Genomic DNA, 65553 nt, shown 5'->3' with positions numbered 1-65553 from the left:
GTCTGTCTGTGTCTCTCATGGTGTTGGGTATCGCATCTCTATCTCTCTCTCTCTTTGTGTCTGGGCCATTCTAACACAGGAATATGCTTTCATCTAATCCAGTGATCTCCAAACTGCGGCCTGAGGGTCGGATGTGGCCCTTTTCTTGCTTTTATCTGGCCCTTGGGGCATTATTCCTCCCACTGTCAGCATCAATGAGTTCCTGCTACTGACAATGAGAAACTATTCCTCCCACTGACACCAGTGATGGGGCACTATTCCTCCCACTGACACCAGTGATGGGGCACTATTCCTCCCACTGACACCAATGATGGGGCACTATTCCTCCCACTGACACCAATGATGGGGCGCTATTCCTCCCACTGATACCAATGATGGGGCACTATTCCTCCCACTGACACCAATGATGGGGCACTATTCCTCCCACTGACACCAATGATGGGGCACTATTCCTCCCACTGATACCAATGATGGGACATTATTCCTCCCACTGATACCAATGATGGAGCACTATTCCTCCCACTGATACCAATGATGGGACACTATTCCTCCCACTGACACCAATGATGGGGCACTATTCCTCCCACTGATACCAATGATGGGGCACTATTCCTCCCACTGATACCAATGATGGGGCACTATTCCTCCCACTGACACCAATGATGGGACACTATTCCTCCCACTGACACCAATGATGGAAAATTATTCCTCCCACTGACACCAATGATGGGGCACTATTCCTCCCACTGACACCAATGATGGAAAATTATTCCTCCCACTGACACCAATGATGGGGCACTATTCCTCCCACTGATACCAATGATGGGGCACTATTCCTCCCACTGATACCAATGATGGGGCACTATTCCTCCCACTGACACCAATGATGGGACACTATTCCTCCCACTGACACCAATGATGGAAAATTATTCCTCCCACTGACACCAATGATGGGGCACTATTCCTCCCACTGACACCAATGATGGAAAATTATTCCTCCCACTGACACCAATGATGGGGCACTATTGATACTAATAATAGAGCACTATGACTCCCATTGACACCACTGATGGGCATTGTTTACTCCCACTGACTCTAGGACATTTTCTTTCCCTACTGGCCACAGGCTGGCCCCCCTAAAGTTTGAAGGACAGTAAACTGGCCCTTTGTTTATAAAGTTTGGAGACCCCGTGATCTAAACCCTTCCATTTTAGCTCTGGCTGGATGTTTCGGGTCGTTGTCCTGCTGGATGGGGAAACTCCGCCCCGGTCTCAAGTCTTTGGCAGACTCTAACAGGTTTTCTTCTAAGATTGCCCTGTATTTGGTTCCATCCATCTTCCCTTCAACTCTGACCAGCTTCCCTGTCTCTGCTGAAGAAAAGCATCCCCACCACATGATGCTGCCACCACCATGTTTCACAGTGGGGATGGTGTGATCAGGGTGCAGTGTTAGTTTTCCGCCAAACACAGGGGCTGATTTACTAAAGGTAAATATACTGTGTACTGCAAGCGAGGTTACTTTATATCTTAGGGGGAGCTCAGAAATGAAGCGAAGCTCTGCTGATATCTTTCATCCAATCATATGCAAGCAAAAATGCTGTCTTTTTATTTTCCTTGCATGTTCCCCTCAGATCTAGAGCAACTGCACTTACAGCGCACAGCCTATTCGCCTTTAGTAAATCAACCCCATAGCGTTTTGCTTTTAGGCCAAAAAGTTCCATTTTGGTCTCCTCTGACCAGAGCCCCTTCCTCCACGTTTGCTGTGCCCCCCCCCACATGGCTTCTCACAAACTGCGAATGGGACTTCTTATGGCTTTCTTCCATAAAGGTCAGATTTGTGGAGTGCACGACCAGGGGCGGACTGACCATTTGGAAACTCTGGCACTGCCCGAGGGCCCGGGGTCAGTAGGGGGCCCCATGAGATGCCCCTGCTACCTTTTTCATGGGCTGTTTTGAGTTTGGGCAAGGACACAGGGGCCCCATGATCCCCTATTGCCCGGGGCCCCATGAGTTGTCAGTCCGCCCCTTTGCACGACTAATAGTTGTCCTGTGGATCGATTCCTCCCCCTGAGCTGTGGATCTCTGCAGCTCCTCCAGAGTCACCATGGGCCTCTTGGCTGCTTCTCTGATTAATGCTCCCTCCCTAATACTCACCTGAGCCCCATCACGATCAATCGATGTGCACGACAGCCTCGGCTGTCCCCGGTCTCTGCCACCTCATTGGCTGAGACAGCAAGCGGGGGCCAATGGCTCCCGCTGCTGTCAATCACAGCCAGTCAGCCAATGCGGAAGGAGAGGGGGCAGGGCCAAGCTTTGGTTCTGTGTGTGAATGCACACATGGAGCAGTGGGTGCCCCCACAGCAAACTGCTTGCTGTGGGGGCACCTGGAATAAGGGAGGGGCCAGGAGAGCCTGCGTGGGACCCGAGAAGAGAAGGATCCGGGCTTCTCTGTGCAAAAGCACTGCACACAGCCGGTAAGCATCGACATGTTTGTTATTTTACAAGAAAAAAAAAAAACGGAATCTTTAGCATTCTACGTTTTGCTACAACTTTCCCTGCGTGTTTATTAACTGCACCACAATGCACTTTCCCACAGGTAGGTGGCACTAGAGCGCCAAGGTTTTCCTTGAACCCACTGTTGGTGTGGGGTGATGGTCTTGCATCCTGACGAAGCACCGGGCTGGTGGCTGATACAGTACAAACCAAAGAGCTTCCAAGACCACTGTGGACTGTGGCAGATGAAGGCGAGGGTGTGAATGAGGTGTCACCCCATAATGTTCTAGTCCAAACACACATTTTAATAAAGAGGTAGAAACTGTATAAAAGGTCAACTTGTTTACTTAAAGTGTTACTAAACCCACCCCCAGGGGCAGACTGACAACTCATGGGGCCCCCGGGCAATAGGGGATCATAGGCCCCTGTGTCCTCGCCCACACTCTAACCACACCCAAAAAACCCTATGAAAGGTACCAGGGGCATCTCATGTGGCCCTTTACTGACCCCGGGCCCTCGGGCAGTGCCCGGGTTTCCAAATGGTCAGTCCGCCCCTGCCCACAACAGTACAATCAGTCTGTAGATGCAGTAAAGCATGCTTGTTATACTCACTGTGGAACCTAAGGGGTTAATCCTCCACATAGTGTAAAAAGGCTGTTTGATCCTGTCTTCTCTGATGCTCCCCTTCTTCTGCTGTCCTTAATCCATCTGCTGATAGTACAGAGTTCTAGGAGACACTCTGAACATGCTCAGTTTGGTGTGTATTACTAGGGAGCTTTTTTTTATTGACAGGGTGCAGGTGATCAGCACAGGGTCAATCAGCACTGTCCAGACAGTGGGTCAGGGGTCAGCCTCATAGGACAGTCAGAGCAGAATGAAAACTCCTCCTACAAGATTAACCAGTGCTCAACTGAACACTGATAGGCGTCACAAGACAGCCATGGGAGTAGCATCAGAGTTCTCAAGGGTCACAAATGTGACCCCGCTCATGCTCCATGGGGGCCCATGCTGCCTCCCTGTCACTATGATGGGCAAAGCGGAATCAGGAGCAAAGCGGAAGCTCTGAGCTTTTGGCTCCATTTTCAAGTCCTGAGCCGGAGAGTAGAGGAGGAAGGACAGGGTGAGGCCAGCCCTGCTGGACAGGAAAGTGTCAGTGCTGACAACCAGGTGGGAATGGAGACCGAGCTGTCGCCGAGTTGTCACCCGGGCTGAGCGAGGAGGAGGAGAGCACCGTCCAGGAGCGGGTACTGCGGTGGATCCCTGCAGAGAACCGACACAAACCACCCCACCTCTCCCCACATCTCCTGCTGACACAAAAATTCTCCCAAAATCCTATGACACCTCCTGAGGGGCCCCCGAGCCACTGCGGGCTCCAGATTTTACTGTGACAGTTTGAGATGGACGAGCAGAGGGGGAGCTGGATGGGGAATCTGTCATTGTCAGCATGGGGGGGGGGATAATGTGACATTACCAAGATAGTGGTGAAGGGGAATCAGTAATTCGCTGGGGAGCCATATGACCTTACTAGAAGGAGGGGGTGTTGGGGGGGGGGGTCATCTGTCATTACCTGGTGGGGGGAGGTTCATCTGTCATTACCTGGTGGGGGGGAGGGTCATTTGTCTTTACCTGGTGGGGGGAGGGTCATTTGTCATTACCTGGTGGGGGGGGGGTTCATCTGTCGTTACCAAGTGGGGGGAACGTGTCATTACCAGGAGGGGGAGTCACTCTTTACAGGAGGAGGTGGTCATCTAAAAAGTATTTAGCAGTTTCTATTTACTCAAATAATTGCATTTCCATGTTCCGTGTACTGTGGGAGACCAGATATAGTGAATGCAGGGTCCGGGGAGAGCGGATATAGTGAATGCAGGGTCCGGGGAGAGCGGATATAGTGAATGCAGGGTCCGGGGAGAGCGGATATAGTGAATGCAGGGTCCGGGGAGAGCGGATATAGTGAATGCAGGGTCCGGGGAGAGCGGATATAGTGAATGCGGGGTCCGGGGAGAGTGGATATAGTGAATGCGGGGTCCGGGGAGAGCGGATATAGTGAATGCGGGGTCCGGGGAGAGCGGATATAGTGAATGCGGGGTCCGGGGAGAGCGGATATAGTGAATGCGGGGTCCGGGGAGAGCGGATATAGTGAATGAAGGGTCCGGGGAGAGCGGATATAGTGAATGCGGGGTCCGGGGAGAGCGGATATAGTGAATGCGGGGTCCGGGGAGAGCGGATATAGTGAATGCGGGGTCCGGGGAGAGCGGATATAGTGAATGCGGGGTCCGGGGAGAGCGGATATAGTGAATGCGGGGTCCGGGGAGAGCGGATATAGTGAATGCGGGGTCCGGGGAGAGCGGATATAGTGAATGCGGGGTCCGGGGAGAGCGGATATAGTGAATGCGGGGTCCGGGGAGAGCGGATATAGTGAATGCAGGGTCCGGGGAGAGCGGATATAGTGAATGCGGGGTCCGGAGAGAGCGGATATAGTGAATGCGGGGTCCGGGGAGAGCGGATATAGTGAATGCGGGGTCCGGGGAGAGCGGATATAGTGAATGCGGGGTCCGGGGAGAGCGGATATAGTGAATGCGGGGTCCGGGAAGAGCGGATATAGTGAATGAAGGGTCCGGGGAGAGCGGATATAGTGAATGAAGGGTCCGGGGAGAGCGGATATAGTGAATGAAGGGTCCGGGGAGAGCGGATATAGTGAATGCAGGGTCCGGGGAGAGCGGATATAGTGAATGCGGGCTCCGGGGAGAGCGGATATAGTGAATGCGGGGTCCGGGAAGAGCGGATATAGTGAATGAAGGGTCCGGGGAGAGCGGATATAGTGAATGCAGGGTCCGGGGAGAGCGGATATAGTGAATGAAGGGTCCGGGGAGAGCGGATATAGTGAATGAAGGGTCCGGGGAGAGCGGATATAGTGAATGCGGTGTCCGGGGAGAGCGGATATAGTGAATGAAGGGTCCGGGGAGAGCGGATATAGTGAATGCGGGGTCCGGGGAGAGCGGATATAGTGAATGAAGGGTCCGGGGAGAGCGGATATAGTGAATGAAGGGTCCGGGGAGAGCGGATATAGTGAATGCGGTGTCCGGGGAGAGCGGATATAGTGAATGCAGGGTCCGGGGAGAGAGGATATAGTGAATGCAGGGTCCGGGGAGAGCGGATATAGTGAATGCGTGGTCCGGGGAGAGCGGATATAGTGAATGCGGGGTCCGGGAAGAGCGGATATAGTGAATGCGGGGTCCGGGGAGAGCGGATATAGTGAATGAAGGGTCCGGGGAGAGCGGATATAGTGAATGAAGGGTCCGGGGAGAGCGGATATAGTGAATGCAGGGTCCGGGGAGAGCGGATATAGTGAATGCGGGGTGCGGGGAGAGCGGATATAGTGAATGCGGGGTCCGGGGAGAGCGGATATAGTGAATGCAGGGTCCGGGGAGAGCGGATATAGTGAATGCGGGGTCCGGGGAGAGCGGATATAGTGAATGCAGGGTCCGGGGAGAGCGGATGAGTTTGTAGCTGCATCTATGGTTAAACTCTATGGGGTTGATTTTACTAAAACTGGAGGGTACAAAGTCTGGTGCAGAGCTGCAGAGAAACCAATCCGCTTCCAGGTTTTATTGTCACAGCGTAATTGAAAAAACCTAAGTTGGTGCAGTCAACCCTTTCTTCGATCAACTATTTCTTCCTTTGATTGATTGATCGATCCTTCAGTTGATCGATCTTTCCTTTGATAGATCCTTTAATTGATCAAAGAAAGGATTGATCGATGGAAGCATCAATCATTCGAAAGAAGGATTGATCAAAGGAAGGATCGACTGAGTGATCGAAAGGATAGATTGAGTGATCGAAGAAAGTATCGATTGATTGATTGAGTGATCGAAGGAAAGATCGATGAAAGGATCGATTGAGTGATCAAAGGAAGGATCGATCGATCGACCGAAGGAAGGATCGATCGAAGGATCAAAATATCTTCATTGTGAACCTAGGTTATAAATAACATGGATCCATAAAAGGCGCATACGGGTAGGAATGTTCCTTATCTATGCTGATGTGACTTCTGTGAGATAGAAGTCGATGGGGCTGAAATCGCCCTGAAGTTGGAATATAATGTGATTTTCTTTGTCATGCAATCTGTGATCCCAGGCAAATCGAATTTAAAAAAAAAATTACATTAGAATAGTGGAAATTGATATGAGGAAAACGCATCAAATTGTATCAAACACATAGCTTTAGATTTAACACAATGCTGGAAATCTGCGTTTTTGATGATTGGCTCAGAAAGCAGCCTAATTGGAGACAGCTGGGAACGATTTCATTTTAGATGATTACCAGCTGAGAAACTTCCTCCCGGGTTCACACTGATGCAATCCGGAACTCGCAGTGTTTTCTATGCCATTTCCGCACCATATCAGAATCGCACCCCGTTGTTAACATACACACTCCAGGTGTGTATGTTAACAACCCCCCGAAATCGGTCCACAAAATGCGGTGCGATGTGTACAATCGGATTGCATAGGTGTGAATATCCATGCGATCTGATTCTAGTGTGGACCAAAAAAAGGGTCCTGCGCCTTCTTGGTGTGGGTGCGGTGTGATTAGAGCCATACATAATGTACGACTCCGATCGCACCGCACACAAATCGCATGTGATTGGCGCAGTAATGCGGTGCGGTTCCTGTGCGAATCACATGCGATGTACCGCACTGCGTATATGTGAACCCGGGCTCAGAGCTATGCACATTGTGTGTGAACACCTGCAGGCGGATTTGGAGATCTGACCTGGATAAATCCCTAATGCAGGCCATAGACGGGTCGAAAATCAGCCGATTTTTGCACCGTTAGTGAGTTAATTGGTCGGCCGGTTTTTTGGGGTTTTGGCACATTTTTTTTTATCGGTAAAGTTGGAAAATTTGCGGACGATTTTGACGATCGGCTGATTTTCCCAGCAATGATGGGCAAATCGGCCGATCGTTTTACCGATAAAAAATCTGCGCATGAGCCGTGACCTGCAAGAAGAAGAAAAAAGAAGAAGCAGAAAAAAGAAGAAAGAAAAAGGAGAAGAAAGAAGAATTCCAGTCCGCTATTATATTTTATATGAAAGTCTTGCGGTTGCAACAATGTATCTATTTGTATCTGAATAAAACCATCTGTATCCGAAATGGATACAAATGGATACATTGTTGCAACCGCAATACTTTCATATAAAATATAATAGCGGAGCTCTCTGCAGGGACAGAAGTAAAAATGCCGGCTGTAGACGGGACGAAAATCGGCCGATTGTTTTTACCTTTGGTGATAACGTCGGGCGATTGAACAACCGATTTTTCATTTTTTTTTTTTTCTTAAAAACGGCCAATTTTCGACCCGTCTATGGCCTGCATTAGGCTGCTTTCACACTGATCCGCTACAAAAGCACAGCAAAAAATGCATAGACGTTTTTTTACCGCGCTTTCTGGGCGTTTTTTCAAAGGACACACGACTTAAAAACTGCGTCAAAACTGCTTCTTAGAAGCAGTTTTTGAGGCGTTTTTCATTGATTATAATGGGTTGAGAAGTGTTTTTGGGGCTTTTTTTTAAACTTCCCAAAGATGCTGCTAGCAGGAGGAGTTTTTACACCGCACCACCTCAGTGTGAAAACATACGTAGATATACATTCACTTACACAGGGATGCAGGTTTCTTGAGCTTTTCAGGCACTTTTTAAAACAAAAACTCTTCAGTATGAAAGTAACCGAAGGAGAGAGGACAGAGGATTCGTTCTGGGGTGGGGAGTCGGGCTGATGTGACCTCCAATAATTTATCCCAGGTGAGCGCACACCCAACAGACACAATTGGTGGAGGAGACTCCTATGCAGGAGGAGGAGGATTGCACTAGAGATAAGATGATGATAAGAAGTGACTTCTAACCACGGTGTGCACTTTATATGGACTGTATGAATCATGTACTATCATCACACAAGGGGGTTTTGATAATATTTATGTGTGGTCACCATTATAGAATATTCGTCTATTGACAAATTTTTATCAATTTATGTGATTTAATAGTTTTATTTCAGGTACTTATATAGCGCCGTCAATTTACACATATATATTGTACATTCATAGTCCCTGCCCCCGAAGGAGTGTACAATCTAAGGTCCCTGACTCACATTCGTATACAAGGGCCAATTTTGACAGGAGCCAATTAACCTACCAGCATGTCTTTGGAGTGTGGGAGGAAACCGGAGTACCCGGAGGAAACCCACGCAGGCACAGGGAGAACATGCAAACTCCAGGCAGTTGGTGTTGTGGCTGAGATTCAAACCTACGACCCGAGTACTGCCAGGCGGAAGTGCTAACCATTTAGCCATTGTGCTGCCCACAGTTTTGTATGAATTTGTTTATTTAGCGGGAGGGATTGTGTATTTTGGATTACTTTTCCTGGTTTACCTCATGTCAGCACTCAATGGACTAACTCCTCCTCTGGACCCCCACAGGACCGCCTCTTCCTAGCTCAATAAAAGTCAGCACCTGCCCAACTGAACCATTCTATAGTGGTCATGCTCCAGGCGATAAGTACTTTGGTTGCTGCAAGTATATCTTCTTCCCCCCCCATATAAAAAAAAAAACACACACACACACGCACGCACGCCTCTCCTGGTGTTTTAAGACCCAGATACTTGCAAGTAAACCTTTTGGGTGTTGGGGTGTGAGCAGGGGCGGACTGACAACGCATGGGGCCCCTGGGCAATAGGGGATCATGGGGCCCCTGTGTCCTTACCCAAACTCAAAAAAGCCTATGAAAAAGGCATCTCATGGGGCCCCCTACTGACCCTGGGCCCTCGGGCAGTGCCCGAGTTTCCAAATGGTCAGTCCGCCCCTGGGTGTGAGCAATGTTGCTTAGGCTGGCCATACACTATAACATTTTCTGACCAGTTTCAGCCCAATTTCTTTAAGATTTACCTTCCACGATGTAGTACAAGGGCCTGCCTGATTAGTTGCAATTGAAAGTGTTTAGGTTTGACCCAGGGGCGGACTGACAACACATGGGGCCCCCGGGCAATAGTGGATCATGGGGCCCCTGTGTCCTCACCTATACCCAAAAAAGCCTCTGAAAGGTACCAGGGGCATCTCATGGGGCCCCCTACTGAACCTGGGCCCTCGGGCAGTACCCGAGTGCTCTAATGGTCAGTCCGCCTCTGGTTTGACCTCATATTATATGGTTTTTGGTAAATCTAAAGCAAAAATCTCAGGAAAATTGTATAATGTATGGGCAGCCTTAAACAGCAGCAGTATTGTACAGGTGTGGCATTAGGAAGCTCTGCAATGTCACCATTGGTCTCTCTCGGGTCTTTCCTGTCTTGTTCAGGCCGCGTGTGGAGGGTTGCCACCTCATCCCTTTTACATTGAACACGTATTGATTACACGGGTTCTGTGGCTGATTAAGGTGGTAATTAAACTCACTTGGTGCCTTATCTGCAATAAATGTGCCTCAGAACCAGGGGCGGACTAACCATTTGGAAACTCGGGCACGGCCTGGGGTCAGTAGGGGGCCCCATGAGATGCCCCTGGTACCTTTTTCATAGGCTTTTTTGAGTTTGGGCAAGGACACAGGGGCCCCATGATCCCCTATTGCCAGGGGGCCCCATGAGTTGTCAGTCCGCCCCTGTGTAATTAATGTGTTCGGTTGTAAACCTAAGCGTGTGCCGCACTGCTCTCCTGGCTTTACTTTCAGTCTAATGGTGGACGATGGGGACAAGGAGATGGGGTGATAGGGGACAGTGACCTCCAGCCACCAAGGAATGGTGTGAAAAGTCTTCGAAGTCAATGGAGGATTTGGCTTCTCTCTCTGGTGAGGTAGACTTGAGCTCCTGGAGATCTGATTAGTTTTGTCTCAGATTCTGTGTCTGCTTCTGGAAGGGCTGCCCAACCTCACCTACTGATACCTCTGAAGTTGATGAAGGCAGATGGGTCTTCAAGGGACCGTGTACCTGTTTTTTTTGTAAGAGGTTAATACGATTGTCTCCATATTTGTTTGTGCAGATATGAGCTTGGCACACCTGTCTGTTCCATGGTAGACTGGAGAAAGGTAGGAGGGGGCAACATGGGGCGCTCAAAGACTGCAAATTATGGTGTTTTTGTATTATTTTAGAAGCTTTAAATGCAAATACTCCAGAACCATAAGACCCACCGTTGGTCATATGTCCTGTCTAGCCAATATCCCTGATTTTAGAACCCGCGCTAGAGTTTGTATGGCATACAACTCCATGAAAGTATAAATCTCTGCCTTATCCTCCCTCTCAGGCTGCAGATGGGTAGAAGAGCCATTGACCAGATGCTTCATGGAGGTGACCATTCGTATGTGACCCCCAAGGAAATCCTTGTTCCCTTAGTGCAGTGTTTCTCAACTCCAGTCCTCATGGATCCCCAACAGGTCATGTTTTCAGGATTTCCCTCAGATGAAACAGCTGTGGTAATTACTAAGGACGTGAAACTGATCAAATCACCTGTGCAAAATAATGGAAATCCTGAAAACATGACCTGTTGGGGGTCCATGAGGACTGGAGTTGAGAAACACTGCCTTAGTGGGACTTAGGCTTGGTTCTGAAAGCGCTGGTTCAGTCACCCCTTGCTTTAATAGTTTCACTCCTATTGAGGGTTCCTCACAGTAAAACTAGTCCTTCTGACACAGGGGCGGACTGACCATTTGGAAACGCGGGCATCTCCCAAGGGCCCGGGGTCAGTAGGGGGCCCCCTACTGACCTCAGGCAGTGCCCAAGTTTCCAAATGGTCAGTCCGCCCCTGCTTATGACTAGTATCTTTATCTTATCTCTAGTGCAATCCTCCTCCTACTGCATAGGAGTCTCTTCCACCAATTGTGTCTGTTGGGTGTGCTCTCACCAGGGGCAGACTGACCATTTGGAAACTCGGGCACTGCCCGAGGGCCCGGGGTCAGTAGGGGGCCCCATGAGATGTCCCTGGTACCTTTTTTCATAGGCTTTTTTTGAGTTTGGGTAAGGACACAGGTGCCCCATGATCCCCTATTGCCCGGGGACCCCATGAGTTGTCAGTCCGCCTGTGTGTACCTAATAAGGTGGCTGGTGAGTGTCGTTTAGGATTGATTTTCGCTTACTGTTTGGTGATTGGTGGTTTCTTTATAGTTTTTGTACAAATCAATGGCCATGGCCAACGCTGTTCGCATGTTGCTGCTCGTTCAAGTAATTTGTGCGATTAGGGACTCCAACTGGCCCTGGTGTCAGAAGGAATAAAAAATCACTGATATCAGTAAGATAAACTAATTCCTTTGTGTAATTTTGAGTAAAAATAATCTCAGTTTTTGGTGTCAGTAAGTGGATAATAAGCCTTCTCATTGGTATCAGCAGGAGGAAAATAAGTCCCATACAGGGGCAGACTGACCATGGGATAAACTAATCCCCATTGTTTGATATCATTGGGAGGAAAAATAAGCCGTCATTGGTGTCCGTGGGAATAAAATAAGCCTCACCCTTGATGTCATTAGGGTTAAAGTAAGCCCCATCATTGGTGTCAGTAGCAGAGAATAAGCCCCATCATTGGTGTCAGTAGGAGGATATGTAAACCTTTTGTATTAGTGTTAGCGGAAGCAATATTAGTCCCATATCATTGATGTCAGTAAGAGGAAAAGAAGCCCCATATTGTTGGTATTCCTGGGAGTCAAAAAAGCCCCATATTATTGTCAGTGGGAGGAAATGGGCACCATATTGGTATCAATGGAGGGGAGTTAGCCCCATCATTGTTGTCAGGAGGAGAAAAGTAAGCCCCATCATTGGTGTCAGTAGCAATAAAATAGTCCCCATGTTGTTGGTGTCAGGGAATTAAAATGAGCTACATATCACTGAGTGGGAGTCAAGTAAGTCCCATTGTTGGTGTCAGTGTGAGTAGAATAAGTCTGATCGTTGGTGTCATTGTGTGGGTAAAATTAGCCCCATATCAGTGTCAGGAGGGAATAAGCCCCATATCGGTGTCAGTAGGAGGGAATATGAGCCATTGTTGGTGGGAATAAAATAAGCCCCATATTGGTGTCAGTAGGAGGGAATAAGCCCCATATCAGTGTCAGTAGGAGATAATAAGCGCCATTGTTGGTGGGAATAAAATAAGCCCCTTATCAGAGTCAGTAGCAGAGAATAAGCCCCATATATTGGTGTCAATAGGAGCGAATAAGCGCCATTGTTAGTTGGAATAAAATAAGCCCCATATCGGTGTCAGTAGGAGGGAATAAACCCCATTGTTGGTGGGATTAAAATAAGCCTCATATCGGTGTCACTAGGAGGGAATATGCGCAATTGGTGGTAATAAAATAAGCCCCTTATCGGTGTCAGTAGATGGGAATAAGCCCTATATTGGTGTCAGTAGAAGAGCATATGCACTATTGTTGGTGGGAATAAAATAAGCCCCATATCGGTGTCAGTAGGAGGGAATAAGCCCCATATCGGTGTCACTAGGAGGGAATAAGCCCCACTGATGGTGTTGGTGGGAACAAAACTAGCTCCATTTTGGTGTCATCGTAGTATAATATTCCCCAACATTGGTGATATGGGCAGTAAAAATAAGCTGTGTTATTGGTGTAATCCCCGGTCCACTCTGGCACAGCACATCGCATGTAATTGGCACAGGAACCGCACCGCATTCAGCGCAAATCACATGCGATTTCTGTGCAATGCATTTTTGAGCCATACATTTTTGTACGGCTCAAAACGCACCGCATCTGCACCAAACAAGTCCAGGACACATTTTCTTGTCTGCACCAGATTCGGATTGGGTGGGTGTTCACAAACCGCACCGTGTTTTACGACCTGATTTCCAGGTGTTGTTAACTGAAAATACACACCAGCAGCGGTTTGCATGAACGAGGTGCGTTTTATGATGCGGTGCAGAAATAGCACAGAAACCGGTACGATTTCTGCACTGCATCTGCGTGAACCCGGGCTAAGTGGTAAGTCGGTGTCAGTGACATATAGAAGCCCCATATCATTGGTGTCAGTGAGAGCAGAAATAAACATTGGTGTCAGTGGTTGTTTTTCTAATCGCACGTTCCCCTGGACTACAATGGCGGCTGCTTTGTGTTCCAGGACCCATCACCCCACTGACACCCTGCATATCATGGGACACTTGGTAACCATGTAGTAACCCGTAGCACCCAATCACATTTCAGGTTACTATAGTGACCTCCGCATGACTTATTGCACTTTGCATTATTTCCGTATTTTTCGCTCCATAGGACGCGCCTAGGTTTTAGAGGCTGAAAGCAAGAAAAATATATTCTGAACCAATGTACTGCGGACACAGTACAGGAGATGACCAGAGACTGCGGACACAGTACAGGAGATGACCAGAGACTGCGGACACGGTACAGGAGATGACCAGAGACTGCGGACATAGTACAGGGGATGACCAGAGACTGCGGACATGGTACAGGAGATGACCAGAGACTGCGGACACAGTACAGGAGATGACCAGAGACTGCGGACACAGTACAGGAGATGACCAGAGACTGCGGACATGGTACAGGAGATGACCAGAGACTGCGGACAGTACAGGAGATGACCAGAGACTGCGGACACGGTACAGGAGATGACCAGAGACTGCGGACACAGTACAGGAGATGGCCAGAGACTGCGGACATAGTACAGGAGATGGCCAGAGACTGCGGACATAGTACAGGAGATGACCAGAGACTGCGGACATAGTACAGGAGATGACCAGAGACTGCGGACATAGTACAGGAGATGGCCAGAGACTGCGGACATAGTACAGGAGATGGCCAGAGACTGCGGACATAGTACAGGAGATGGCCAGAGACTGCGGACATAGTACAGGAGATGGCCAGAGACTGCGGACATAGTACAGGAGATGACCAGAGACTGCGGACATAGTACAGGAGATGACCAGAGACTGCGGACACGGTACAGGAGATGACCAGAGACTGCGGACACGGTACAGGAGATGACCAGAGACTGCGGACACGGTACAGGAGATGGCCAGAGACTGCGGACACGGTACAGGAGATGACCAGAGACTGCGGACACAGTACAGGAGATGACCAGAGACTGCGGACACAGTACAGGAGATGACCAGAGACTGCGGACACAGTACAGGGGATGACCAGAGACTGCGGACACAGTACAGGGGATGACCAGAGACTGCGGACAGTATAGGGAATGACCAGAGACTGCGGACACGGTACAGGAGATGACCAGAGACTGCGGACACAGTACAGGAGATGACCAGAGACTGCGGACACGGTACAGGAGATGACCAGAGACTGCGGACACAGTACAGGAGATGACCAGAGACTGCGGACACAGTACAGGAGATGACCAGAGACTGCGGACATAGTACAGGAGATGACCAGAGACTGCGGACACAGTACAGGGGATGACCAGAGACTGCGGACACAGTACAGGAGATGACCAGAGACTGCGGACACAGTACAGGAGATGACCAGAGACTGCGGACACAGTACAGGAGATGACCAGAGACTGCGGACACAGTACAGGAGATGACCAGAGACTGCGGACACAGTACAGGAGATGACCAGAGACTGCGGACACAGTACAGGGGATGACCAGAGACTGCGGACACAGTACAGGGGATGACCAGAGACTGCGGACACAGTACAGGGGATGACCAGAGACTGCGGACAGTATAGGGAATGACCAGAGACTGCGGACACAGTACAGGGGATGACCAGAGACTGCGGACAGTATAGGGAATGACCAGAGACTGCAGACACAGTACAGGAGATGACCAGAGACTAAAGAAGCAGGCACGGGAAGACTGCACAGCGCTGGAAGATCAGGTGAGGTTCTGCTGCAGAGAAGAGCTGAGCGGCCGGTCCGATAGACACTGCAGCGGTGGGAATACCGGACCGGCCGCTCCATATTCATTCTGTAGGACGCACTGACATTTTCCCCCATTTTTGGGGGAAAAAGTGCATCTTATGGAGCGAAAAATATGGTAAATAACCCATTTGTCTAATTTACTAACTGAATTTCACCAAAAAAGTCACAAACTATTTTTTTTTTCTTCTGTAAAAAATCTTCGTCTAGGTTCACAGCGAAGCGGTTTCCACGGCGGTTTTCAGAAACGCACTGCAGTCCATTTAGCATGATTGCCTATGGGAGGCGTTGACATCTCTGCGTTTTCACCCGGTGCGTTTGTTTTGTTGGAAAGGCTCAGCATGTAGTGCGTTTCTGCTGCGCTTTGCATTTTAATCATGTAGTGCGTTTCTGCTGCGCTTTGCATTTTAATCATGTAGTGCGTTTCTGCTGCGCTATTGATGTGATTTGCATTTTAATCTGCCTAGCAACAAGAAAAAAAAACGTACAATACGTCAAACGCATGTGCAAAAAAACCGCAAAATGCACTTCAGAAACGGATCAAATGCAAACTGCATAGGTGTGAGCCCAGCCTAATGCAGGCCATAGATGGGTCGAAACACGGCCGTATTTTAATATATAAAAAAAAAAAAAATCGTTTGTTTGATTGGCCGACTTTACCACCAACAGTAAAAAAAAAAAATCAGCTGATTTTTGTCCCATCTATGGCCGGCATTTAATTACTTCTGTCCCTGCAGAGAGCTCCGCTATTATATTTGACATGAAAGTCTTGCGGTTGCAACAATGTATCCATTTGTATCTATTTGTATCCATTTCGGATACAGATGGTTTTATTCGGATACGAATGGATACATTGTTGCAACTGCAAGACTTTCATGTCAAATATAATAGCGGACTGGAATTCTTCTTCTTCTTCTTGCAGGTCACGGCTCATGCGCAGATTTTTTATCGGTAAAACGATCGGCCGATTTGCCCATCATTGCCGGGAATATCATTCGATCGTCAAAATCGGCCGCAAATTTTACAACTTGACCAGAAAAAAAAAAGCGCCAAAACCCCAAAAAACGGCCGACCAATTAATCCACTAACTGTGCGAAAATCGGACGATTTTGTTTTCGGCCGAACAATCGGCCAATTGTCGACACGTCTATGGCCTGAATAAGACTTTGAGCCCTTTCTGCGATGTGTTTTGCATTTTTCCACATGTTTGATGTGCGTTGCGGGTGTTTTTTTTTTTTTTTAATTTTTCCTGTTGCTAAGCAGTTTTAAAATGCAAAACGCATAAAAATAACGTCAAAAACGCAATACATGTTTTTCTGCAGCATTTCTATTGAAGTCTATAGAACCAAAACAAATGCAACTTTTTGCTTTCAAAAAAGTCCCTGACCTTTCCAAAAAAACGCAGCGGGTGAAAACGCACAGGTGAGAACGTGTCCTATAGGAAATCATGCTCCATGGACTGTAGAGTGTTTCTGCAAACTGCTATGGAAAATGCTGAGGTGTGATCCGGATGTCAGGCAAGGTCTGGCACTGCAATGCAGAAAAGCAACACTGGATCTGGGCTAGAAGGGGTTACAGATGAAGAGGTGTGGCTGGAAGTGTCAGCTGACCAGCTCTTGGTTCACATGCAACCTTTTTTTTTTTTTTTTAATTTCTTTTTACTTTTTATTTTAGTTTTTTTTCCCTTCTCTGCAGATGTCCAGGAAAAGTGAGGCATCTAGGCACTGATTTCAAAAGAAAATGGTGGTGTTTAACCTTTTTTGAGAGTTTGTCCATTTGTCTTGATGCAAATAAAGTTGAGTGAGAAAAAAGAGGCTGGTCTATAAATATCGGTGCTAGTGGCAGCCATTTTGACTTGCACATGGTCTGATGAGCCACATGCTGGGTGAGTGGAGTTTGTTATGGTTGTTTGGTACATTTTAGGCTTTTTTTTTGCTGCACTTTTGTGTAAATGTGACAAATCTGTTCCTGGGGTTGGTGTACTAATACTGGGGAGTGCAACATGTGAGGCAGCTGTGCATGGCAGCCAATCGGCTTCTAATCTCAGCTTGTTCAATGAAGCTTTGACCATAAAAGCTGGAAGCTGATTGGTTCCTCGGCAGAGCTGCACCAGATGTTGCCCCCCTGCAGTTGTAGTATAAACCCTCCATGTTCCTCATGTCTCTCTTCAGTTGGATCCCTATCACCTCTGTTATTGGGGGGGGGGGAACCTAGATTTGTATTCACACAAGCAAGTACTGATGATCAATGGGAAGCATACCCCCCACTTTTTTTTTTTTTCATATGCTGATGGGCAGCATGTCCCCCTCCCCCCCTTTTAATTTCTGATGGACAGCATGTCCCCCTCCCCCCCTTTTTATTTCTGATGGGAAGCATGTCCCCACCACTCCCTTTTCATTGGTGATGGGAAGTATGTTGCCCCCCAGCCCTTCCCCCCCCCCCCCCCCCCCCAATGGTGATGGGAAGCATGTCACTCATCTGTGACAAATGGGACACATACCCTCCCCCCATATCAGTGATAAATGGGAAACATGGCCCCCCCCATAACAGTGATAAATGGGAAGCATGCCCCCCCCCCCTCTATTGATCATCAATGGGGAATGTTTTTAGTGGATAATTGTTGCATTTTAGTGCAGTGATAAGTGGGGCTTATTCCATGGAGAGTACAATGTGTAATAATAGTGATGGGGAAGGCTGCCCCCCCCCCCTTATCATTGCTGATGAGGAAGGCTGCCCCCTCTTTATCATTGCTGACTGGGAAGCCTGGCTCCCCCCCTTATTGCTGATGGGGAAGGCTGCCCCCCCCCTCCTTATCATTGCTGATGGGGAAGGCTGCCCCCCCCTCCTTATCATTGCTGATGGGGAAGGCTGCCCCCCCCCCCCTCCTTATCATTGCTGATGGGGAAGGCTGCCCCCCCCTCCTTATCATTGCTGATGGGGAAGGCTGCCTCCCCCCTCCTTATCATTGCTGATGGGGAAGGCTGCCCCCCCCCCTCCTTATCATTGCTGATGGGGAAGGCTGCCCCCCCCCCCCCTCCTTATCATTGCTGATGGGGAAGGCTGCCCCCCCCTCCTTATCATTGCTGATGGGGAAGGTTGCCCCCCCTCCTTATCATTGCTGATGGGGAAGGTTGCCCCCCCTCCTTATCATTGCTGATGGGGAAGGCTGCCCCCCCCCTCCTTATCATTTCTGATGGGGAAGGCTGCCCCCCCCCCTCCTTATCATTTCTGATGGGGAAGGCTGCCCCCCCCCTCCTTATCATTTCTGATGGGGAAGGCTGCCCCCCCCCTCCTTATCATTTCTGATGGGGAAGGCTGGCCCCCCCCTCATCATTGCTGATGGGGAAGGCTGCCCCCCCCTCCTTATCATTGCTGATGGGGAAGGCTGCCCCCCCCCTCCTTATCATTGCTGATGGGGAAGGCTGCCCCCCCCTCATCATTGCTGATGGGGAAGGCTGCCCCCCCCCCCTCCTTATCATTGCTGATGGGGAAGGCTGCCCCCCCCCCTCCTTATCATTGCTGATGGGGAAGGCTGCCCCCCCCCCCTCCTTATCATTGCTGATGGGGAAGGCTGCCCCCCCCCTCCTTATCATTGCTGATGGGGAAGGCTGCCCCCCCCCCTCCTTATCATTGCTGATGGGGAAGGCTGCCCCCCCCTCCTTATCATTGCTGATGGGGAAGGCTGCTCCCCCCTCCTTATCATTGCTGATGGGGAAGGCTGCGCCCCCCCCTCCTTATCATTGCTGATGGGGAAGGCTGCCCCCCCTCCTTATCATTGCTGATGGGAAAGGCTGCCCCCCCCTCCTTATCATTGCTGATGGGGAAGGCTGCCCCCCCCCCTCCTTATCATTGCTGATGGGGAAGGCTGCCCCCCCCCCCTCCTTATCATTGCTGATGGGGAAGGCTGCCCCCCCCCCCCCTCCTTATCATTGCTGATGGGGAAGGCTGCCCCCCCCCCCTCCTTATCATTGCTGATGGGGAAGGCTGCCCCCCCCCTCCTTATCATTGCTGATGGGGAAGGCTGCCCCCCCCCTCCTTATCATTGCTGATGGGGAAGGCTGCCCCCCCTCCTTATCATTGCTAATGGGGAATGCTGCCCCCCCCTCTCCTTGTTACAGAATAAAAAATTCAGCGCTACATAAATGGAGCAGTTCCCTAAAATAAGTTAAAATACCGGTCTGTGACAGATAAAACCGATGGATAAATATCTTCTATATTATAATATAATAGAACATGTAAAATGGGACAGTTCCCTAAAATAAAACACCGCTCTGTGACGAAGGTAAAACCAAATAGATTGATGTCTATATAGTGGATGTAAAACCAATGAATTAATATCTTCTATGGCACAGATAGTGAACTCCTATATAGAAACAGCAGCAAAAAGTTCATTTCAGGTGCTGGGTGGTGGTGGTGATGTATACATAGATTCTCAATTCGTCGTGGTTAGGTGGCTTGTGTGATGAGAAAAGACAAACATTGCACTGACCAGACAGCGCGGGGGAATGCGCATGGAGTATGTAAGGCCGCTCCTGGTACTCCGGATATGGAATACTGGAACACAGCGGTGTCATCTATGAAGTGGCCACTAGATGTCATCCATCTGATATATCCAGGATCCAGGAATGTCACTCCCAGATACCAGGGGAGGGTTCTGCTATACACAGCTCCCAGCAGCAGCAAAATACCTTCAACAGGCTCCCAGGAACATAAAGAGCCGTAGAAAAGGTCTCCAATAGTGTGATATCGTTTATTAAATATGATAACAAGTGGAGATAACTTACATTGGTGGCTCAGCCATCAGGAAACAGCTGGCCTAGCAGTACATGTACAAAAAAAACGCAGCGTAATGGCACTTCCCTGACGCGTATCGTGTTCATATACATCAGAGGTATTCCCACCGATGATGTGTATGAACACGATACGCGTCAGGGAAGTGCCATTACGCTGCGTTTTTTTTGTCCATGTACTGCTAGGCCAGCTGTTTCCTGATGGCTGAGCCACCAATGTAAGTTATCGCCACTTGTTATCATATTTAATAAACGATATCACACTATTGGAGACCTTTTCTACGGCTCTTTATGTTCCTGGGAGCCTGTTGTTGAAGGTATTTTGCTGCTGCTGGGAGCTGTGTATAGCAGAACCCTCCCCTGGTATCTGGGAGTGACATTCCTGGATCCTGGATATATCAGATGGATGACATCTAGTGGCCACTTCATAGATGACACCGCTCTGTTCCAGTATTCCATATCCGGAGTACCAGGAGCGGCCTTACATACTCCATGCACATTCCCCCGCGCTATCTGGTTAGCGCAATGTTTGTCTTTTCTCATCACACAAGCCACCTAACCACAACGAATTGAGAATCTATGTATACATCACCACCACCACCCAGCACCTTAAATGAACTTTTTGCTGCTGTTTCTATATATGTGTTCACTATCTGTGCCATAGAAGATATTAATCTGTTAGATGTGTTCACTATCTGTGCCATAGAAGATATTCATTTATTGGTTTTACATCCACTATATAGACATCAATCTATTTGGTTTTACCTTCGTCACAGAGCGGTATTTTATTTTAGGGAACTGTCCCATTTTACATGTTCTATTATATTATAATATAGAAGATATTTATCCATCGGTTTTATCTGTCACAGACCGTTATTTTAACTTATTTTATAGAACTGATCCATTTATGTAGCGCTGAATTTTTTATTCTATAACATTTTACTGCAGAGGTTCTCGAGGTACCTTAATGATAGCAGCTACTATATGCTCTACACCCAGCGCTCAATTTTACACATTTTAAATTCTGCCCCCCCCCCCTCCTTATCATTGCTGATGGGGAAGGCTGCCCCCCCTCCTCCTTATCATTGCTGATGGGGAAGGCTGCCCCCCCTCCTCCTTATCATTGCTGATGGGGAAGGCTGCCCCCCCTCCTCATCATTGCTGATGGGGAAGGCTGCCCCCCCTCCTCCTTATCATTGCTGATGGGGAAGGCTGCCCCCCCTCCTCCTTATCATTGCTGATGGGGAAGGCTGCCCCCCTCCTCCTTATCATTGCTGATGGGGAAGGCTGCCCCCCCTCCTCCTTATCATTGCTGATGGGGAAGGCTGCCCCCCCTCCTCCTTATCATTGCTGATGGGGAAGGCTGCCCCCCCTCCTCCTTATCATTGCTGATGGGGAAGGCTGCCCCCCCTCCTCCTTATCATTGCTGATGGGGAAGGCTGCCCCCCCTCCTCCTTATCATTGCTGATGGGGAAGGCTGCCCCCCCTCCTCCTTATCATTGCTGATGGGGAAGGCTGCCCCCCCTCCTCCTTATCATTGCTGATGGGGAAGGCTGCCCCCCCTCCTCCTTATCATTGCTGATGGGGAAGGCTGCCCCCCCTCCTCCTTATCATTGCTGATGGGGAAGGCTGCCCCCCCTCCTCCTTATCATTGCTGATGGGGAAGGCTGCCCCCCCTCCTCCTTATCATTGCTGATGGGGAAGGCTGCCCCCCCTCCTCCTTATCATTGCTGATGGGGAAGGCTGCCCCCCCTCCTCCTTATCATTGCTGATGGGGAAGGCTGCCCCCCCTCCTCCTTATCATTGCTGATGGGGAAGGCTGCCCCCCCTCCTCCTTATCATTGCTGATGGGGAAGGCTGCCCCCCCTCCTCCTTATCATTGCTGATGGGGAAGGCTGCCCCCCCTCCTCCTTATCATTGCTGATGGGGAAGGCTGCCCCCCCTCCTCCTTATCATTGCTGATGGGGAAGGCTGCCCCCCCTCCTCCTTATCATTGCTGATGGGGAAGGCTGCCCCCCCCCCTCCTTATCATTGCTGATGGGGAAGGTTGCCCCCCCCCCTCCTTATCATTGCTGATGGGGAAGGCTGCCCCCCCCCCCCCCTCCTTATCATTGCTGAGTGGGAAGGCCGCCCCCCCCTTATTGCTGACTGGGAAGCCTGGCTCCCCCCCTTATCATTGCTGATGGGGAAGGATGCCCTCCCTCCCTATCATTGCTGATGATGTTTGGTTGTCTTGCTGATAATCTGTAACACTACAGCTGACCATAGATGAATCAAGTTTCATCAGGTTCAGTAGAGATCATGCGAGATTCGATCCGTCTTTGGACGGCCTGGTTGTACTGCAGTAGATCCATCAAACTACTATAGTACAACCAGCCTCATTTCTCTCATGAGAGCACTGCTGGTAGCTGTAGCCACCCACAGTGATCATTTGTGTTCTATCGGCAGGGAAGGCTCCCAACACTCCCTGATGGCAAAGACCATACTGCTGTGGGAGGGATTCTCCCATCAACATTGACTGTGCTGATGTTGGAATCGAGTGATTTTCTTTCCTTTCATCCATGGTGGAGGAATAGAAAATTGTATAATCTATGGCTTGTGTAAGAGTAACTAAACCAGGACAAGTATGCATAGAGACTTCTAACTTGGACCTTAATAAATCTGCCTATTCAGGGGTACGTGACATGGAACACGCCTAAACCAGGGGTTAGGAATAATAGCCAGACAGCAGAATTTTATGTTAGCAATGAGAACCTCTACATCATGACATGTTTAAATTGTGTGTTATTTAACCCAAAATTAAGATTTCATTATACTTGGGGTAAGTAGGCATTATGCTATTGTAAGTTTTCTTTAATGTGTCTAGACGGAAGCCATGATCTCTCCAAGCAACATGGGAAACCATGAATACACCGATCAAGATGGAAACCCTTTTCTGCTCCTGCAGCATTAGTGGATGGTAGGTACCTAATATAAAAAGCTCAGAATGATAGTCTATTACTTGCAAAAGGTATTGCCAGAGTTATGAGCTTTTATTATAACTCATGGCATGGGTTAGCCACACATTTTTGTGGACCCAAAAATGAATTTAACCCAAAATTAAGAATTCATTATACTTGGGAGAAGTAGGCATTATGCTATTGTAAGTTTTCCTTAATGCATCTAGACGGAAACCATGATCTCTCCAAGGAACATGGGAAGCCATGATCTCTCCAAGGAACATGGGAAGCCATGATCTCTCCAAGCAACATGGAGAAACCATGAATATACCGATCAAGATGGAAACCCTTTTCTGCTCCTGCAGCATTGGTGGATGGTAGGTAGCTAATATAAAATGCTCAGAATGATAGTCTATTACTTGCAAAATGTATAGCCAGAGTTATGAGCTTTTATCACAACTCATGACTTGGGTTAGCCACAATGTTTTGTGGACCCAAAATTAAATTTACTAAATGTATTGCCAAATAAGTAGAGTGTATAGCTTGCATAATATCAACAGATTGAGTTATGAGCTTTTATCGTAACTCATGACTTGGGTTAGCCACACACTTTTGTGGACCCAAAATTAAATTTTACTAAATGTATTACCAAATCAGTAGTCTATAGCTTGCCAAATATCAACAGATTGAGTTATGAGCTGTTATCATAACTCATGACTTGGGTTAGCCACACACTTTTGTGGACCCAAAATTAAATTTACTAAATGTATTCTCAAATAAGTATAGTCTATAGCTTGCTGAATATCAACAGATTGAGTTATGAGCTGTTATCACAACTCATGACTTGGGTTAGCCACAATGTTTTGTGGACCCAAAATTAAATTTACTAAATGTATTGCCAAATAAGTAGTCTATAGCTTGCAAAATATCAACAGATTGAGTTATGAGCTGTTATAACTCATGACTTTGGTTAGCCACACACTTTTGTGGACCCAAAATTTAAATTTACTAAATGTTTTGCCAAATAAGTAGAGTCTATAGCTTGCAAAATATCACCAGAGTTCTGAAATGTTATTATAACTCTTTAACTCCTGGGATTGGAGAGTCTTTCTGGTTCAGTCTGAAGTCTCTAGCTGAGAAGGAGCTCCTGGATTGTAGGCTGAGTCTTTCCAAAGCTTTGAAGGATCGGGGCCACGTAATACAGGCGCTTGGTGCGTCTTTTCAGCCCACAACTTGTGCTTACCCTGCAGGTTACCGGTTTCAAGGAGTTCTCTCTCAGCAGAATACAGGGATGGAAGGCTAAGCAAGGATTTCACTCTGATCCCTCTTGGGAAAGTCTACGGAGAGTGCCCCCACTCTCTGGAAGTAAAGGGTCTACTGTTGTAGGACATTCTTAACTTTCCGTTGTGAGCTATGGTTGGGCGTCTGGACCAATTGCAAAGCTGCTATGTAGCAGCGGGCTTGGAGACTGAGTCAATCTGAGACTTTGCTGGATTAGGGAGGAGTGCCCACTCCTCTGAGAAGGCCGGGGCTGGATATGATTCAGTCTCCTTTCCCACTGCCTCACTGCAGCCTCACAGTTGGTCCAAACGCTCAATTATGGCTTATGATGGAAATGGGAGGATTGTCCTAGAACTGTTCATCCTTTCTTCCTGGGAATACAGAGAGTTGATTTTGGAATGGTTCAGAGTTTTTCTTGATTAGCGTATGAGGGCACCATACTAGAGTCAACAAACGCTTCGGCCAAGCCAAAATCAACAATCTCTATTCCTGGGTCAGACTTCTGGTACTACGTCAGAATCCTTATCCCCTTGGGGAAAAGGTCAGACATGTGCCGCTCCCACTTCAAATAGGTTCACACCTCCCTCAACAATTCCATTACTCCTAAAAGCCAAATGTAGCAACGTCTGTTCTACAATGCCACTTATTCATTTTGGATACTGGATTTAAACATAAAATAATCAGCAAAACGCCCTTACCACTGCCCCACCAACCCCCCCCCCCCTTTTAATTAAGACCCAATGCACATAGCCATCCCTTGCTGCTCATTTGCTGGAGCAGCATTTAGATAGGACCTCCCAAGCCCACTGTAGCATTGTTTGTATACAATGCTGGTAATTCCCCATTGGCTGCTCATTTATGCCCACCTTGGAGCAGTGTAGAATGCGATTGCAAATGATTTCCCATTGATTGCAGGCTCTTTGTGGTCCCAACAGAGCAGCATTCATATGCATCGCACATAGCCATTGTCTCCTTGACTGGAGCCATGATCTGAAATGCCCATCATGTGAATTGAAGTCCACTTGAGCATTGTCTGTATACAATGCCAGTAATGCCCCTCCACTGCTCATTTATGCCCATCTTGGAGCAGTGTAGAATGCATTGCAAATGATTTCCCTTTGCGCATATGCTCTTTGTGTTCCCAACAGAGCACTCTTCATACGCAATGCCCATAGTAGATCACTCATTGACTTGAGTGGGGTTTTCTATGAAATACAAATGATGAAATGTTGCGCAATCAAGCCCACCGTAGCATTGTTTGTCTACAATGCCAGTAATTCCCCTTCACTGCTCATTTATACCCACCTTGGAGCAGTGTAGAATGCATTGCAAATGATTTCCCGTTGGTTGCAGGCTCTTTGTGGTCCCAACAGAGCAGCATTCAAACGCAATGCTCATAGCCATCCCTTGCTGCTCATTTGCTGGAGCAGCATTTAGATAGGACCCCCCAAGCCCACTGTAGCATTGTTTGTTTATTTGTATACAATGCTGGTAATTCCCCATTCATTGCTCAATTATGCCCACCTTGGAGCAGTGTAGAATGCGATTGCAAATGATTTCCCATTGATTGCAGGCTCTTTGTGGTCCCAACAGAGCAGCATTCATATGCATCGCACATAACCATTGTCTCCTTGACTGGAGCCATGATCTGAAATGCCAATGATGTGAATTGAAGTCCACTTTAGCATTGTCTGTATACAATGCCAGTAAATCTCCTTTGCTGCTCGTTTATGCCCACCTTGGAGCAGTGTAGAATGCATTGCAAATGATTTCCCTTTGCGCATATGCTCTTTGTGTTCCCAACAGAGCACTGTTCATACGCAATGCCCATAGCGACGCACTCATTGACTTGAGTGGGGTTTTCTATAAAATGCAAATGATACGTTGCGCAATCAAGCCCACTGTAGCATTGTTTTTCGACAATGCCAGTAATTACCCTTCACTGCTCATTTCTGCCCACCTTGGAGCAGTGTAGAATGCATTGCAAATGATTTCCCATTGGTTGCAGGCTCTTTGTGGTCCCAACAGAGCAGCATTCAGACGCAATGCTCATAGCCATCCCTTGCTGCTCATTTGCTGGAGCAGCATTTAGATAGGACCCCCCAAGCCCACTGTAGCATTGTTTGTATACAATGCTGGTAATTCCCCATTGGCTGCTCATTATGCCCACCTTGGAGCAGTGTAGAATGCGATTGCAAATGATTTCACATTGATTGCCGGCTCTTTGTGGTCCCAACAGAGCAGCGTTCATATGCATCGCACATAGCCATTGTCTCCTTGACTGGAGCCATGATCTGAAATGCCAATGATGTGAATTGAAGTCCACTTTAGCATTGTCTGTATACAATGCCAGTAAATCTCCTTTGCTGCTCGTTTATGCCCACCTTGGAGCAGTGTAGAATGCATTGCAAATGATTTCCCTTTGCGCATATGCTCTTTGTGTTCCCAACAGAGCACTCTTCATACGCAATGCCCATAGTAGATCACTCATTGACTTGAGTGGGGTTTTCTATGAAATACAAATGATGAAATGTTGCGCAATCAAGCCCACCGTAGCATTGTTTGTCTACAATGCCAGTAATTCCCCTTCACTGCTCATTAATGCCCACCTTGGAGCAGTGTAGAATGCATTGCAAATGATTTCCCGTTGGTTGCAGGCTCTTTGTGGTCCCAACAGAGCAGCATTCAAACGCAATGCTCATAGCCATCCCTTGCTGCTCATTTGCTGGAGCAGCATTTAGATAGGACCCCCCAAGCCCACTGTAGCATTGTTTGTTTATTTGTATACAATGCTGGTAATTCCCCATTGGCTGCTCATTTATGCCCACCTTGGAGCAGTGTAGAATGCGATTGCAAATGATTTCCCATTGATTGCAGGCTCTTTGTGGACACAACAGAGCAGCGTTCATATGCATCGCACATAGCCATTGTCTCCTTGACTGGAGCCATGATCTGAAATTTTGATGATGTGTTGTGAATTGAAGTCCACTTGGGCATTGTCTGTATACAATGCCAGTAATGCCCCTCCACTGCTCATTTATGCCCATCTTGGAGCAGTGTAGAATGCATTGCAAATGATTTCCCTTTGTGCATATGCTCTTTGTGATCCCAACAGAGCACTCTTCATACGCAATGCCCATAGTGATGCACTCATTGACTTGAGTGGGGTTTTCTATAAAATGCAAATGATGATATGTTGCGCAATCAAGCCCACCGTAGCATTGTTTGTCTACAATGCCAGTAATTCCCCTTCACTGCTCATTTCTGCCCACCTTGGAGCAGTGTAGAATGCATTGCAAATGATTTCCCGTTGGTTGCAAGCTCTTTGTGGTCCCAACAGAGCAGCATTCAGACGCAATGCACATAGCCATCCCTTGCTGCTCATTTGCTGGAGCAGCATTTAGATAGGACCTCCCAAGCCCACTGTAGCATTGTTTGTATACAATGCTGGTAATTCCCCATTGGCTGCTCATTTATGCCCACCTTGGAGCAGTGTAGAATGCGATTGCAAATGATATCCCGTTGATAGCAGGCTCTTTGTGGTCCCAACAGAGCAGCATTCATATGCATCGCTCATAGCCATTGTCTTTTTGACTGGAGTAATGATCTGAAATGCTGATGTGTATTGAAGACCACTTGAGCATTGTCTGTATACAATGCCAGTAATTTTCCCTCCACTGCTCATTTATGCCCATCTAGGAGCTGTGTAGAATGCATTGCAAATGATTTCCCTTTGCGCATATGCTCTTTGTGTTCCCAACAGAGCACTGTTCATACGCAATGCCCATAGTGACTCACTCATTGACTTGAGTGGGGTTTCTATAAAATATGTTGCACAATCAAGCCCACTGTAGCATTGTTTGTCTACAATGCCAGTAATTCCCCTTCACTGCTCATTTACGCCCACCTTGGAGCAGTGTAGAATGCATTGCAAATGATTTCCCATTGGTTGCAGGCTCTTTGTGGTCCCAACAGAGCAGCATTCAGACGCAATGCTCATAGTCATCCCTTGCTGCTCATTTACTGGAGCAGCATTTAGATAGGACCTCCCAAGCCCACTGTAGCATTGTTTGTATACAATGCTGGTAATTCCCCTTCACTGCTCATTTATGCCCACCTTGGAGCAGTGTAGAATGCGATTGCAAATGATTTCCCATTGATTGCAGGCTCTTTGTGGTCCCAACAGAGCAGCGTTCATATGCATCGCACATAGCCATTGTCTCCTTGACTGGAGCCATGATCTGAAATTTTGATGTGTTGTGAATTGAAGTCCACTTGGGCATTGTCTGTATACAATGCCAGTAATGCCCCTCCACTGCTCATTTATGCCCATCTTGGAGCAGTGTAGAATGCATTGCAAATGATTTCCCTTTGCGCATATGCTCTTTGTGATCCCAACAGAGCACTGTTCATACGCAATGCCCATAGCGACGCACTCATTGACTTGAGTGGGGTTTTCTATAAAATGCAAATGATGTGTTGCGCAATTAAGCCCACCGTAGCATTGTTTGTCTACAATGCCAGTAATTCCCCTTCACTGCTCATTTTTGCCCACCTTGGAGCAGTGTAGAATGCATTGCAAATGATTTCCCGTTGGTTGCAGGCTCTTTGTGGTCCCAACAGAGCAGCATTCAGACGCAATGCTCATAGCCATCCCTTGCTGCTCATTTGCTGGAGCAGCATTTAGATAGGACCCCCCAAGCCCACTGTAGCATTGTTTGTATATATGTATACAATGCTGCTAATTCCCCATTCATTGCTCAATTATGCCCACCTTGGAGCAGTGTAGAATGCGATTGCAAATGATTTCCCATTGATTGCAGGCTCTTTGTGGTCCCAACAGAGCAGCATTCATATGCATCGCACATAACCATTGTCTCCTTGACTGGAGCCATGATCTGAAATGCCAATGATGTGAATTGAAGTCCACTTTAGCATTGTCTGTATACAATGCCAGTAAATCCCCTTTGCTGCTCTTCTATTCCCACCCTGGAGCAGTGTAGAATGCATTGCAAATGATTTCCCTTTGCGCATATGCTCTTTGTGGTCCCAACAGAGCACTGTTCATACGCAATGCCCATAGTGACGCACTCATTGACTTGAGTGGGGTTTCTATAAAATATGTTGCGCAATCAAGCCCACTGTAGCATTGTTTGTCTACAATGCCAGTAATTCCCCTTCACTGCTCATTAATGCCCACCTTGGAGCAGTGTAGAATGCATTGCAAATGATTTCCCGTTGGTTGCAGGCTCTCTTTGTGGTCCCAACAGAGCAGCATTCAGACGCAATGCTCATAGCCATCCCTTGCTGCTCATTTGCCGGAGCAGCATTTAGATAGAACCCCCCCCCCCCAAGCCCACTGTAGCATTGTTTGTATACAATGCTTGTAATTCCCCATTGGCTGCTCATTTATGCCCACCTTGGAGCAGTGTAGAATGCGATTGCAAATGATTTCCCATTGATTGCAGGCTCTTTGTGGTCCCAACAGAGCAGCGTTCATATGCATCGCACATAGCCATGGTCTCCTTGACTGGAGCAATGATCTGAAATGCCGATGATGTGAATTGAAGTCCACTTTAGCATTGTCTGTATACAATGCCAGAAAATCTCCTTTGCTGCTCTTTTATGCCCACCTTGGAGCAGTGTAGAATGCATTGCAAATGATTTCCCTTTGCGCATATGCTCTTTGTGTTCCCAACAGAGCACTCTTCATACGCAATGCCCATAGTGATTCACTCATTGACTTGAGTGGGGATTTCTATAAAATGCAAATATGTTGCGCAATTAAGCCCACCGTAGCATTGTTTGTCTACAATGCCAGTAATTCCCCTTCACTGCTCATTTTTGCCCACCTTGGAGCAGTGTAGAATGCATTGCAAATGATTTCCCGTTGGTTGCAGGCTCTTTGTGGTCCCAACAGAGCAGCATTCAGACGCAATGCACATAGCCATCCCTTGCTGCTCATTTGCTGGAGCAGCATTTAGATAGGACCCCCTAAGCCCACTGTAGCATTGTTTGTATACAATGCTGGTAATTCCCCATTCATTGCTCATTTATGCCCACCTTGGAGCAGTGTAGAAAGCGATTGCGAATGATTTCCCATTGATTGCAGGCTCTTTGTGGTCCCAACAGAGCAGCGTTCATATGCATCGCACATAGCCATTGTCTCTTTGACTGGAGCCATGATCTGAAATGCCAATGATGTGTTGTGAATTGAAGTCCACTTTAGCATTGTCTGTATACAATGCCAGTAATTTCCCTCCACTGCTCTTTTATGCCCACCCTGGAGCAGTGTAGAATGCATTGCAAATGATTTCCCTTTGCGCATATGCTCTTTGTATTCCCAACAGAGCACTGTTCATACGCAATGCCCATAGCGACGCACTCATTGACTTGAGTGGGGTTTTCTATAAAATGCAAATGATGTGTTGCGCAATTAAGCCCACTGTAGCATTGTTTGTCTACAATGCCAGTAATTCCCCTTCACTGCTCATTTTTGCCCACCTTGGAGCAGTGTAGAATGCATTGCAAATGATTTCCCGTTGGTTGCAGGCTCTTTGTGGTCCCAACAGAGCAGCATTCAAACGCAATGCTCATAGCCATCCCTTGCTGCTCATTTTCTGGAGCAGCATTTAGATAGGACCCCCCAAGCCCACTGTAGCATTGTTTGTATATTTGTATACAATGCTGGTATTTCCCCATTGGCTGCTCATTTATGCCCACCTTGGAGCAGTGTAGAATGCGATTGCAAATGATTTCCCATTGATTGCAGGCTCTTTGTGGTCCCAACAGAGCAGCGTTCATATGCATCGCACATAGCCATGGTCTCCTTGACTGGAGCAATGATCTGAAATGCTGATCATGTGTTGTGAATTGAAGTCCACGTTAGCATTGTCTGTATACAATGCCAGTAATACCCCTCTGCTGCTCGTTTATGCCCACCTTGGAGCAGTGTAGAATGCATTGCAAATGATTTCCCTTTGCGCATATGCTCTTTGTGTTCCCAACAGAGCACTCTTCATATGCAATGCCCATAGTAGATCACTCATTGATTTGAGTGGGGTTTTCTATGAAATACAAATGATATGTTGCGCAATTAAGCCCACAGTAGCATTGTTTGTCTACAATGCCAGTAATTCCCCTTCACTGCTCATTTATGCCCACTTTGGAGCAGTGTAGAATGCATTGCAAATGATTTCCCGTTGGTTGCAGGCTCTTTGTGGTCCCAACAGAGCAGCATTCAGACGCAATGCTCATAGCCATCCCTTGCTGCTCATTTGCTGGAGCAGCATTTAGATAGGACCCCCCAAGCCCACTGTAGCATTGTTTGTATACAATGCTGGTAATTCCCCATTCATTGCTCATTTATGCCCACCTTGGAGCAGTGTAGAATGCGATTGCAAATGATTTCCCATTGATTGCAGGCTCTTTGTGGTCCCAACAGAGCAGCGTTCATATGCATCGCACATAGCCATTGTCTCCTTGACTGGAGTAATGATCTGAAATGCCAATGATGTGAATTGAAGTCCGCTTTAGCATTGTCTGTATACAATGCCAGTAAATCTCCTTCGCTGCTCTTTTATGCCCACCTTGGAGCAGTGTAGAATGCATTGCAAATGATTTCCCTTTGCGCATATGCTCTTTGTGATCCCAACAGAGCACTCTTCATACGCAATGCCCATAGTGACGCACTCATTGACTTGAGTGGGGATTTCTATAAAATATGTTGTGCAATCAAGCCCACCGTAGCATTGTTTGTCTACAATGCCAGTAATTCCCCTTCACTGCTCATTAATGCCCACCTTGGAGCAGTGTAGAATGCATTGCAAATGATTTCCCGTTGGTTGCAGGCTCTTTGTGGTCCCAACAGAGCGGCATTCAGGCGCAATGCTCATAGCCATCCCTTGCTGCTCATTTGCTGGAGCAGCATTTAGATAGGACCCCCCAAGCCCACTGTAGCATTGTTTGTATATTTGTATACAATGCTGGTAATTCCCCATTCATTGCTCATTTATGCCCACCTTGGAGCAGTGTAGAATGCGATTGCAAATGATTTCCCATTGATTGCAGGCTCTTTGTGGTCCCAACAGAGCAGCGTTCATATGCATCGCACATAGCCATTGTCTCCTTGACTGGAGCAATGATCTAAAATGCTGATGATGTGTTGTGAATTGAAGTCCACGTTAGCATTGTCTGTATACAATGCCAGTAATACCCCTCTGCTGCTCGTTTCTGCCCACATTGGAGCAGTGTAGAATGCATTGCAAATGATTTCCCTTTGCGCATATGCTCTTTGTGTTCCCAACAGAGCACTCTTCATATGCAATGCCCATAGTAGATCACTCATTGACTTGAGTGGGGTTTTCTATGAAATACAAATGATGATATGTTGCGCAATTAAGCCCACCGTAGCATTGTTTGTCTACAATGCCAGTAATTCCCCTTCACTGCTCATTTCTGCCCACCTTGGAGCAGTGTAGAATGCATTGCAAATGATTTCCCGTTGGTTGCAGGCTCTTTGTGGTCCCAACAGAGCAGCATTCAGACGCAATGCTCATAGCCATCCCTTGCTGCTCATTTGCTGGAGCAGCATTTAGATAGGACCTCCCAAGCCCACTGTAGCATTGTTTGTATACAATGCTGGTAATTCCCCATTGACTGCTCATTCATGCCCACCTTGGAGCAGTGTAGAATGCGATTGCAAATTATTTCCCATTAATTGTAGGTTCTCTGTTGTCCCAACAGAGCAGCATTCACGTGCCATGCTCATAATTTGCATGGTTGAGTCTTCTAAAGTAGTGTTTTATAACCGTAAAATAATTTCAAAGCTTATACAATATCAGATTTTTCTATTTAAAATTCAGTCGATATAATTTTTTTAAAATTTGATAAATTGGGACTTAATGCCCCTTGTCATCCTTGTGTTTTTTTTAAGTAGAACCTCTATCTCCTTTCAGATAAGTGGATGAGCAGCATGGCTGGGTTCTGGCAAGGCACTGCGATTTGATTTAAAACGTGGGAAATAGGCAAGTATCTAAATGAAACCTTTTTATTATTGAGATTTCCAGGGATAATGGGATGTAATTGGTTAATTGCCTTTTATTATGTATTTTGTCATTTCTGCCTACAAGCTTAAGAAGATGGGCTCTTTTGGCTTAAAGTGTAAAGTCTGAAGGGTTTTTACCTTCATGCAGCAAGATAAAAAATCCTTTTCTGTGCAGGATTCCCCCCAATCCAGTGATGCTAACTGGAGTCAATGCTATCCTGGGACTCCCTCTACTCATTGGCTGAGACAGCAGCAGGAGCCTTCGGCTCCCATTGCAGTCCATCACAGCCAGTGTGCAAATGAGAAGAGAGAGGGTGGGGCAGAGTCCGTCTCCATGTGTGAATGGACACATGGAGCAATGGCTGGGGAGTGCACATGCTCGGGTACCTCCATAGCAAGCTTCTTTGCCATGGGGGCACGCGACAGGAGGGAGGGACTAAACACCGGCAGGGGACCCAAGAAGAGGAGGATCTGGGCTGCTCTGTGCAAAATCCGCACACAGCAGGTAAGTATGACATGTTTGGTATTTTAAGAAAAAGAAGCCCTCATTACAGGGGCCAATAAAGCCTTACCAGTAAATGACAGGCTCATGGTCTCTGGTGTCAGCTACAGGTGGGTATGCTCATGGACAGTGGCGGACTGACCATTTGGAAACTCGGGCACTGCCTGGGGTCTGTAGGGGGCCCCATGAGATGCCCCTGGTACCTTTTTTCAAAGGCTTTTTTGAGTTTGGGCAAGGACATGCGCCCCATGATCCCCTATTGCCCGGGGGGCCCATGAATTGTCAGTCCGCCCCTGCTCATGGACACACTTTTTTTCTGAGGCTGAGTTTTGACATTGTGTATATCGTTTTGATCAACAGAGAATGCAAATGTGTCCTCAAGTCCAAGCCAGCGAACTGATAAAACATTGCTGTACATGCTGACTTGGAATGCTGTAAAATGTGTGTGGTGTTTTGTTTTTTTGTTTTTTTTTTTTATAATGTATATAATTTTAATATCTTGTACTAATAATTATTACAAAGAATTAAACTTGGACTAGGATTTTTTTTTTAGGCATCAAAAACACATCTAACAATTGATAATTGTTTTATTGAAACATACCGCTTCGGCCGATGAATTCTTTGTGTCCAATAACTGGCCCAATCTTTACTGTCAGACAAAATCACCTCACATGTTACAGGAGATCAGTCAAATGTTGACCTGATTATACATATGAAGACCAACATGTTTTATCACCTTCAAAATCTTCATCGGGGAAGAGCAGGTTGACCTGAAATAAGAATGCATGTAACAGTTTCCTTTCATATATCTATAAAATAATCACAAACGATATTCTTTGAAATGCGTTCTGTCAGATTTAACCTCCACTTCCTCTGTTAAGTTTTGACGTCCTCAATCTTCAAACGTATAATTATGTCCAAATTTGACTATTTTGCAACATATGTGGGGTAGTATTAATTTGACAGTAATGATTGGACCAATTATGGCCACAAAGAATTATCAGTCAAAACTGTCTCTATGGACTTTCTTTGCCATTTTTCAATAAAATCATTTTTTATATATATATTTTTTTTATATATATATATATATAAAAAGTCCTTATTTTTATTTTTTTTGTTTAATTCTTTAGCGGTAAATATAAAACAATAGAAGCTTTCCTTATGGTTTTCTCCTTCTAAAAATATCAATTGTCTGGCTGTCTTGCTGATAATCTGTAACATTAAAGCTGACCATAGATGAATCAAGTTTCATCAGGTTCAGTAGGGACCGTGCGAGATTCGATCTATCTTTGGACGGCCTGGTTGTACTGAAGTCGATCCATCAAACTTCTTTAGTACAACCAGCCTGTCAGATTTCTCTCATGAGAGCACTGCTGCTAGCTGTAGCCACCCACAGTGATCATTTGTGTTCTATCGGCAGGGAAGGCTCCCAACACTCCCTGATGACAAAGACCATACTGCTGTGGGAGGGATTCTCCCATCAACATTGACTGTGTTGATGTTGGAATCGAGCGATTTTCTTTCTTTTCATCCATGGTGGAGGAATAGAAAATTGTATAATCTATGGCTTGTGTAAAAGTAACTAAACCAGGACAAGTATGCATAGAGACTTCTAACTTGGACCTTCATAAATCTGCCTATTCAGGGGTACGTGACATGGAACACACCTAAACCAGGGGTTAGGAATAATAGCCAGACAGCAGCATTTTATGTTAGCAATGAGAACCTCTACATCATGACATGTTTAAATTGTGCTATTTAACCCAAAATTAAGATTTCATTATACTTGGGAGAAGTAGGCATTATGCTATTGTTTATTTTTTTTTTTTTTCTGTGTCTAGATGGAAGCCATGATCTCTCCAAGCAACATGGAGAAACCATGAATACACCGATCAAGATGGAAACCCTTTTCTGCTCCTGCAGCATTGGTGGATGGTAGGTACCTAATATAAAAAGCTCAGAATGATAGTCTATTACTTGCAAAAGGTATCGTCAGAGTTATGAGCTTTTATTATAACTCATGGCATGGGTTAGCCACACATTTTTGTGGACCCAAAAATGAATTTACTTGAATGCATTCCTAAGCTGAGTTATGAAAGATAGTCTATAGCTTGCAAAATATCAACAGATTTGAGTTATGAGCTTTTATCATAATTCATGACTTTGGTTAGCCACAATGTTTTGTGGACCCAAAATTAAATTTACAAATGTATTGCCAAGTAATAAGTATAGTCTATAGTTTGCTGAATAGCACCAGAGTTCTGAAATGTTATCATAACTCTTTAACTCCTGGGATTGGAGAGTCTTTCTGGTTCAGTCTGAAGTCTCTAGCTGAGAAGGAGCTCCTGGGTTGTAGGCTGAGACTTTCCTGAGCTTTGAAGGTCAGGGCCACGCAATACAGCTTCGTCAGGCGCTCAGTTAGTCTCTTCAGCCCACAACTTGGGCTTACCCTGCAGGTTACCGGTTTCAAGGAGTTCTCTTTCAGCAGACTACAGGGACGGAAGGCTAAGCAAGGATTTCACTCTGATCCCTCTTGGGAAAGTCTACGGAGAGTGCCCCCACTCTCTGGAAGTAAAGGGTCTACTGTTGTAGGACATTCTTAACTTTCCGTTGTGAGCTATGGTTGGGCATCTGGACCAATTGCAAAGCTGCTATGTAGCAGCGGGCTTGGAGACTGAGTCAATCTGAGACTTTGCTGGATTAGGGAGGAGTGCCCACTCCTCTGAGAAGGCTGGGGCTGGATATGATTCAGTCTCCTTTCCCACTGCCTCATTGCAGCCTCACAGTTGGTCCAAACGCTCAATTATGGCTTATGATGGAAATGGGAGGATTGTCCTAGAACTGTTCATCCTTTCTTCCTGGGAATACAGAGAGTTGATTTTGCAATGGTTCAGAGTTTTTCTTGATTAGCGTATGAGGGCACCATACTAGAGTCAACAAACGCTTCGGCCAAGCCAAAATCAACAATCTCTATTCCTGGGTCAGACTTTTGGTACTACGTCAGAATCCTTATCCCCTTGGGGAAAAGGTCAGATGTGCCACTCCCACTTCAAATAGGTTCACACCTCCCTCAACAATTCCATTACTCCTAAAAGCCCAATGTAGCAATTAGAGATGAGCGAAGAAATGAAAAATTCGATTCGACTGATTCGGCGAATTCGTGGACAATATTCGATTCGAGTCGAATAAATTCGCTGTGAATTTAACTTAAAAAAGGGTGTTTCTAGGCTTCAGAGAGACTTAATATTAGTGCAGAACACTGTACCTTTAATTTAAATGCCCTTGGAGTCTGCTGGGGAAGAGAAATAATACTGTCTGTCAGTATGACATGCAGATGAGTGCCGTCGATCTTAGAATCACTGCACACTTCACTCCTTTGGCCAGTCACGGGGCCAAAACCAGTGTTTGGAGCCACAGTGTGGCGGTGGAGGCAGCAGCAATGGGAGGCCATACAGCAACCTATGACAAAATGGAAACCAGCAGGAGCGTGAGGAGACCTGAAAGTGGCACATGGCAGAGTGGGAGCAATGGGAGGCGGTACAGGGACCCAGGTCACACTATGGGCCCAGCAGCAGCGTGACCAGGCGGTACGGGGGCCCATGGCCGATATGGGGCTTGGTGGCACCTATGGAAGGCCTGTAATCTGCCAGCAACCTATGACAAAATGGACAACCGCAGGAGTGTGAGGAGATTTCAAAGTGGCACATGGCAGAGTGGAAGCAATGGGAGGCCGTACAGGGACCCAGGTCACACTGTGGGACCAGCATCAGCGTGAACAGGCGGTACGGGGGCCCATGGCCGATTTGACCTCATTCATCCCATAGTCCTGCCGACTCACGAATAGCGTGGCCTCCTCAAAGGGCCTGAGCAAGCGCAGGTGTCACACATGAGCTGACAATGGCTGACATCTAAGTTACACAGGGAGTACCTTTATCCGCTTTTAACATCAGGAAATCTGTGATGGCCTTTAGCTGTTCGTAAAGGCGGTCTAACATATGTAGGGTTGAATTACACCTTGTTGCAACGTCACAGCATGAGGAGTCGGTACGGGGGCCCATGGCAGATTACATGTCTGGCAGCAGCAATGGGAGGCCCGTAATCTGCCAGCACCCTATGTCAAAAAATTTAACACACCAGCAGTGTGAAGAGACCTGAAAGTGGCACATGGCAGCAGAGTGTGGCGATGGAGACAGCAGCAATGGGAGGCCGTACAGGGACCCATGAGAGACTCTGGACTTGGCAGCAGCATGAGGAGGCGGTATATAGGGGCCCATGGCAGATTAGGGGCCTGGCAGCAGCTATGTGAGGCCCGTAATCTGCCTGCACCCTATGTCAAAAAATTAAACACACCAGCAGTGTGAAGAGACCTGAAAGTGGCACATGGCAGCAGAGTGTGGCGATGGAGACAGCAGCAATGGGAGGCCGTACAGGGACCCATGAGAGACTCTAGACTTGGCAGCAGCATGAGGAGGCGGTATATAGGGGCCCATGGCAGATTAGGGGCCTGGCAGCAGCTATGTGAGGCCCGTAATCTGCCTGCACCCTATGTCAAAAAATTTAACACACCAGCAGTGTGAAGAGACCTGAAAGTGGCACATGGCAGCAGAGTGTGGCGATGGAGACAGCAGCAATGGGAGGCCGTACAGGGACCCATGAGAGACTCTGGACTTGGCAGCAGCATGAGGAGGCGGTATATAGGGGCCCATGGCAGATTAGGGGCCTGGCAGCAGCTATGTGAGGCCCGTAATCTGCCTGCACCCTATGTCAAAAAATTAAACACACCAGCAGTGTGAAGAGACCTGAAAGTGGCACATGGCAGAGTGTGGCGATGGAGACAGCAGCAATGGGAGGCCGTACAGGGACCCATGAGAGACTCTAGACTTGGCAGCAGCATGAGGAGGCGGTATATAGGGGCCCATGGCAGATTAGGGGCCTGGCAGCAGCTATGTGAGGCCCGTAATCTGCCTGCACCCTATGTCAAAAAATTAAACACACCAGCAGTGTGAAGAGACCTGAAAGTGGCACATGGCAGCAGAGTGTGGCGATGGAGACAGCAGCAATGGGAGGCCGTACAGGGACCCATGAGAGACTCTGGACTTGGCAGCAGCATGAGGAGGCGGTATATAGGGGCCCATGGCAGATTAGGGGCCTGGCAGCAGCTATGTGAGGCCCGTAATCTGCCTGCACCCTATGTCAAAAAATTTAACACACCAGCAGTGTGAAGAGACCTGAAAGTGGCACATGGCAGCAGAGTGTGGCGATGGAGACAGCAGCAATGGGAGGCCGTACAGGGACCCATGAGAGACTCTGGACTTGGCAGCAGCATGAGGAGGCGGTATATAGGGGCCCATGGCAGATTAGGGGCCTGGCAGCAGCTATGTGAGGCCCGTAATCTGCCTGCACCCTATGTCAAAAAATTAAACACACCAGCAGTGTGAAGAGACCTGAAAGTGGCACATGGCAGCAGAGTGTGGCGATGGAGACAGCAGCAATGGGAGGCCGTACAGGGACCCATGAGAGACTCTGGACTTGGCAGCAGCATGAGGAGGCGGTATATAGGGGCCCATGGCAGATTAGGGGCCTGGCAGCAGCTATGTGAGGCCCGTAATCTGCCTGCACCCTATGTCAAAAAATTTAACACACCAGCAGTGTGAAGAGACCTGAAAGTGGCACATGGCAGCAGAGTGTGGCGATGGAGACAGCAGCAATGGGAGGCCGTACAGGGACCCATGAGAGACTCTGGACTTGGCAGCAGCATGAGGAGGCGGTATATAGGGGCCCATGGCAGATTAGGGGCCTGGCAGCAGCTATGTGAGGCCCGTAATCTGCCTGCACCCTATGTCAAAAAATTAAACACACCAGCAGTGTGAAGAGACCTGAAAGTGGCACATGGCAGAGTGTGGCGATGGAGACAGCAGCAATGGGAGGCCGTACAGGGACCCATGACAGACTCTAGACTTGGCAGCAGCATGAGGAGGCGGTATATAGGGGCCCATGGCAGATTAGGGGCCTGGCAGCAGCTATGTGAGGCCCGTAATCTGCCTGCACCCTATGTCAAAAAATTTAACACACCAGCAGTGTGAAGAGACCTGAAAGTGGCACATGGCAGCAGAGTGTGGCGATGGAGACAGCAGCAATGGGAGGCCGTACAGGGACCCATGAGAGACTCTAGACTTGGCAGCAGCATGAGGAGGCGGTATATAGGGGCCCATGGCAGATTAGGGGCCTGGCAGCAGCTATGTGAGGCCCGTAATCTGCCTGCACCCTATGTCAAAAAATTTAACACACCAGCAGTGTGAAGAGACCTGAAAGTGGCACATGGCAGCAGAGTGTGGCGATGGAGACAGCAGCAATGGGAGGCCGTACAGGGACCCATGACAGACTCTGGACTTGGCAGCAGCATGAGGAGGCGGTATATAGGGGCCCATGGCAGATTAGGGGCCTGGCAGCAGCTATGTGAGGCCCGTAATCTGCCTGCACCCTATGTCAAAAAATTAAACACACCAGCAGTGTGAAGAGACCTGAAAGTGGCACATGGCAGCAGAGTGTGGCGATGGAGACAGCAGCAATGGGAGGCCGTACAGGGACCCATGAGAGACTCTAGACTTGGCAGCAGCATGAGGAGGCGGTATATAGGGGCCCATGGCAGATTAGGGGCCTGGCAGCAGCTATGTGAGGCCCGTAATCTGCCTGCACCCTATGTCAAAAAATTTAACACACCAGCAGTGTGAAGAGACCTGAAAGTGGCACATGGCAGCAGAGTGTGGCGATGGAGACAGCAGCAATGGGAGGCCGTACAGGGACCCATGAGAGACTCTGGACTTGGCAGCAGCATGAGGAGGCGGTATATAGGGGCCCATGGCAGATTAGGGGCCTGGCAGCAGCTATGTGAGGCCCGTAATCTGCCTGCACCCTATGTCAAAAAATTAAACACACCAGCAGTGTGAAGAGACCTGAAAGTGGCACATGGCAGAGTGTGGCGATGGAGACAGCAGCAATGGGAGGCCGTACAGGGACCCATGAGAGACTCTAGACTTGGCAGCAGCATGAGGAGGCGGTATATAGGGGCCCATGGAAGATTAGGGGCCTGGCAGCAGCTATGTGAGGCCCGTAATCTGCCTGCACCCTATGTCAAAAAATTTAACACACCAGCAGTGTGAAGAGACCTGAAAGTGGCACATGGCAGCAGAGTGTGGCGATGGAGACAGCAGCAATGGGAGGCCGTACAGGGACCCATGAGAGACTCTGGACTTGGCAGCAGCATGAGGAGGCGGTATATAGGGGCCCATGGCAGATTAGGGGCCTGGCAGCAGCTATGTGAGGCCCGTAATCTGCCTGCACCCTATGTCAAAAAATTAAACACACCAGCAGTGTGAAGAGACCTGAAAGTGGCACATGGCAGAGTGTGGCGATGGAGACAGCAGCAATGGGAGGCCGTACAGGGACCCATGACAGACTCTAGACTTGGCAGCAGCATGAGGAGGCGGTATATAGGGGCCCATGGCAGATTAGGGGCCTGGCAGCAGCTATGTGAGGCCCGTAATCTGCCTGCACCCTATGTCAAAAAATTTAACACACCAGCAGTGTGAAGAGACCTGAAAGTGGCACATGGCAGCAGAGTGTGGCGATGGAGACAGCAGCAATGGGAGGCCGTACAGGGACCCATGACAGACTCTGGACTTGGCAGCAGCATGAGGAGGCGGTATATAGGGGCCCATGGCAGATTAGGGGCCTGGCAGCAGCTATGTGAGGCCCGTAATCTGCCTGCACCCTATGTCAAAAAATTAAACACACCAGCAGTGTGAAGAGACCTGAAAGTGGCACATGGCAGCAGAGTGTGGCGATGGAGACAGCAGCAATGGGAGGCCGTACAGGGACCCATGAGAGACTCTAGACTTGGCAGCAGCATGAGGAGGCGGTATATAGGGGCCCATGGCAGATTAGGGGCCTGGCAGCAGCTATGTGAGGCCCGTAATCTGCCTGCACCCTATGTCAAAAAATTTAACACACCAGCAGTGTGAAGAGACCTGAAAGTGGCACATGGCAGCAGAGTGTGGCGATGGAGACAGCAGCAATGGGAGGCCGTACAGGGACCCATGAGAGACTCTGGACTTGGCAGCAGCATGAGGAGGCGGTATATAGGGGCCCATGGCAGATTAGGGGCCTGGCAGCAGCTATGTGAGGCCCGTAATCTGCCTGCACCCTATGTCAAAAAATTAAACACACCAGCAGTGTGAAGAGACCTGAAAGTGGCACATGGCAGAGTGTGGCGATGGAGACAGCAGCAATGGGAGGCCGTACAGGGACCCATGAGAGACTCTAGACTTGGCAGCAGCATGAGGAGGCGGTATATAGGGGCCCATGGAAGATTAGGGGCCTGGCAGCAGCTATGTGAGGCCCGTAATCTGCCTGCACCCTATGTCAAAAAATTAAACACACCAGCAGTGTGAAGAGACCTGAAAGTGGCACATGGCAGAGTGTGGCGATGGAGACAGCAGCAATGGGAGGCCGTACAGGGACCCATGACAGACTCTGGACTTGGCAGCAGCATGAGGAGGCGGTATATAGGGGCCCATGGCAGATTAGGGGCCTGGCAGCAGCTATGTGAGGCCCGTAATCTGCCTGCACCCTATGTCAAAAAATTAAACACACCAGCAGTGTGAAGAGACCTGAAAGTGGCACATGGCAGAGTGTGGCGATGGAGACAGCAGCAATGGGAGGCCGTACAGGGACCCATGAGAGACTCTAGACTTGGCAGCAGCATGAGGAGGCGGTATATAGGGGCCCATGGCAGATTAGGGGCCTGGCAGCAGCTATGTGAGGCCCGTAATCTGCCTGCACCCTATGTCAAAAAATTAAACACACCAGCAGTGTGAAGAGACCTGAAAGTGGCACATGGCAGAGTGTGGCGATGGAGACAGCAGCAATGGGAGGCCGTACAGGGACCCATGACAGACTCTAGACTTGGCAGCAGCATGAGGAGGCGGTATATAGGGGCCCATGGCAGATTAGGGGCCTGGCAGCAGCTATGTGAGGCCCGTAATCTGCCTGCACCCTATGTCAAAAAATTAAACACACCAGCAGTGTGAAGAGACCTGAAAGTGGCACATGGCAGAGTGTGGCGATGGAGACAGCAGCAATGGGAGGCCGTACAGGGACCCATGAGAGACTCTAGACTTGGCAGCAGCATGAGGAGGCGGTATATAGGGGCCCATGGCAGATTAGGGGCCTGGCAGCAGCTATGTGAGGCCCGTAATCTGCCTGCACCCTATGTCAAAAAATTAAACACACCAGCAGTGTGAAGAGACCTGAAAGTGGCACATGGCAGCAGAGTGTGGCGATGGAGACAGCAGCAATGGGAGGCCGTACAGGGACCCATGAGAGACTCTGGACTTGGCAGCAGCATGAGGAGGCGGTATATAGGGGCCCATGGCAGATTAGGGGCCTGGCAGCAGCTATGTGAGGCCCGTAATCTGCCTGCACCCTATGTCAAAAAATTTAACACACCAGCAGTGTGAAGAGACCTGAAAGTGGCACATGGCAGCAGAGTGTGGCGATGGAGACAGCAGCAATGGGAGGCCGTACAGGGACCCATGAGAGACTCTGGACTTGGCAGCAGCATGAGGAGGCGGTATATAGGGGCCCATGGCAGATTAGGGGCCTGGCAGCAGCTATGTGAGGCCCGTAATCTGCCTGCACCCTATGTCAAAAAATTAAACACACCAGCAGTGTGAAGAGACCTGAAAGTGGCACATGGCAGAGTGTGGCGATGGAGACAGCAGCAATGGGAGGCCGTACAGGGACCCATGAGAGACTCTAGACTTGGCAGCAGCATGAGGAGGCGGTATATAGGGGCCCATGGCAGATTAGGGGCCTGGCAGCAGCTATGTGAGGCCCGTAATCTGCCTGCACCCTATGTCAAAAAATTTAACACACCAGCAGTGTGAAGAGACCTGAAAGTGGCACATGGCAGCAGAGTGTGGCGATGGAGACAGCAGCAATGGGAGGCCGTACAGGGACCCATGACAGACTCTGGACTTGGCAGCAGCATGAGGAGGCGGTATATAGGGGCCCATGGCAGATTAGGGGCCTGGCAGCAGCTATGTGAGGCCCGTAATCTGCCTGCACCCTATGTCAAAAAATTTAACACACCAGCAGTGTGAAGAGACCTGAAAGTGGCACATGGCAGCAGAGTGTGGCGATGGAGACAGCAGCAATGGGAGGCCATACAGGGACCCATGACAGACTCTGGACTTGGCAGCAGCATGAGGAGGCGGTATATAGGGGCCCATGGCAGATTAGGGGCCTGGCAGCAGCTATGTGAGGCCCGTAATCTGCCTGCACCCTATGTCAAAAAATTAAACACACCAGCAGTGTGAAGAGACCTGAAAGTGGCACATGGCAGAGTGTGGCGATGGAGACAGCAGCAATGGGAGGCCGTACAGGGACCCATGAGAGACTCTAGACTTGGCAGCAGCATGAGGAGGCGGTATATAGGGGCCCATGGCAGATTAGGGGCCTGGCAGCAGCTATGTGAGGCCCGTAATCTGCCTGCACCCTATGTCAAAAAATTTAACACACCAGCAGTGTGAAGAGACCTGAAAGTGGCACATGGCAGCAGAGTGTGGCGATGGAGACAGCAGCAATGGGAGGCCGTAGAGGGACCCATGAGAGACTCTGGACTTGGCAGCAGCATGAGGAGGCGGTATATAGGGGCCCATGGCAGATTAGGGGCCTGGCAGCAGCTATGTGAGGCCCGTAATCTGCCTGCACCCTATGTCAAAAAATTAAACACACCAGCAGTGTGAAGAGACCTGAAAGTGGCACATGGCAGAGTGTGGCGATGGAGACAGCAGCAATGGGAGGCCGTACAGGGACCCATGACAGACTCTAGACTTGGCAGCAGCATGAGGAGGCGGTATATAGGGGCCCATGGCAGATTAGGGGCCTGGCAGCAGCTATGTGAGGCCCGTAATCTGCCTGCACCCTATGTCAAAAAATTAAACACACCAGCAGTGTGAAGAGACCTGAAAGTGGCACATGGCAGAGTGTGGCGATGGAGACAGCAGCAATGGGAGGCCGTACAGGGACCCATGAGAGACTCTAGACTTGGCAGCAGCATGAGGAGGCGGTATATAGGGGCCCATGGCAGATTAGGGGCCTGGCAGCAGCTATGTGAGGCCCGTAATCTGCCTGCACCCTATGTCAAAAAATTTAACACACCAGCAGTGTGAAGAGACCTGAAAGTGGCACATGGCAGCAGAGTGTGGCGATGGAGACAGCAGCAATGGGAGGCCGTACAGGGACCCATGAGAGACTCTGGACTTGGCAGCAGCATGAGGAGGCGGTATATAGGGGCCCATGGCAGATTAGGGGCCTGGCAGCAGCTATGTGAGGCCCGTAATCTGCCTGCACCCTATGTCAAAAAATTAAACACACCAGCAGTGTGAAGAGACCTGAAAGTGGCACATGGCAGAGTGTGGCGATGGAGACAGCAGCAATGGGAGGCCGTACAGGGACCCATGACAGACTCTAGACTTGGCAGCAGCATGAGGAGGCGGTATATAGGGGCCCATGGCAGATTAGGGGCCTGGCAGCAGCTATGTGAGGCCCGTAATCTGCCTGCACCCTATGTCAAAAAATTAAACACACCAGCAGTGTGAAGAGACCTGAAAGTGGCACATGGCAGCAGAGTGTGGCGATGGAGACAGCAGCAATGGGAGGCCGTACAGGGACCCATGAGAGACTCTGGACTTGGCAGCAGCATGAGGAGGCGGTATATAGGGGCCCATGGCAGATTAGGGGCCTGGCAGCAGCTATGTGAGGCCCGTAATCTGCCTGCACCCTATGTCAAAAAATTTAACACACCAGCAGTGTGAAGAGACCTGAAAGTGGCACATGGCAGCAGAGTGTGGCGATGGAGACAGCAGCAATGGGAGGCCGTACAGGGACCCATGACAGACTCTAGACTTGGCAGCAGCATGAGGAGGCGGTATATAGGGGCCCATGGCAGATTAGGGGCCTGGCAGCAGCTATGTGAGGCCCGTAATCTGCCTGCACCCTATGTCAAAAAATTAAACACACCAGCAGTGTGAAGAGACCTGAAAGTGGCACATGGCAGCAGAGTGTGGCGATGGAGACAGCAGCAATGGGAGGCCGTACAGGGACCCATGAGAGACTCTAGACTTGGCAGCAGCATGAGGAGGCGGTATATAGGGGCCCATGGCAGATTAGGGGCCTGGCAGCAGCTATGTGAGGCCCGTAATCTGCCTGCACCCTATGTCAAAAAATTTAACACACCAGCAGTGTGAAGAGACCTGAAAGTGGCACATGGCAGCAGAGTGTGGCGATGGAGACAGCAGCAATGGGAGGCCATACAGGGACCCATGACAGACTCTGGACTTGGCAGCAGCATGAGGAGGCGGTATATAGGGGCCCATGGCAGATTAGGGGCCTGGCAGCAGCTATGTGAGGCCCGTAATCTGCCTGCACCCTATGTCAAAAAATTTAACACACCAGCAGTGTGAAGAGACCTGAAAGTGGCACATGGCAGCAGAGTGTGGCGATGGAGACAGCAGCAATGGGAGGCCGTACAGGGACCCATGAGAGACTCTGGACTTGGCAGCAGCATGAGGAGGCGGTATATAGGGGCCCATGGCAGATTAGGGGCCTGGCAGCAGCTATGTGAGGCCCGTAATCTGCCTGCACCCTATGTCAAAAAATTAAACACACCAGCAGTGTGAAGAGACCTGAAAGTGGCACATGGCAGAGTGTGGCGATGGAGACAGCAGCAATGGGAGGCCGTACAGGGACCCATGACAGACTCTAGACTTGGCAGCAGCATGAGGAGGCGGTATATAGGGGCCCATGGCAGATTAGGGGCCTGGCAGCAGCTATGTGAGGCCCGTAATCTGCCTGCACCCTATGTCAAAAAATTTAACACACCAGCAGTGTGAAGAGACCTGAAAGTGGCACATGGCAGCAGAGTGTGGCGATGGAGACAGCAGCAATGGGAGGCCATACAGGGACCCATGACAGACTCTGGACTTGGCAGCAGCATGAGGAGGCGGTATATAGGGGCCCATGGCAGATTAGGGGCCTGGCAGCAGCTATGTGAGGCCCGTAATCTGCCTGCACCCTATGTCAAAAAATTTAACACACCAGCAGTGTGAAGAGACCTGAAAGTGGCACATGGCAGCAGAGTGTGGCGATGGAGACAGCAGCAATGGGAGGCCGTACAGGGACCCATGAGAGACTCTGGACTTGGCAGCAGCATGAGGAGGCGGTATATAGGGGCCCATGGCAGATTAGGGGCCTGGCAGCAGCTATGTGAGGCCCGTAATCTGCCTGCACCCTATGTCAAAAAATTAAACACACCAGCAGTGTGAAGAGACCTGAAAGTGGCACATGGCAGCAGAGTGTGGCGATGGAGACAGCAGCAATGGGAGGCCGTACAGGGACCCATGAGAGACTCTGGACCTAGCAGCAGCATGAGGAGGCGGTATATAGGGGCCTATGGCAGATTAGGGGCCTGGCAGCAGCTATAGGAGGCCCGTAATCTGCCAGCACCCTATGTCAAAAAATTAAACACACCAGCAGTGTGAGGAGACCTGAAAGTGGCACATGTTTGAGGCATGATTCATGGCGGATTTAGTCAGTTGTGTCAGGAACTGGTGGTTTGAAATCCAGACTAATCCACGCCTGATTCATTTTCACAAACGTGAGTCTCTCCACACTTTGGGTGGACAGTCGTGTCCTCCGCGGAGTTACAATACCTCCTGCCGCACTAAACACGCGCTCCGATGCCACGCTACTGGCCGGGCATGACAGCCTTTCAAGGGCAAATTCAGCTAGTTGGGGCCAAAGGTCAAGTTTCGTTGCCCAGTAGTCAAGGGGATTGTCTACCTCGGTTGGCAGGGTGCTGTCCAAGTAGGCCCAAGCCTGTTGTTTGAGCTCCTGCTCCAGGTCCACCTGATGCTGCTGCTGCTGCTGCGGCTGGTTAGTAGTTTCCTCACTGCGCTGGTGAAGAAAGCTACTCATCATCGACTGCAGACTGAGGCAGCCACTGCTGGTGGAGCTGCCACTGCTCCTACCACCCCACCCCTCCCCTGCTGCCATGCCAGCGGAACGCGAGCGCACAGGGCCCACAGTGTCTGAGGATGGACGTTGGCGCAGAAAGGCAGAGACCAACTGACTACATAGGTGGTTTTTATAGTACGTAATTTTGGCCTCCCTCTCAGCAGGTGTGAAAAAGGCCACCATTTTGGACCGGTAGCGAGGGTCCAACAAGGTGGACAGCCAAAAGTCATCCCTCTGTCTGATGGTTATTATTCGGCTGTCGCTACGCAAGCAACCGAGCATGCTATGGGCCATTTGTGCCAAGGAATGCGAGGGACTCCCTGCCTCCATCTCCACAGCATACTGCCACGGTGCGTCTGGGTCCTCTGTCTCCTCCTCCTCCTCCTCTACCAGATGCTCCTGCTCCTCCACTCCTGTCCGCTGAGTGGAAAAACCACCCATTTCACTCAATAATTCCTGAGCACAAATGTCCTCCTCTACCTCCTCCTCTTCTTCCTGTCCTGCCCCCACAGGGGTCATGTGGCGTTCAGATCTGTGCGCCACGTCTACCGCACCCTGACCAGCCATTGTTAACAGCATTTGTTCCAGGACGTGCAACAGAGGAATGACGTCGTTCATCCCATAGTCCTGCCGACTCACGAATAGCGTGGCCTCCTCAAAGGGCCTGAGCAAGCGGCAGGTGTCACGCATGAGCTGCCAATGGCTGACATCTAAGTTACACAGGGGAGTACCTTTATCCGCTTGTAACATCAGGAAATCGGTGATGGCCTTTCGCTGCTCGTAAAGGCGGTCTAACATGTGTAGGGTTGAATTCCACCTTGTTGCAACGTCGCAGATCAGGCGATGCTGTGGAATTCCGTTCTGCCGCTGCAGCTCAATGAGGGTGTTCTTTGCGGTGTAGGAATGGCTGAAATGCATGCACAGTTTACGTGACATTTTAAGGATGTCTTGCAGTGGGATGGTGGATTTTAGGAACCGCTTGACAACCAGATTGAACACGTGAGCCATGCATGGCGCATGGCACAACCTTCCTTGACGCAGAGCAGACACCATGTTCTTTCCGTTGTCAGTCAACATGGTTCCGATTTTTAGTTTGCGCGGAGACAGCCATCTGTCGATTTCTCTGTTCATTACACTCAGCAGTTCCTCCCCTGTGTGACTACGTTCGCCAAGGCATACCAGGTGCAGCACAGCGTGACACCGTTGCGCCCTGCACATGTGATATGCCGGTCGGGTAATGGGACTTGGCACGGGGGTGGCAGCTGAGGACACGGCGGAAAAAGAGGTGGTAGAGGCGGACATGCTTGCTGGACCAAGGACGTGCAAACGTGGAGGCAAAAGCGTCGTGACCTGTCCAAGTTGCTGGTGCGGCTGTGCCGGCACCACGTTCACCCAGTGGGCCGTAAATGACATGTACTGTCCCTGACCGTAGTTACAGCTCCACACGTCGGCGCTGCCGTGCACTTTGGCAGAGACCGACATGCTCAAAGACTGGCCCACCATCTCTTCTACATGTGAATGCAGGGCTGGCACTGCCTTTTGGGCAAAGAAATGACGGCTTGGCACTCTCCACCGCGGCGCGGCACAAGCCATCATTTCTCGGAAAGGTGCTGAGTCCACCAGTTGGAAAGGGAGGGACTGCAGCACCAGCAACTTGGACAGGAGGACGTTCAGCTTTTGCACCGTCGGGTGCGTGCTCGCAAACTGTTGTCTCTTGGATACGGATTCCAAGAAAGACTGTTGACGGAATCCGAGAAGAGGAGTAGCAGGAGAAGGAGCATCTGAACGAGCGGAAGATGCCAATGAGCGACAACTCCCCTCAGCAGAGGTGTTGGAGCCTTGACTGGCTGATAGAGGGCGATTGACGACGTCGGGTGACGGAGCAAGTAACGGAGCGGGTGATGGAGCGGGGGCTGGGGCAGGCAGAACCGCCGTATGTTTATCACGGTTTTCCCAGGCCACCGAATGGTGACGCTGCATATGCTGACGCAACGCTGTAGTCCCAACATGGGCCCCCTGGCCACGCTTGCATTTCTGGCCACATAGTCGACATACGGCTACGTTTACTTCCTCGGGCGGCTTGAGGAAAAATTGCCACACCACCGAGTAGGAAACTTTGCCCCCGCTACTCTTCACTGGCTGACTGCTACTTCCTCCGTGCGCACCGGCACCACTACTGGCCGTGGTGGTAGGCTGCAGTGGAGCTGGTGCTCTACTCCGTGGACGTTTGGCTCCACTGACACTGATGCGACCCTGCTGCTGTCTCCTGGGCAACCCACCGACTGTTTTGCTCGCTGCCAAGCTGCCACCCTCTTCTCCTGATGATGCGGAAGAAATTGCCTGATGACGACGAGGCTGCCAAGTGCGATCAACCTCCTCATCATCAAGTAGGGTCTCCGCCTCACTACTAGCCCCCTCGGCTGCGTCTGGGTCAGGAGACAGACCTGTCTCTAGACCGGCTACCGAGCCACTCTCCTCGCCAGTACTTGTTCGCTTGGCTGCTGAAAAGGCCGATGTCTCCCCCCGTTCCTGACCGCCCTCTGTTAGCTCTTCCTCACTGTACAGTGGGGCTGAGCCCACAGCATGCGATACTTCGCTTGGTGAGGGAACAGCAAAGGACAGGGGCAGGTAGAGGACACGTGATTTCAGTGGGCTTGGTCCCGGGCCATGCCAACTAACGGTTGTGTCTGACGTACCCACCGACCGTTGGCTGTAGGTGTCAGAGGTGACCTGGGAAGAGGAAGACGACCGAGCCAACCAATCAATGACGGCAGGGTTGTTGGTGGAGACACGACCGCTGGATGACACCGGGAGCACTGGCCTCTGGCTGCGAATACTGCTGCCTCGACCCCTTCCTCTGCTGCCACGTCTGCTCGCTCCTAAAACATTGCCTCCTCTGCCACTCCTCTGCATGTTGTCTGACATACTATTTAATTCAACGATTAGGTGTCCCTGAGTAACAATTCTCTGGCACTCAGTAACAATTCTGTCTGTCCCTGAGTATGAATTCTGTGGCCCTGAGTAACAATTCTGTGTCTGTGCGAGTAACAATTCTGTGTCTGTGCGAGTAACAATTCTGTGTCTGTGCAAGTAACAATTTTGTGTCTGTGCGAGTAACAATTCTCTGGCACTCAGTAACAATTCTGTCTGTCCCTGAGTAACAATTCTCTGGCACTCAGTAACAATTCTGTCTGTCCCTGAGTATGAATTCTGTGGCCCTGAGTAACAATTCTGTGTCTGTGCGAGTAACAATTCTGTGTCTGTGCAAGTAACAATTTTGTGTCTGTGCGAGTAACAATTCTCTGGCACTCAGTAACAATTCTGTCTGTCCCTGAGTAACAATTCTCTGGCACTCAGTAACAATTCTGTCTGTCCCTGAGTATGAATTCTGTGGCCCTGAGTAACAATTCTGTGTCTGTGCGAGTAACAATTCTGTGTCTGTGCAAGTAACAATTTTGTGTCTGTGCGAGTAACAATTCTCTGGCACTCAGTAACAATTCTGTCTGTCCCTGAGTAACAATTCTCTGGCACTCAGTAACAATTCTGTCTGTCCCTGAGTATGAATTCTGTGGCCCTGAGTAACAATTCTGTGTCTGTGCGAGTAACAATTCTGTGTCTGTGCAAGTAACAATTTTGTGTCTGTGCGAGTAACAATTCTCTGGCACTCAGTAACAATTCTGTCTGTCCCTGAGTAACAATTCTCTGGCACTCAGTAACAATTCTGTCTGTCCCTGAGTAACAATTCTCTGGCACTCAGTAACAATTCTGTCTGTCCCTGAGTAACAATTCTCTGGCACTCAGTAACAATTCTGTCTGTCCCTGAGTAAAAATTCTCTGGCACTCAGTAACAATTCTGTCTGTCCCTGAGTAACAATTCTCTGGCACTCAGTAACAATTCTGTCTATCCCTGAGTATGAATTCTGTGGCCCTGAGTAACAATTCTGTGTCTGTGCGAGTAACAATTCTGTGTCTGTGCAAGTAACAATTTTGTGTCTGTGCGAGTAACAATTCTCTGGCACTCAGTAACAATTCTGTCTGTCCCTGAGTAACAATTCTCTGGCACTCAGTAACAATTCTGTCTGTCCCTGAGTAACAATTCTCTGGCACTCAGTAACAATTCTGTCTGTCCCTGAGTATGAATTCTGTGGCCCTGAGTAACAATTCTGTGTCTGTGCGAGTAACAATTCTGTGTCTGTGCAAGTAACAATTTTGTGTCTGTGCGAGTAACAATTCTCTGGCACTCAGTAACAATTCTGTCTGTCCCTGAGTAACAATTCTCTGGCACTCAGTAACAATTCTGTCTGTCCCTGAGTATGAATTCTGTGGCCCTGAGTAACAATTCTGTGTCTGTGCGAGTAACAATTCTGTGTCTGTGCAAGTAACAATTTTGTGTCTGTGCGAGTAACAATTCTCTGGCACTCAGTAACAATTCTGTCTGTCCCTGAGTAACAATTCTCTGGCACTCAGTAACAATTCTGTCTGTCCCTGAGTATGAATTCTGTGGCCCTGAGTAACAATTCTGTGTCTGTGCGAGTAACAATTCTGTGTCTGTGCAAGTAACAATTTTGTGTCTGTGCGAGTAACAATTCTCTGGCACTCAGTAACAATTCTGTCTGTCCCTGAGTAACAATTCTCTGGCACTCAGTAACAATTCTGTCTGTCCCTGAGTATGAATTCTGTGGCCCTGAGTAACAATTCTGTGTCTGTGCAAGTAACAATTTTGTGTCTGTGCGAGTAACAATTCTCTGGCACTCAGTAACAATTCTGTCTGTCCCTGAGTAACAATTCTCTGGCACTCAGTAACAATTCTGTCTGTCCCTGAGTAACAATTCTCTGGCACTCAGTAACAATTCTGTCTGTCCCTGAGTAACAATTCTCTGGCACTCAGTAACAATTCTGTCTGTCCCTGAGTAACAATTCTCTGGCACTCAGTAACAATTCTGTCTGTCCCTGAGTAACAATTCTCTGGCACTCAGTAACAATTCTGTCTATCCCTGAGTATGAATTCTGTGGCCCTGAGTAACAATTCTGTGTCTGTGCGAGTAACAATTCTGTGTCTGTGCAAGTAACAATTTTGTGTCTGTGCGAGTAACAATTCTCTGGCACTCAGTAACAATTCTGTCTGTCCCTGAGTAACAATTCTCTGGCACTCAGTAACAATTCTGTCTGTCCCTGAGTAACAATTCTCTGGCACTCAGTAACAATTCTGTCTGTCCCTGAGTAACAATTCTCTGGCACTCAGTAACAATTCTGTCTGTCCCTGAGTAACAATTCTCTGGCACTCAGTAACAATTCTGTCTGTCCCTGAGTAACAATTCTCTGGCACTCAGTAACAATTCTGTCTGTCCCTGAGTAACAATTCTCTGGCACTCAGTAACAATTCTGTCTGTCCCTGAGTAACAATTCTCTGGCACTCAGTAACAATTCTGTCTGTCCCTGAGTAACAATTCTCTGGCACTCAGTAACAATTCTGTCTGTCCCTGAGTAACAATTCTCTGGCACTCAGTAACAATTCTGTCTGTCCCTGAGTAAGAATTCTCTGGCACTCAGTAACAATTCTGTCTGTCCCTGAGTAAAAATTCTGTGGCCCTAATAACGTTTCTGTGGCCCTAAGTAACAATTCTCTGGCACTGAGTAACAATTCTGTCTGTCCCTGAGTATGAATTCTGTGGCCCTAACTAGCGTTTCTTTGTCCCTAAATAACGATTCTGTGGCCCTCATTAACAAGTCTGTGTCCCTGAGTAATGGTTCTCTGTCCCTAAGTAACTTCTCTCTGTCCCCAATTCTCGTTTCTGTGGCCCTAACTCTGTCCCTGTCCCTAGTACAGAGCGGTCTGCCTCTGTTCAATGACTGCAGGCAAATGAAGATTTCCAAAATGGCCGCTATATATACCTCGACCATTACACAGTGCTGGCTGGCTGGCTGCTGATTGGCTGATGCGATCACATGTCGTTGAGGAATGCATTATGGGGCAGCGCGCCTTGTCTGCGCGCCTTCCCCGACATCCCCGCTCCGTCGCCGCACATGTCAGCCGCCATTTTCGGAAAAATTTCGATTCGCGCGTCCGAATTAGGCTGTTTTTCGGATTCGGCACGAATCGAAATTTTTCCGATATTCGACTCGAATTCCACTTCGGATACTTCGATTCGCTCATCTCTAGTAGCAATGTCTGTTCTACAATGCTAGTTCACTTTTGCTTCATAGTTTATGTTTAAATCCAGTATGCTATCCTGGGACTCCCTCTACTCATTGGCTGAGACAGCAGCAGGAGCCTTTGGCTCCCACTGCAGTCAATCACAGCCAGTGTGCAAATTAGAAGAGAGAGGGTGGGGCAGAGTCCATCTCCGTGTGTGAATGGACACATGGAGCAATGACATGCTCTCGGGTGCCTCCATGGAAGGCTTCTTTGCCATGGGGGCACGTGACAGGAGGGAGGGACTAAGCTCCAGCAGGGGACCCAAGAAGAGGAGGATCTGGGCTGCTCTGTGCAAAATCCGCACACAGCAGGTAAGTATGACATGTTTGTTATTTTAAGAAAATTTATGCCTTAGAATAACTTTAAAGCGTGCAATGCAGTACCTGTATGTTTTTGTTTTTTTTTTCTTCAAATCAGAATTGTTTTTAATCTCTTTTTTAAAGCTTTCTTAAGTCCAATAATGGACACTCTGGCTGGAGTGTTTGTTGCATTGTCTAGAACAGTCTTTCAACAAGAATGCCTTGGCCTTTTTGTTTCACAAGCCATAGATTTTCATTTTGTAGCATTACAGCCTTGGACACCTTGAGGGCCAGCTGCTTGCATTCCAACAACCAATGATGTAATTGGCTGAGGAGGACATGGCACTTCATCCTTGTTTGTCTCCCCCCTTCAGCTCCAGGGTCATGTTTGCTGAGTGGAGAGAAAATGGAGAGAAACATTGTCATACTAGTCCGTACCAGTGCAAAGGTATAGTGTTTTGTAAGAATAAATCACCTCCAGTGTTGGCTGTCCTACGTGTATGGATGTTGCTGCATTATGAAAAACTATTCGTTTCATTCTTTACATTTGGAATAGGTTGCCTTAAGATGTGAAGAATTTTAAATTCTGGTCTGACTAATGGCAGGAATACACGGTAAGACCGATCAGTGTTTGTTCGTTGGTCGAAATCGTGGCCCATATTAACCAGTCGAAAAAAATTGTTCGTCAAGCAATACATAGTGTTGATGTCTTCCATACAAGTGGAAGTGATGCAGTGTGCATGTGACCTTATAGCCACACCCTGCTGCCCAGAACGAGCATTATTCTTTGGGACTGGCATTAGAACATATTAATAGATACTTTGCAGGCTCCGAAGTGGAAGCATCTTCGTACGCCCGTTGTTTCTTCACGAACGTCCAGGTCATCTTCTGTTTCCGCTCATGCGTGATGGCGCTTGATAGATTTTTTTTTTTTTTTTTTTTTTTTTTTTTCCTATATGACTGTCATACCACCGCATAGAAAATCGCTCGTTCGCATGTGAAATGACAACTTTTTTTAGTTCACAATATCATTACCAGTTATAACATCCTGGGTTGATAATTTGTTTAACAAAATTTTTCATACGATTTTCTTACCGTATATTCCTGCCATTAGGGTTTTGTACAGCTTCAGAGTGTTGCCTTTATAGGGAAATCTGTTTATAGAATTAGCATTCGGTCTGACAGTTGAAGAATGGTTGGTTGCTTCCATCCATCAGTCTTCCAACCTTTTTCTATTGCTTCCCTGACATTCTCTGTATGAGTACTTAGAATCAACCATGACCCATTTTTTTTTTTTTTTTTTTTAGAAATATCCAAGAAGGTAGAAATTGTTTTTAAGAATTACTGGGCAGCCTCAAGTCCTGTACACATGGCCTGAATATCAGCTGGTATTGGCCAGTTCAATAGAAACCGTATGACATTCGGCCTGTGTGTACACCCGCCTATGAAAATCCAGCCAAACAGGCGTGCCAGAAAACTCCACATCCAATCAGTGTTGGCAGCCAATGGCAAGTGTGTTGGGGTGGGGGGTACTCCCCCTGTTAGAACACAAAAGCTCAGCAGAAGAGCAGCTCATTAGTACAGATAAATGAGAATTCCAATAAATATCAGTAATCTGGATAAAGGTGAATCTTGTTATCCCCGTAGGAAACAAATAGTCCGGTGACGTGCGGGGTATAGTAAAAATGCACACTCACCAGACGCATTATGTTAATATGTAGTAATCAGCCAGAGGTCCCCTCTACGGTAGGGTGGAATACAGCCTGGGATGGATAACCCTCTGGAGCCCGGGGTGGTAAAAAGTCAGCCTACTACTGGGATAACAAGATTCACATTTATCTGGATTACTGATATTTATTGGAACTCTCATTTCTATCTTTTTTTACATTTGGACATTCTTAATAGTTTCTTTGATTATCCACCATGACATCATATTTCTCTGGATAATTAGCACTTTATTTGGGCATTATATATATATATATATATATATATATATATATATATATAGATATTATTCCGGATCATCAGTACTGTATATATCTCTAGCATTTTATATATCCTTGAGATTATACAGTTATTTATGCATATCCATTTTAGCGCTGCACATATATATTTGTCATTTTAGAAGGTATACGGTTTCCTTTTTAGTGTACTAGCTGCTATTATTAAGCGCTCGCTGAGTCCCACTTTTACTGAGCTCATTAGTACAGCAAGCGCCTCCTGAGCGCTTCAGTTTTTTTTTTTTTTTTGTTCAGCAGCTGGGTTGAATTGCAGACTGGTGTGTGCCCAGCATCACAACTCCACAGTCCTCTTCTAAACATCACAAAAGCAGGGAGAGCATGTAAACATTTTAAGTATAAAGCACCTAAAAAGGTTTTTCAATTTTTAAAAATGTACTTTAAGTTATGCTATGTTGATGGGAACATGTAACGAATGAGAAGTAGGTGTTGTCCCAATTTGGCTGCAAACGTTGAAATTCAGTTTCCGTACTATGCTTGCAAATGTGTCCTCTCTAATCCTATACCTCTCCTTTTTTTTTTTTTAGCTGCTCGACTGAACTAGCAATGTTGAAGTGTGAGCAAGGTCAAGGTGAACTGCAATCATCCCAACGACATTATCTTCATCAATTTGCCTGATTTCCTTCACAATTTTGTTCTGTGATGAGCATCAAGCCAAAGCCACTTTGTGATCACTTCATGACTGTCCTCTACCATTGTCTCGAATATGTAATACAAATGATTGTTCAATAAAATGTTGACATATTTTTTAACCCAAGTTATGTCTTGCCATCTTTTTTTTAATCTATGTTTTTAAACTAGAGGTAGTGGTCAGTATGCTTGTATTTGGATTAAATGGTCTCTGAATTCAAGTAGAATAATATAAATAGAGCCTATAGAGATGACCTTGGCTTGTCTGTATGGACTGATGGTCCTACTATGTGACTTGGTTTCAGAAGCCATTCCATGCTACTTATTACATTTATGCCAGAGGGGTATCCATCCTGGTTAGCAAATCCCTGCCTTGTGTGCTTGAGACCATTCATACTGACCCACAAGGGAAATATGTTTTAATGGTTTTCATGCTATGGGGTCAAAAATGTGGTCGCTTCAATTATATATCCCTCTGCCCTTCTCCTCCACAATGCTATGTATGCTTCTGGAGAGGATTCCCCTGCACTGTCCTGCTAAATTGCTACTCATGGAGGACTTTAATGCCACCTTGGCTCCCGACCTGGACAAACCTACCCCCCAAAATATTTTTCCGCTGATCTGGTTAATTGGGCACGGGCATCAGGATTGGAAGAAGTTAGGAGATTGAAACATACTACCACTCGATCTTATTCCTGTTTTTTCCACATCCTATAAAACTTCCTCTCGTATTGACCTTGATTTTGCTAACCCTGCATTGTTGGCGGATGTTCTAACTGCTTCCTACCTACCTAGTCGATTGTCGGACCATTGTCCGTTGGCCCTGATGCTCCGCTCTCCCTCTTCTCGTAACACCTCCCTCTGGCGGTTGGGACCCCACTGGATCTCCCACCCAACTGTTGAAAATTTTATTCCGCCATTGCTAAGTGAGTGTTGGGACAATAATGCTGGGTCATCCTCTCCAGATGTTACATGGGATGCCTTTAAGGCATATACAAGAGGACAATAAGTTTCCTCTATTGCTGCGGTCCGCAAAGCACACACCACTACCACCCACACCTTACAGTAGTCAGTGGACTAATGTACTACCAAATATGTAGCAGATCCCTCTGAACCTAACTTTGACCCCCCCTCCATGGCCAAAAGAGAATTGCACCTTCACTTCGTTGAAATGACCAGATTGGATCTTCTCAATAGCAAACAACGATTTTGTGAACAAGGTGACCAATAATGGGTGGCAACTAGCAATGCTGGCTCAACACGATCACCTTAATTTCCCAGCTTGAGACCTCCACGGGAGGAATGGTTTCCTCACTGTCAGATATTATAGAAAACTTCTGGCAATTTTACAATACCCTGTATACCTCTAAATTACCCCCTAGATTTCTGGGCTCATGACCGGTCATCTTTACTGGATCAGTTAGCACTGGGATGGCTCTCAGATGCAGAGGGTGAGGCCCATTACTCCAGAGGAGGTCTCTGCTGCTATTCATTCCTTTCCTTATGGGAAAGCCCCTGGCCCTGACGGTCTCACCATCGATTTATACAAGACTCGTAGTGATATACTCACTCTGTTTTTAGCCTCCCTGTACACACTAAGTTTATCTTTGGGTAAGCTGCCTTCCTCTATGAATCATGCCCATTTGGTGCTAATCTACAGTATTACCCAACATTTCCTATTCCTGATATGTGCCTGCCATACCATGTACTTTTATGAAAAAGTCTCCTGTTCTCTTTGTATTGCGTCCTTTGTGTGACATAACGTAGGGTAGGGTACTCCATAGACTAATTATTTTTGCTAGATTCCCTCTTTGTGCTTCCTGAAAGCCCAAAGAAGGATCACGCAGCTTATAAATCTTCAATTTTTCGATGAATTTGGCAATGTTTTCCTCAGGCTTATGCTTTAAGGATAAGATTCCACCTTTCTGGTCAAATCCCAGTCTGCTAGGAGTGTTCCTGGGATATTCATCATCAGCCTTCAGTAACTCAAGTTTGTAAAACTTCTGCCTGGGCTTCAGTTCTTACCCTTACTAAGTTTTATCCAGTGGATGTTTCCACCTTTTTGAGGGCACTTCTTTCGGTCAGCATATTTTGCAGGTGGCTGTGGGAGATTCTTACATTTTTGGAGTTGGTGTTTGGTAGTTAGTTCCTGTGTACTCTCCCATAACTCTCTATTGTTATGAATTTGAAGGTGCTTTGTGTCCTGGGATATCCTGGGAGGGCTTTCTGAATAAGAGAGGTAAAATATTTGGTACCAAGTTCCCCTGGTAGTGTCTGTAATCTATCAATTACCAAAGATCCATAAGCTTGAGGTGATTGTAGCCATATTAGTGCATTTGCAACAGGAACAATTGAGTACTGTCTGTGATACTTTATTTTTTATTTTTTTTTATTTGCACTAACATACAATTTTGAGGACAAGCTTTTGGGGAATGTCCCCTTCAGGTCTAAGCAGTACACCTTAGAGTCTAAGCAGAGCACTGCTTAGAGCTGAAGAAGGGGACATTCCCCAAAAGCTTGTCCTCAAAATTGTATGTTAGTGCAAATAAAAAAAGTATCACGGACAGTACTCAATTGTTCCTGTCAAAGATCTATAAGAATCTGGAAAAAAACCCTGGAAGGCCTATTGTTAGTGGGATTAATTCCCTGTTCTCCAGATTGGGGGAATATGTTGATAAATTCCTACAACCTTTGGTCCCTGAGTTTCTTGCTTACTTGAGGGACAGTAGGGATTTAATCAATATAGTAAAGGATATTAGGGAAGATGGTGATTGTGTTATGGCCAGTGTGGATGTAAATTCACTTTATATGAACATAAGACATGGATGCTTTAGGTTTAATGGATTGGGCATTAAACATAAAATTAGGGTTGAGACTCAATCAGAGGGAGTTTCTACTTAAAAGTCTGGACTTAGTTATGTCACAACTTCTTTTGGCATGACAAGTTTTATAGGCAAGGAATGGGGGTAGCCATGGGAGCCAAATATGCACCGTCGGTGGGAGAGTAAAGCCATTTTTGAGAATAGAAGATCTGAATTGTTACTATATAAGAGATTTATAGATGACATCGTTATTATATGGAAAGGGACAAGCAAAGATTTGGAGGATTATATCAAGAACATGGGGTGTAACCCTTTCAAAATTTCTTTTACATATAACATCAGCTCCATGGCCATAGATTTCTTGGACATATCTATAAACCGGTTAACAAATTTTGTACCAAAACACACTTTAACCTCCCTGGTGGTATGATTATTTCAGATTTTTGGTGCTGAAAGTGGTACCATTATTTTGCATGGAAATTTGGCGTTTTTATATTGTAGGCCTGTAATTCTTAGGAATAACTCACTGAAATCTGTCCGAACAAGAGTCTAGTAAACATCCCGGGTAGGATAAAACTTGAAACACGAAATCATAAATTATAATTTAATAATCATAACAATATAATTTTAATTCAATAATATAATCAAACCAAAAACACTGAAATTTGAAATAGAGCGCCAAGTTCGCACATCGCTGAGCAAAGGCGCAAAATCGGTTTCAGTGTCTGATGAGGAATTTCCCCCACGAATCATTATCACTCAATTCTGCAAGTAGTTCTAATTTACTATCGCTGTTCTCTAGCCGGTCCAAAACTGCTTTTGACCTAAGGGGACGCTTTTTGGACGCCATGGACATTTCTCAATTTCCAGGCAGAAAGAACAGTAAAAATGCAGGCAAAACGCAGGACAAAGCACTCGGGACAAAATGTATGTGAAATGGTTTGGTACAGTAATGTTTTACTATGTGATTTTAGTGAATGTCACTTTTTGTGACGGAAAGGACGGAACCCAGATGACAGATGCCGGTTTACATTGCCGGGGACAATGCAGGAGGGGCATCGCGGGAGCGCATGACAAGGTAAGTGACCGAGGGATTGCGGAGCAGAACTGCATGGTAAGCCCGAGTGTAGCTCGGGGTTACCGCTTGTGGTACTGAAACTTTACCCCGAGCTACACTCGGGAATACCGCCAGGGAGGCTACAGAGGTAGATAGGAATGAATACATTCCAAATACTAGTCATCATAGGAATTGGTTAAGATCTATTCCTAAAAGTCAGTTTATTAGATTAAAATGGAATTGTGATGATGAAGGTGATTTTCAGGTACAACTGATATGTTGCTACAAAGGTTTAGAGAAAAAGGTTATAAAGAGGAAGTCCTGATCGGCTCATTAGAACAGGTAAAAAGGATTAAAAGAGACAATCTATTACAAAAGAAGGTTAAGGAAAATAAGAAAGGTGATTTGGCTTTCATTACAGGCTATTCCAGTCAATTCCAACTGATTGAGAATATTGTCAGAAAACAGTGGCCGATTCTGAAAAGGGATGAAATCTTAAAAAAAATTATTACCGGGGAAACCATTTTGCATTTACAGAAAACCACCAATGCCAAGGAGTAGATTGGTAAAAAATGTTCCTGATGTACCAAGGAAGTTGCCAACCTTTGTGGATAGTTGGTTTCTTCAAGTGTGGAAGATGTCTAGCAAGTGTATATTTCACCAGAATCTGGTGAGTGCGGTATATGTTGGTTAAAGCACTGATTTATGGTGGAAGCACACTTCTTTTTGTTTTTTTTAGTTTGGTCCTTTGACACTTTATATACCCGCATTCACTATATCTGGTCTCCTCGGACCCTGCATTCACTATATCCGCTCTCCCCGGACCCTGCATTCACTAGATCCGCTCTCCCCGGACCCTGCATTCACTAGATCCGCTCTCCCCGGACCCTGCATTCACTAGATCCGCTCTCCCCGGACCCTGCATTCACTAGATCCGCTCTCCCCGGACCCTGCATTCACTAGATCCGCTCTCCCCGGACCCTGCATTCACTAGATCCGCTCTCCCCGGACCCTGCATTCAATATATACGCTCTCCCCGGACCCCGCATTCACTAGATCCGCTCTCCCCGGACCCTGCATTCACTAGATCCGCTCTCCCCGGACCCTGCATTCACTAGAGCCGCTCTCCCCGGACCCTGCATTCACTACATCTGGTCTCCCCGGACCCCGCATTCACTATATCCGCTCTCCCCGGACCCTGCATTCACTATATCCGCTCTCCCTGGACCCCGCATTCACTATATCTGCTCTCCCCGGACCCTGCATTCACTATATCCGCTCTCCCAGGACCCCACATTCACTATATCCGCTCTCCCCGGACCCTGCATTCACTATTAGAGATGAGCGAATTATTCAAAAATTCGGTTCGGCTGATTCGCCGAATTCGCGGAATAAATTTGATTCGAGCCGAATATATTCGCTGCGAATTTAACTTATAAAAAGGGTGTTTCTAGGCTTCAGAGAGCCTTTATATTAGTGCAGAACACTGTACCTTTAATTTAAATGCCCTTGGAGTCTGCTGGGGAAGAGAAATAATACTGTCAGTCAGTATGACATGCAGATGAGTGCCGTCGATCTTAGAATCACCGCACACTTCACTCATTTGGGCAGTCACGGGGCCAAAACCAGAGTGTGGAGCCACAGTGTGGCGGTGGAGGCAGCAGCAATGGGAGGCCATACAGCACCCTATGACAAAATGGAACCCACCAGCAGTGTGAGGAGACCTGAAAGTGGCACATGGCAGAGTGTGGCGATGGAGACAGCAGCAATGGGAGGCCGTAAAGGGACCCATGACACACTCTGGACCTGGCAGCAGCATGAGGAGGCGGTACAGGGGCCCATGACAGATTACGGGCCTGGCAGCAGCATGAGGAGTCGGTATGGGGGCCCATGGCAGATTACGGGCCTGGCAGCAGCATGAGGAGGCGGTACAGGGGCCCATGGCAGAGTGGCGGAGCGTAAGCAGCTAAAATTGAAGGCCATACAGAGGCCTATGTTAAAAAGTCCCCCCAGCAGCAGCGTGGGGAGACGACTATCAAGAGTCCAATGGCAGAGTGGCGGAGCAGAAGCAGCTTCAATTGAAGGCCATACACAGGCCTAGGTTAAAAAGCGGAAGCCGTCAGCAGCGTGAGCAGACGACAGAGGCACATGGCGCAGGGTGGCGGTGGAGGCAGCAGCAATGGAAGGCCATACAGCACCCTATCACAAAATGGAACACACCAACAGTGTAAGGAGACCTGAAAATGGCACATGGCGCAGGGTGGCGGTGGAGGCAGCAGTATTCGGAAGACATACAGAGGACTAGTTTAAAAAGCGGAAGCCGTCAGCAGCGTGAGCAGACGACAGAGGCACATGGCGCAGGGTGGCGGTGGAGGCAGCAGTATTCGGAAGCCATACACAGGCCTAGGTTAAAAAGCGGAAGCCGTCAGCAGCGTGAGCAGACGACAGAGACACATGGCGCAGGGTGGCGGTGGATGCAGCAGTATTCGGAAGCCAAACACAGGCCTCGGTTAAAAAGCGGAAGCCGTCAGCAGCGTGAGCAGACGACAGAGGCACATGGCGCAGGGTGGCGGTGGAGGCAGCAGTATTCGGAAGCCATACACAGGCCTAGGTTTAAAACTGGAACCCAGCAGCGTGAGCAGACGACAAAGACGCACATGGCAGAGGATGGATCTGGCAGCAGTATGAGAAGGCGGTACAGGGGCCCGTGGCACAGTGTGGTGATGGGGGCTACAGCAACTGGATGACAGAAAGTGGCCGATAGGGCTATATACTGCATGACTACATAGGTGGTTTTTATAGTACTTTATTTTGGCCTCCCTCTCAGCAGGTGTGAAAAAAGCCACCATTTTTGAACGGTAGCGAGGGTCCAACAAGGTGGACAGCCAAAAGTCATCCCTCTGTCTGATGGTTATTATTCGGCTGTCGCTACGCAAGCAACCGAGCATGCTATGGGCCATTTGTGCCAAGGAATGTGAGGGACTCCCTGCCTCCATCTCCACAGCATACTGCCACGGTGCGTCTGGGTCCTCTGTCTCCTCCTCCTCCTCTACCAGATGCATGGCAGATTACGGGCCTGGCAGCAGCATGAGGAGGCGGTACAGGGGCCCATGGCAGAGTGGCGGAGCGTAAGCAGCTAAAATTGAAGGCCATACAGAGGCCTATGTTAAAAAGTCCCCCCAGCAGCAGCGTGGGGAGACGACTATCAAGAGTCCAATGGCAGAGTGGCGGAGCAGAAGCAGCTTCAATTGAAGGCCATACACAGGCCTAGGTTAAAAAGCGGAAGCCGTCAGCAGCGTGAGCAGACGACAGAGGCACATGGCGCAGGGTGGCGGTGGAGGCAGCAGCAATGGAAGGCCATACAGCACCCTATCACAAAATGGAACCCACCAACAGTGTAAGGAGACCTGAAAGTGGCACATGGCGCAGGGTGGCGGTGGAGGCAGCAGTATTCGGAAGACATACAGAGGACTAGTTTAAAAAGCGGAAGCCGTCAGCAGCGTGAGCAGACGACAGAGGCGCAGGGTGGCGGTGGAGGCAGCAGTATTCGGAAGCCATACACAGGCCTAGGTTAAAAAGCGGAAGCCGTCAGCAGCGTGAGCAGATGACAGAGACACATGGCGCAGGGTGGCGGTGGATGCAGCAGTATTCGGAAGCCAAACACAGGCCTCGGTTAAAAAGCGGAAGCCGTCAGCAGCGTGAGCAGACCACAGAGGCACATGGCGCAGGGTGGCGGTGGAGGCAGCAGCAATGGAAGGCCATACAGCACCCTATCACAAAATGGAACCCACCAACAGTGTAAGGAGACCTGAAAGTGGCACATGGCACAGGGTGGCGGTGGAGGCAGCAGTATTCGGAAGACATACACAGGACTAGTTTAAAAAGCGGAAGCCGTCAGCAGTGTGAGCAGACGACAGAGGCACATGGCGCAGGGTGGCGGTGGAGGCAGCAGTATTCGGAAGCCATACACAGGCCTAGGTTAAAAAGCGGAAGCCGTCAGCAGCGTGAGCAGACGACAGAGACACATGGCGCAGGGTGGCGGTGGATGCAGCAGTATTCGGAAGCCAAACACAGGCCTCGGTTAAAAAGCGGAAGCCGTCAGCAGCGTGAGCAGACGACAGAGGCACATGGCGCAGGGTGGCGGTGGAGGCAGCAGCAATGGAAGGCCATACAGCACCCTATCACAAAATGGAACCCACCAACAGTGTAAGGAGACCTGAAAGTGGCACATGGCGCAGGGTGGCGGTGGAGGCAGCAGTATTCGGAAGACATACAGAGGACTAGTTTAAAAAGCGTAAGCCGTCAGCAGCGTGAGCAGACGACAGAGGCACATGGCGCAGGGTGGCGGTGGATGCAGCAGTATTCGGAAGCCATACACAGGCCTAGGTTACAAAGCGGAAGCCGTCAGCAGCGTGAGCAGACGAGAGAGACACATGGCGCAGGGTGGCGGTGGAGGCAGCAGCAATGGAAGGCCATACAGCACCCTATCACAAAATGGAACCCACCAACAGTGTAAGGAGACCTGAAAGTGGCACATGGCGCAGGGTGGCGGTGG

General features: G+C 48.3%; 2 long non-coding RNA genes across 2 annotated transcripts; both read left to right on the top strand.

Moving 5' to 3' along the window:
* The first annotated feature begins 23002 nt into the window (after positions 1-23002).
* Positions 23003-33378, top strand: LOC149439094 (uncharacterized). Its single transcript, XR_016307868.1, has 3 exons — positions 23003-23088; positions 23296-23445; positions 33307-33378. It is a non-coding gene; the product is annotated as an uncharacterized LOC149439094 (long non-coding RNA).
* Positions 33379-35735: 2357 nt separating this feature from the next.
* LOC149439093 (uncharacterized) lies at positions 35736-57246 on the top strand. The gene is made up of 3 exons (XR_016307866.1): positions 35736-35832; positions 54846-54919; positions 57017-57246. It is a non-coding gene; the product is annotated as an uncharacterized LOC149439093 (long non-coding RNA).
* Positions 57247-65553: the final 8307 nt, after the last annotated feature.

This window comes from Staurois parvus, unplaced genomic scaffold, assembly GCF_062004578.1.
Source record: "Staurois parvus isolate SC_StPar_1 unplaced genomic scaffold, SC_StPar_1.0 ptg001161l, whole genome shotgun sequence".
Taxonomy (NCBI): Eukaryota; Metazoa; Chordata; class Amphibia; order Anura; family Ranidae; genus Staurois; species Staurois parvus.
The sequence above is the reverse complement of the archived record's forward strand: the minus strand, read 5'-3'. Positions and strand labels throughout refer to the sequence as shown.